The sequence below is a fragment of the Hydra viridissima genome, unplaced genomic scaffold (genome assembly GCF_058129835.1).
Source record: "Hydra viridissima isolate aposymbiotic clone 2 unplaced genomic scaffold, HvirCarnegie_v1 scaffold_7, whole genome shotgun sequence".
NCBI lineage: Eukaryota > Metazoa > Cnidaria > Hydrozoa > Anthoathecata > Hydridae > Hydra > Hydra viridissima.
The window spans coordinates 9,636,741-9,695,532 of record NW_028324306.1 but is presented as its reverse complement, the minus strand read 5'-3'; the positions used below and the strand labels follow the sequence as shown (position 1 = coordinate 9,695,532).

At 29.1% G+C, this 58,792-nt stretch overlaps 4 protein-coding genes, 1 long non-coding RNA gene and 4 pseudogenes across 10 annotated transcripts in view; 5 read left to right on the top strand and 4 right to left on the bottom strand.

The window, feature by feature from the left end:
* LOC149886058 (uncharacterized) overlaps positions 1-3,368 on the bottom strand; it is a 4,971-nt gene extending 1,603 nt beyond the window's left edge. Inside the window, exons 1-2 of the long non-coding RNA XR_016454150.1 lie at positions 3,299-3,368; positions 2,863-2,970 (exon numbers count right to left, since the gene is read on the bottom strand). This is a non-coding gene — a long non-coding RNA (uncharacterized LOC149886058). The remainder of the gene's footprint in view (positions 1-2,862; positions 2,971-3,298) is intronic.
* LOC145184156 (ubiquitin domain-containing protein UBFD1-like) overlaps positions 1-14,514 on the bottom strand; it is an 18,537-nt gene extending 4,023 nt beyond the window's left edge. The window contains exons 1-7 of one of the 2 annotated variants that reach the window (XM_090093146.1): positions 14,286-14,514; positions 14,074-14,109; positions 13,434-13,580; positions 11,593-11,627; positions 4,897-4,962; positions 4,711-4,816; positions 3,613-3,695 (exon numbers count right to left, since the gene is read on the bottom strand). In XM_090093146.1, coding sequence (XP_089949272.1) covers positions 3,613-3,695; positions 4,711-4,816; positions 4,897-4,962; positions 11,593-11,627; positions 13,434-13,580; positions 14,074-14,109; positions 14,286-14,502 — 690 coding nt within the window. In that variant the 5' untranslated portion in view covers positions 14,503-14,514. The remainder of the gene's footprint in view (positions 1-3,612; positions 3,696-4,710; positions 4,817-4,896; positions 4,963-11,592; positions 11,628-13,433; positions 13,581-14,073; positions 14,110-14,285) is intronic. The other variant, XM_090093147.1, reaches the window with a different exon arrangement.
* LOC145183727 (uncharacterized) lies at positions 518-1,425 on the bottom strand. The gene is made up of 2 exons (XM_080059176.2): positions 1,015-1,425; positions 518-933 (listed from the first exon to the last, which is right to left on the bottom strand). Exons 1-2 carry the CDS (start codon positions 1,325-1,327, stop codon positions 599-601), a joined length of 648 nt encoding a protein of 215 aa, XP_079915302.2. The 5' UTR covers positions 1,328-1,425; the 3' UTR covers positions 518-598.
* A 12,090-nt stretch (positions 14,515-26,604) lies between the features above and the next one.
* On the bottom strand, positions 26,605-27,481 carry LOC149886057 (uncharacterized; annotated as a pseudogene). Its single transcript, XR_016454149.1, has 3 exons — positions 27,286-27,481; positions 27,076-27,144; positions 26,605-26,886 (listed from the first exon to the last, which is right to left on the bottom strand). The product of XR_016454149.1 is annotated as an uncharacterized LOC149886057 (transcript).
* A 1,579-nt stretch (positions 27,482-29,060) lies between these two features.
* LOC149886056 (peroxisomal reductase activating PPAR-gamma-like) lies at positions 29,061-34,606 on the top strand. The gene is made up of 6 exons (XM_090093143.1): positions 29,061-29,321; positions 29,695-29,795; positions 29,976-30,189; positions 30,439-30,531; positions 30,637-30,789; positions 34,311-34,606. Exons 1-6 carry the CDS (start codon positions 29,180-29,182, stop codon positions 34,520-34,522), a joined length of 915 nt encoding a protein of 304 aa, XP_089949269.1. The 5' UTR covers positions 29,061-29,179; the 3' UTR covers positions 34,523-34,606.
* A 5,828-nt stretch (positions 34,607-40,434) lies between these two features.
* LOC149886055 (uncharacterized) lies at positions 40,435-41,721 on the top strand (annotated as a pseudogene). Its single transcript, XR_016454148.1, has 4 exons — positions 40,435-40,572; positions 40,861-41,052; positions 41,324-41,417; positions 41,553-41,721. The product of XR_016454148.1 is annotated as an uncharacterized LOC149886055 (transcript).
* A 282-nt stretch (positions 41,722-42,003) lies between these two features.
* On the top strand, positions 42,004-45,068 carry LOC149886054 (uncharacterized; annotated as a pseudogene). Its single transcript, XR_016454144.1, has 3 exons — positions 42,004-42,389; positions 42,559-44,357; positions 44,590-45,068. The product of XR_016454144.1 is annotated as an uncharacterized LOC149886054 (transcript).
* A 1,369-nt stretch (positions 45,069-46,437) lies between these two features.
* Positions 46,438-47,342, top strand: LOC149886053 (uncharacterized). Its single transcript, XM_090093148.1, has 2 exons — positions 46,438-46,845; positions 46,927-47,342. Exons 1-2 carry the CDS (start codon positions 46,533-46,535, stop codon positions 47,259-47,261), a joined length of 648 nt encoding a protein of 215 aa, XP_089949274.1. The 5' UTR covers positions 46,438-46,532; the 3' UTR covers positions 47,262-47,342.
* A 2,974-nt stretch (positions 47,343-50,316) lies between these two features.
* Positions 50,317-55,603, top strand: LOC149886052 (uncharacterized; annotated as a pseudogene). Its single transcript, XR_016454147.1, has 6 exons — positions 50,317-50,484; positions 50,719-50,885; positions 51,138-51,387; positions 51,633-51,810; positions 53,306-53,467; positions 55,447-55,603. The product of XR_016454147.1 is annotated as an uncharacterized LOC149886052 (transcript).
* Positions 55,604-58,792: the final 3,189 nt, after the last annotated feature.

The following is a 58,792-nucleotide window of genomic DNA, read 5'->3' as shown; positions in this document are numbered from 1 at the left end:
GGAGAGCAACAAGTTCATAATTTTTGTTATAAACTATTCTTAACTAAATTCATATTAATTTAAAAATTTCAAATTTAATGAAAAAATCTTTTATAGTTCAAGAATTATGCCAATCTTAAAATTGTAACCCCCTCAAATTGAGGGGGGTTAAAACTTTAAATGGCCATCATTTTTGAACGCTATAAAATTATTGCACAAAATTTAAAATTTTTTATAAATAATGACCTTAGTTAAGAATAGTAAAAATTTTTTTTTTCTTACTCGTTGCTCCCACGTTTGGGGCAAGGGGGGCAAAAAATTAGGGTTGTTACTGTTCCCAGGCTCCAATTAACCCAATAATATGTAAAACATCCTTATTTGACATAAACATAAACATATAAATGTTTGGATTTTATCTTATGTTTGGAAGTTAGCTTTCTCAGACAAAACAAAAACACAGAATCCACCCTCTGTCTCAACTATCTATAAACTAAGAATATCACTAGAATGAAACAACACTGAGACAAATACAAAGTAATAATTCTTTCAAACATTTTTTATTCATGATTACTTCTTTATTTTACAATAATCCAATATTTAGTACTGTATATAAAATTATTCACATCCTCATACTAGAGTAGGTTACGGCCATTTTACGAAGCTTTTCTCCATGGCATTTGCTCAGCTCCGAAGCTGCAAATCTTTTCATTGTCTTGTTAATGTTTTTGTGCACAGCTTCACAGCTTTGCTCACTGAAAATACCCAAGGGTTTGTTTTTTCTTTCAAGAAACATGACGAGGTGTGACTGTATGATGTGAAATTTCCAACCTAGACAGATCTTGTGTGTCGTGTATTCTATCAGATACTTATGCAAGTTGCACATTTCAGAGACAAATTCCTGAATATCTCTGCTGAACTCAAGAGATAGCTTCATTCCAAAACATCCTTCTGTCACTAAAATGAACAAATTCTAAGGAATTATGTTTATAATTACTTATAAACTATAAGTGAAAAAGTAATTAACTGATTGCATACCGATTTTGAATTTCCTTAAAGTCTCAATACAAGGTATCATCAGAAGTGGAGCTATAGTTATGAGTTCATCCAAGCAAGAAAGTACTTTTTGACAGTTAGGTCCATCAAATCCTCCTCCATTGTAACCGTGCCTAGTTACATTTTTACCAATTAGGAATTTTTTAATTGACTCCTCAGCCATCAAAACATCTGTTATTTGTGTAACAATATGTTCAAACAAATGTAATTCAGGAGGAGGAACTATATCAATAACAAGAGTTTCTCCAGATTCTTCAATTAGGCATGGTCGAACAACATTTTTATAGCTTTTCATATCCTTATTAAGTTCCCCATCCTCAATAAATTTCTGATACCAACTAGTCAAACTTTGAAAAGTCCTCAACTTTCCATTTTTGCAAAGTATTTTTAATGCAAAGTAAATTTTCAAACAGTTCTAATGCAGAGACCTTTTCAGGTGTAAAATAAAGCTAAAAATAACAACAAAGGCATTTTTATATAGTTGAGACAGAGGGTGGATTCTGTGTTTTTGTTTTGTCTGAGAAAGCTAACTTCCAAACATAAGATAAAATCCAAACATTTATATGTTTATGTTTATGTCAAATAAGGATGTTTTACATATTATTGGGTTAATTGGAGCCTGGGAACAGTAACAACCCTAATTTTTTGCCCCCCTTGCCCCAAACGTGGGAGCAACGAGTAAGAAAAAAAAAATTTTTACTATTCTTAACTAAGGTCATTATTTATAAAAAATTTTAAATTTTGTGCAATAATTTTATAGCGTTCAAAAATGATGGCCATTTAAAGTTTTAACCCCCCTCAATTTGAGGGGGTTACAATTTTAAGATTGGCATAATTCTTGAACTATAAAAGATTTTTTCATTAAATTTGAAATTTTTAAATTAATATGAATTTAGTTAAGAATAGTTTATAACAAAAATTATGAACTTGTTGCTCTCCACTTTAGGGCAGGGGGCAAGATTTAAAGGGCTTTTTAGTTCCCAGGCTCCAAATATTTTGATATTTTGACAAAACTTCCTTGTTTTGACACTAGTATAAACATATAAATGTTTGGAGTTTACTCTATGTTTATAATTTGGTATCTAAAACACCAAAAAACGCATGATCCGCTACTGAGTTAAAATTTCTTTTGCAAAGCGATTATTTAAAAAAGTGTATAAATCCAAAAAAGGAACGCTTTTTATTTTGTTTTCAATGGAATATATCTCATACCCACCCAAAGTATTGATATCTTTTGAAACATCTTGAGTACCATTTAGGTCAACCTAAAACCTCTAAATTGAAGCAGTGCAATGTTGTTGAATAATTTTGTTATGGATCCAAATATGAAAAAAAATATTAACGGATTTAGGTTGACAGGAATATTCCCATTCAATGCGAACAATGTTGATTATAAAAAAGTAATTCAACGTGTTAAATTAAATTCTACAATTGATAATAATGAAACGAATCTTTCAAGTCATAATAACGTGGGAAACATATTTGAAAACAACATTGCACCTGAAGTATTGCTCCAGTTTGAAAAAACTAAAAATAAAGAATGGGGAGGAAAAACTGACTTCAGAGAATTATTTAATTTTTGGAAAAAAATTAAATTTAAGGATAGCTCCAAACAAACCATAAATTTAATAGAAGCCAACAATAATGTATAGAATAATGAAATCGATAAAGAATTGTATTTAGATATTAGCAGTACGCAAAATGAAATCGTATCTAGTAATGTTAGCGAATTCGGAAAAAGCGTAATTATTGATGAATCCGGTGAAAGTAAATCAGCAACAGATCCAATAGATTCAAATAAAAAAATAATAAAAGATGTAAATCCATTACACAAATTTCTTTTATGGCCAAAACAACCAATCGCGAAAAAAAAGCTTAAACAAGTTGAACGATTACCAAGCATTGTAACTTCATCCAAATGGTTAGAGATTCAAATAACTAAAGAAAATGCAAAGGAAGAAGAAGATATCAAAAAAATTGAACGTAAAAATAAAGCTGCTGAAAAAAAAAGAATTGAAAGAAAAAGAAAAACAAGAAAAATCTAAAAGAAAACAAGCTTTAACAAAAGAAAATAAAAATAAAAGACAAAAAAAAAACATTTAAAAAAAGAATTTAAATAGAAAAAAAGTTTGAATTCAGAAAAAAGCTTTGGTGGGCAATTTTATAACCAATATCTGCTTTGTTTTGTAATCATAATAAGTTTATATATTTGTTTCTTAATTTAAATATATAAAACTAAAATTAAAATATACGATTTTTTTCATACACAGTAGATGGAGAATTGATTACGGTAGGTGGTGCTTTATCACGGTAGGTGAAGAAGCGTACTAGCTCTTACAAAAAATTAAAAATAACATTAAAAAAATAACTTTACTCCAATTCGAATTATATAATTTAGTTAAAAATTGAGTATAAAATATTAATTCGAATACCCTAAATAAAAATCTGTTATGGTTTTGGAGTTAAGAAGTTTTGAAGTTAAAAGTTTTCTTAAAGTCACAGTAGGGGGGGGGGGGGGTGCCATGACCCTATATATATATATAAAATTTATTCTAACCAGATATGCAATAATAGCCTTACCAGTATATGATATTCTTCATGACCTTCAATAGGTTCAGATATAACATTACGAATTGATGACATAGGTAGCTTTTCAGTGCGTTCTAAAACAATTAATGCTATAAAATCATACATCATAAAAGCTTCCTTCAATACTTTAAACAGTGAATACTGTATAAAGTTTGTTAAATGTGCATTTTAGAACTTTGAAAGTGGCTAGAAGCTATAAATTTTTTATTATTGTTTCTAAGACCATGATGGGATGACAAGAACACTGAGGGCATTTATTTCAAAAGCAGTGTGAAAAGTTATTTGACAACAACAACAAACAAACAAAAAAACACAATAACAAATTATTAAAAATTTCTAGGTTTGTAGGCCAACTTAGAACCAAGAAGTAAAGTAAGTTTAACAGATAACACAAAATGTTTTATTGCTTCCTTTAAATAGAAAGCTCAGTATAATGAAACATTTTGTTATAAACAAGAGAAAGTTTGAGCAATTATTCCAAATAATTGCAACAAGTATTCTTATCCCCATGGGATTAAAGGATAGAATTTTTATTTGCCATGAAATAAGAAAGCTTATAAAAGATAAGAACTTTGGAAAAAAACTAAACAACATTTAACTGGAAGCAGCCTTCAAAGTAGTTATTACTAAAATCTTCTAGAGACCAGAGACTTAAAGCTTGAAATGAGCATTTAACACTTATTTGAGCTCATCTCTTGAGCTTATTCAAGCATTAGAAGCTCACACAAGCTGAAGTCTTATTAAAGTAACTAATTTTATTCACACTCACATTACCTCAATCTTATGTATATTTTCAGCAATTTGGATCTACCAAAAGGTTTAATAGTCTCCGTAAATATTTCAAACATTTAAAAAAAAGTTAATATCAAAAACTAAACACATACAGAAGCAATTGGATAAAAATAATAAAAAAACTAGAGCCTCAAACTTATCAAAATTAAAAAACCTGAGACTCAACTTATGTATTAAGCTTATGTATATTAATAATTAACTTTTAGCATATAACATAAAAGTCTATAAAGTATATTGGGTTAAATAATCTTTGTGACTTATCTAAATATTAAATTTAGTACATTATTTAAGTATTACCTTTTGTTCCTAACCAAAGTTGATCCATTTCCAATTTAAAAGTAAGTCTAACTTTACCACCAGCTTTGTTAATAAATCCAGAAAGAGGAAAGGCTGGAAGCTTCTCCTTTTAAAAAGAAATATATTGATTTTTTTTTCAGGCTAAACTAAAAATATTTTAACATTTAATGCATTAAAAAATTTTACCTTAATGCCTTTTATTCCAGGTGGGACATCATCTGGTTTCCCTTTCTCTAACACTTTTATATGCATCTTAAAATTCAAACATAAAAATTCTATATGCAACTTAAAAGTTCAAAATTTAAACATGATATTGCTAATTACTTTTATTAACAACAAAATTTGAATTTTAGATCTAAAAATAAAGTAGAAAAACAAAAAAATTTTATAATAGAAATAAACATCAATTTTTGTACTGATTAATTAAAATGGTAAAAATGATTATTTACTATCAAGGTTGCAAGTTAGCAGAGGCAGCATTTGTATTTGGGGCTTTTTCTAATTTAATGGAGTAGATTTGTGCAACATAAATATAATAAATATTAATTTTGCTTGCTTTTGATAATGCACCTATTTTAGTTTATCGCACAGGGTGTTTCATAAGTTGTGTACATGCTTTTGATTTTAAATAATTAAACAAATGATAAAGACTTAAAATAATTAAACAAATGATAAAAATTTTATAATTTTATTTAACAGTATTTTTACAAAAAAAAAAAAAAAATATGTGGCTATTAAGCTTGTTTACCATCTAACTCTTAGCAGTATTTCAAATGAACCACTTTGTTTTCACAGGCTCTTTTAAACATTTCTATGTCTATATCTGCACATGCTTGTTCAATCTGTTCACAAAGGTCACCAATAGTCAAGGGTCTGTCCTTGTATATAATATTCTTCAATTAGCTCTAGAAGAAGTCTAGAGGAGAGAAGTTGGGATAATGAGAAGTCCACAAGATATAGATCTTGTCTGTTTATCCATTTTTGAGGGAACTTTCAATCAAGTCAGCTTCTTACATGACAGGAATGATTGGCAAATGTCTTATCTTGTTGAAAGTAGATACCATGTTGTTTAACTTAAGGTCATAAAAAAATCATCAAGTATTTAGATATGAATCACCTGAGACCAAAACATCAAAAAAGTATAGACCAATTAGACCACCTGATATTATTCCACACCATTACTTCATTCTTTGAGTGCACAGGTATTTCTTTGGACTGATTAGAATAGACCCAATAGTAATAATTATAATGGGTTGTAATACTGTTTAACATGAATTAGCTCTCAACAGACCAAATATCTTGTTTATCAAGTTGGAATATTCTTCAAACATTAACAACATAGTCTCACAAAACTCAGTTGAAAACCTACTTCTTGAATACCACAATAATAGCTGCTTGTACTAAAACCCATTTTGATAGTACCCTTTCTAACTGACAAAATGTTGCTTTCTTTGACCATTTTTTTATCATTTTGAACTGCTTCCTCTGTAATAATAGAACAAGATATTTCTTGATCATGAACACTGCCTGTCTCCTTAAACTTGTCTACCAAAATTCAAATCATTTTCTCATGGGGTAGCAGAGTGGTAAAATGATTTTTCTATTGTCTTCTAACTTCTTGAAGCTTCTCAAATTTGGTAAATAAAAAACAATTTAAATACTCTCTTCAATCAAAAGTTGTGAAATCTTTTTTTATACATCTAATAACTAAACTTTGTATATGTATAGACTTTTAACAAATATATTATGATAATTAACAGCAATTTTAAATCAAAAGCACTTATGAAACACTCTGTAGTTGACTGTGTAGCATACACAGTGTTAGGCTCAATTTTCCCCATCTGATTTTATTTATTATTTTTTCAAATAAAAAGTTTTATGAAATATTTTCAAGTACAGAAAAAAAATTTGAAATTAACCACAAATAGAAAACTAATTTAAGATTTAATCATAGAAAAAGTCATAAAAATTGATCTGCAAACATAGGAAATCTGCAAACAGAGGAAATCTGCAAACACAGACAATCTGCAAAGTCAGTAACTTTTCCTTAAACAGTTTAAAACTTATGAGAAAAAAAAAAAAAGGGGGAAAAAAATTTAAACCAAGCCACTTGTGCAGTTTGTTTAGCAAAACAATTAAAATTAAAGTGCATATTTGCATGATTATAAATATAGTTGACCTTTTTTTTTTTTGATTATCAAAGAAATATCTTTTTATTGGCATCAAAGATTTTTTGTTATATTTATTTTATCAAATTAGTTATTAACTAGATGTATTTTATGAGACTTGAATGTTCTTTTTTTTTCAATAATATATTTAAAGCTTAAACTTTAAAAACATTTTTCTTTTCCATTATGGTTTTCTAAAAATATAATAACAACAACAACAGTTATAGTAATAATTAATAATAATACTAATAATAATACTAATAATAATACTAATAGAAATAATAATAATAATAATAATAATAATAATAATAATAATAATAATAATAATAATAATAATAATAATAATAATAATAATAATAATAATAATAATACTAATAATAATAATACTAATAATAATAATAATAATAACAATAATAATAATAATAATAATAATAATAACAATAATAATAACAATAATAATAATAATAATAATAATAATAATAATAACAATAATAATAATAATAATAATAATAATAGCAATAATAACAATAATAATAATAATAAACTTTTAAATTTCAAGAAAAGAGAATGTAGGTTATTTTAATTAAGAATAAAAGAATTCTTAAATTAGGTTGCACTCCCATACAAACAGGTGGCCATAAAAAAAAACCTTTTTGAAAGTTTCAGTGTTGTTTTGAAGTGTATGCTGTAGTTAGCTCCCAGAATAAAGTTTAGTTCAAATTTAATAGGGAAATCCAGCCTTAAAGTTGAAAATTTGCTGCATTTCCAAGATGTGGAAAGATTTTATGAAATCAAATTATCATTTTCTTTTAAAAAGTTAGTTTTCTGAAATAGTAATTTGATGTAAATATGGGATACAACTACCAAAAAAAATTTCAAGTTTGAATCACACAGCAGAGAAATTTAATTATGGACTTTTCCATTAAAAATGTAAAGAAAAAATTTAAGGAAATTAAAAACTCTTTTTTGCATCATTCTATTTAAGTACATATCAAGTTTAAATGAAGTTGTAATAGGAACATTGAAAAGTAAGAAATCAAAAATAGTTCACCACAGCAAAATAGATTTTTTAAAGGAAACAGATTTGCAACTCTTATCAATTAACAATGATGATCTTAACCATCATCTTCTTCTGTTTCCACCTCCTCCTTTTCACTAATTTTTTCTATACTGACACGATTAATAATTTCATAATATCTTTCTATTAGATATTATGAAATTATTAATTGTGTCAGTATAGAAAAAATACTGTGTCTTCCATTATGTTGTTTGTGCCTTGCTCTAGTTTTAGTATTATTAGTTTCTTGATAAATAAACATACTTTTCACAGCTTCTGGTAGTGTAGTTTTTGGTTTATACTTCATTCTTTTAGCTGAAGATAAGGAACTAATAATTGTGCAGAAGTATTCACTGATTTAAAAACTCTAAAGGCTTCCTCATCAGTCTTCATTTGGCTCTGATTTATTTGATGTACTAGCCTTGTTGCATTTGTCTGTCTTTCAATGATCTTACTAATTAATTCACAATACTACTGTTATTGTTAATGAATGCTATTTTCTTTGCTGCTAGTCATACCTTTTTTGAATCTTTTGTTAGATCTACAGAAACATTTGCAATTCTTCAACAAGTAATATTACTTATTTGAGAAAAATCTTTAGTAGGTCATCCCCTTTTATTATTATTTACACTAGAAGTTTGAATAAAATTTTCCATTTCGAGTGCTGAGCCATCAAGCTAATCTTTTTCATGAAGCTCAAATCTACTTACTTGGTTTGGTACTTGGTTCTGCCATACTTTTGCTACTTAGCTCTCCTATTCCATTCCAAATATTTTATATTGCTAATTAGAGTCTCCTCTGTGTTTTCATGCAAACAAATTTTGGTTCTTATATGGTTGATTATAGCTTTAGTATTTTCAGAATTAGTATTATTTCAGTTAAAAAAAAAAAATAATAATTTCTCGTCTTGTTGGATTATATGACTCAACCATTTTGAACTAAGATTTTAGCCAAATTTATATGAAGATGAAATACCTAATTTACTACTTAATTTTCTACCTAATGATCATTTAATCTATTAAAGGTTTATGAAATTGCTTTTTGAGTATAAAAAGACATTTTCAAATCTGCATATCTTTTTTTGGGGCAGCTAATTTTTTTGCAGTTAATTAAGGACATATTGAACTTTAATTTTTTGCAAAATTGAGATGTTTAAACGGGTTTTTTTTCTGGCTCTATCAAAGTTGACTTTTAATTTTTTTGTAACAATATTTTTTTTTAAACAGATTTGTTAAAACTTTTTTTTTTTTTTGCCGTTAAAAAGTAGATTTGATTAGCTTTCCAACAATATGTAATAACCCACTTTTTATTTGATTATATCACCTTAGCAGATAAAGGTGTGCAAAACTTGAAGCTTCGAGTTCGAGTTTATTTAATAATCGAATTTGAATCGAATGTGTTTAGTTAATAGAATATAGCTTGAATTTCAAACCTAAAGTTTGATATTTAAAAAGTCGCTGTAAAATAATATTAAAATGCTTCAAAGTGGAGGATGAGAGAGTAAGGAGCATTATTAGGAATTATTTTGATAGGCATAAAATTAATGATACTATTTTTGGTTTTTGTAAAATTGGAAAATGTAATGTGCGTGTAATTGATTCGCAGAATTTATAAAACAAGAATTTATAAAACAATGTACCCAAATGATACTAAAACAGAAAAACTGACAATTACAAGCATGAGTCACCTGTATATCACATAACACAGTTTCTATTTTTAGAAATGATTTATTCTAAACATATTTGCATGTTAACATTATTCTAAGAATCAATTACACGCACGTTAGTAAAAAATATCTTGTTCTACTTCATCTACAACTGGCTTATTTACTCACTTCAGAAGTTATCATAAGAAGGAATCAGCAGAATGTGATAAAAAGGCAAAAGAAGCAAAAAGAATGAAAAAGGAAGAAAATTAAGCTGGAAAACAACTGCCAATTAGAGTCAAAAATCTGTGGGCTCTGATTACCTGCCGTACGATTTCGTTGAAGGAAAAGGTTTTCAGGTACTTATGAATTTAATGTACACTTTCACTAGTTTGTTTAATAACTTTGAACTCGAACTCGATCGAATTTTTTGTTATCTTGATTGAACTCGATCGAAAATAAAAAATCTTGCACAGCTCTATTAGCAGACTGCATCAAAAAACCACATTTAATGAGGCACAATCTATTTTTTTTTATCTAAATGTGTAACTTTAAATACCAATATTCTCAGAACTACAAATTGCAGGAGACTAGTATTTTTGGATTTTCTTATCTATAGTGTAAGCTTTTAATCTGACTCGCTTCATCCAATTTGAAGTTAATGTAGTTTTGGTTTTTGGCCATCTTGTGTTCCAGTGGGTTGTAATAATGATAAAATTTATAATTTATTTTTTAGTGGTTATGATTTTTAAAATCATTTAAGACAAATACTGAGTAGCTTACTGTGTATTTAAAAATTTTGTTTCATAGATTGTAAGTTACACTTTGCATTTTACAAACTAAATCTACATTATGAAAGAAAAAAACATTTTGTCATTAATATTAATGAGAACTAAGTGTCAAGTCAAACATTTTGAATAAATAGATTTTTTTATGATTCTATTAAGTAAAGCAGGCTTTTTTTAATGGTTATATTGTATAACCATTTTTCACAGTCTGCATTGTGGTACAAGGAAACTAGTTTAAGATAAACATTTGTACACAGAGAGAACTTTCTATCATACTTACATTCACAGAGATTTTCATAAAAAGACTTGTTTATTGTTTCTTGCTTTGGAGAAAACTTAGTCTCCTAAAAACTCATCTACAAGATGGTTTGATGTAAATTCAAATGATGACAATATATTTAAAATTGATCTCCAAACATCCCTATCCACTTGCTGACAAAGTAAAATCCATATACCCTAAATAATTTGTGAACTAAAGGGGGATATTTGAATTGAAATCTTTTGTTTAAGACCTGAAACCTAATATCATGGTCACGGAAAATGCCATATTTGTTAACATGAAAATGCAGATTTTGTTTTTCACACTTAATACTGAAAATTAATTATGTGTTCCAACTAAATAATAAAAAACTAAAAAAAATTTCAAAGGTTTTTATTTTGTTTTACATCAATCTTTTAATGGCCATCCTATAGAAAGCAAAATTAAGAAAGTTGAACATATTTGCTGCAATAGACATTTGAAATTTGAACATTTACTTTATTGGCAGATTGAAAAAAATAAAACTGACTTTTGTTTGTCTTGATAATAAAAAAATGAAAGTGTTTATGTGATAAAAAACAGGGAAAAAAAAAAGTGACTCCTGAAACGGGATCATAACTACTTCAAACTATCACCTAATAAATTAATTAAAATTAAACTTTAATTGCCTTTTGCAGATCTTTACTGAAAGTGTATATTTTCTACTCAACGATTTTAATTGTCTTTTTTTTACCCAGTAATACTCAAGTCTTAAAAGCCATTTAACAGACAAATATGAAGACCATTAGAAACCCTTAAAATTGATAATTAGTTGCTTCCATAATGTTTATAAAAATATCTCAAGTTGAAATACTTTTAAAGTTTTGGAAACAGTTAGAAGACTAAAACTTTTATTCAACTTCAATTTTAGTTTGTAGAATAACTGCATTGTATTTTGTAAAATATTTAAAATAAATAAAGTATACCTTTTGTTTACATAATGGTTCTTTGTTGGAAGCAACTAAAAAAAAAAATTATGGAGATCAAAAATTAAAAAAAGTTCAATAAGATCCTAAACAATGTATCATTTTAAAGGAAAGCAGGCTGTCACTGGTTAATGTTTAGAGGTTGCTTTTAGAAGTTTTTGAATTAAAGGAATGTGATTTTAAAAAGATTATATTTCAACATTTTTACTGTGCCAAAAATGAAATGCTATTTTACAATTTTTAATTTTGTTTTAAATGACAGTCTGCTTTAATTCAAAAGGTATTTTTTTGACAATTTTATACTTCTAGAAAAAATTAACAAAACAAGTGCAATAGTTTTATCAGACATTTTGTTAATACAATTCAGATTTGCTGAAGGATTTGTATTTCACTTAACTAGAAGGAAATGTAGCAATCAAATAAAAATGAGTCATTATAGAGAATTTTAACACTAAGAAGTGTGAACTTGTAAAAATTTTTATTGTATAATTTTTTTTATTTATGTTAAACAGCCAACTAAATTATACTTAAATTCTATTTTATATATGTTGTTAGTTAATAATAAAAACAATAGTTTGTATGTATTTTATTTATTTTTAGAAAAAATGTCAAATAAAATAAATGCTTAAATTAAAAAAAAAAAAAAGACTCAAAGTGAGTCAACTACGTGTTTGATTGGTCCTATTTTGGATATCATATTAGGAAGTAAACTTCCTTTAATAAAACAAACTTCATCAAAATTTTCAAAAACTCATTTTCATTTTTTGTTTTGCCAATGAAAAGTGGAATTTCTGTAGCAAGAGAAGTGATGGTTTTTTGGGCTAAAAAATAATTTTGACAAAAACTGAGCAACATGTAGGAACTAAAATTGATAAATGCATAGACAAATATCAGAATAAAAAAGATCACACAAGCAAAACTAAGAAAAAAAAATGAATCTGAGTTTTTGAAGTAGTTAGACAGTTTGTTTGATATTGGGAATCCCATGCATATGATGACGATAGAAGAAGATAAACAACTTTTACTAGCACAGAGAGTTGGAAGACATGGTTAACAATAACACCTGAACTTATAACAGTGTTAGACAGAACCAAGATGTCTGTTAGAAAAGCTGCTTTTACCATTGCAGCTACAGCTACAAGTTAGGGGCATGATATTAATGATTTAACACTATCAGTTAGCATGCTTAGTAAAAGCTAGAAAAGAAAATTGAAAAAACTTAGCAGAAAAAGATATGGAAGAATTCAATCTAAACATGTTCTTTGTTGTACACTACAAATGTCACCAATGTTGTTCATGAAAAAGTTGATCACTGGGCCATATTAGTGACAAGTTAATTGGTGTTCCAAAAATATCTAAAGGAACTGGAGCATCTTTGGGTTAGGCTACTAAGCAAGTCTTGTGGAATGGGAAATAAACAAACAAGTTATTTGAACATGTTTTGATACAACCTCTAGCAACAGTAGCATTTATACAGGAGTTTGTGTACTAATAGAAAAGTTATTTCAAAAGAACTGTTACATTTGGTCTGCCATCATCACATACATGAAAACATAGTCCCTAATGTTTTTAAATGCTGCTTTGAACTAACCAGTGTTTTAAAAAACAATGGAACTTCATCAACAAAGAAAAATTTAAATGCCTTAGAGATGAAGATTTGAAATACAATCTTTTGAAACATTTGAAAGATGAAACAGTAATATTTGGAACTAAGTGTTTGCAAACAGGCTTTTTTTAATTAAAACCAAAAAAAAAATTCTGAGCAATATGAATATAAATAATTTGAACTCAGATTTTAATATAATATTAATATAATATTACTAGAAAATAAAAGTACATACTATCAGCTTGTTGAACCTGATTGATTTGATGAGGAGATATAGTCTTAACAGTTTCAATATCATGAGCAGTTGATCCAACAACCATAAACTTTGTATTGTTTATAACATTTATATCTTTCAAAGTAGATGTATCATGTTTTACTAAACCTTAATTAAATAAAGCAGAAAGACTAGATCCTTTGAAAATTGTTTGTTAAAAATAATTCAAAGGTAAAATGATTTAAAGCAGAGATACATTACAAGCAGAAATAGATTAATAACATGAATTTACTTTCCTATATAGCAGAGAAAACAGATAACCAATAATTATAAAAATCAACTTTACATCTAAAGTGGTTCTTTAATTACTATTACATTGAACTATATCTTTTAAATTATTGCACATTCAAAATTTGTTTATAATTTAAAATGCTATGCAGCAGAAACTACATAAAACCAACAAACTAATAACTACTTATTATTGTCAGCTTCCAAAAAAAATCTTAAAATGTTCTTTTAAGTATTTTGCTATATTTAAGAGTTTGAATTCAGTATATCATTAAAAAATCAATGATTTTTAGTGATTGTTACTGTAGTGATTACTAAAATAATGTAATTTCTTGTTAAAGCAAAAACATTTTAATTCCATGAACAGAAATACCTTTAAACATAAGCTTCTGGTTGTCTACAGGTATCCCTAAAAATCATAAAAAAATATTATAAACTTAACAAAGATTAACTGTGATTTTATGTTACAAATTAATGAACTTTAAAAACTGTGACTTTTTTGATAAGTAATTCAAAAGATGGCAGATCACTTTTTTGTAACATGATTTACTACTTACATATATGTATACATTTGTTTTACTATACCTGTTTTCTCTTTGATTTTTTCACGCAACTCTAAAACTGTATTTAGTAAACCAAGCGTATTTATTTCATAAGTTTGTTTATTCCAAACAAATTTAAGATTGACTGGGTCACCTTTTATATCAAAAACTTTTTTTTCAGAAGTTACAGATTGACATTCTTTGCCTGTATTATTAGAACATATCCCATTATCTTCACTTGAGTGTGCATTTATTTCCATTATTAAAAGCTATAAAAAATTTAAAAATGCTCAGCTACATTCTGTATTCTTAAAGATAACTGTTTTATTTTGAAATTAGGTGAATCTGTTTTTACATAATCAAAGTCTTAACATCACTACTAAAAAATATTTTATCTATTGCTACTATAGTTATTAATGTTTCATTTTTATCATTATTATTATCACTACCACTACCACTACCACTACCACTACCACTACCACTACTACTACCACTACCACTACCACTACCACTACCACTACCACTACTACTACTACTACTACTACTACTACTACTACTACTACTACTACTACTACTACTACTACTACTACTACTACTACTACTACTACTACTACTACTACTACTACTACTATTATCATTATTACTATCATTATTATTATCATTATTATTTATTATTATTATTATTATTATTATTATTATTATTATTATTATTATTATTATTATTATTATTATTATTATTATTATTATTATTATTATTATTATTATTATTATTATTAATCATCAATAATATTATTATTAATATCAACATCATCATTATTATCATCTGTATCGTCATTTTAACTGTTGTTTTTAAAATTTTAAAGTTTCAGGTACATGAATTTGTGCTAAAAAGGCATGTCTTTATTTTATTATAATGACTTAACAACTTTTGAAATAAATGAAAAATTATTAGTATAATAACTTTAAAACACATAAAATTATCAATTTAATTATCAAAACATTAATTTTAGGTTTATATCAGGTATTTTTATCTCACAAAAAAAGACAAAACGTATTTGGTAATTTTATCTAATTACGAAATAGGAGACTTTCCTTATCTAGATTCATAGCAAATTTTTTTTAAGCTTGGATCATCGAGTGTTTTTATTTACCAACATACTGCCTTGATTGAACATCCGTTACTTTAATTTAATTGTGATTGTTTCGCACCCGGAGAAAAAAAGTGGCACATCACAAAATTCCTTTTTTAAGTTAGGGGAGAGCGGAGTTGGTTGTCACGCGGGGTTGGCTGTCACAAAGTTTATTTCAGGAAATGTAGATAAGATTTAGAACTTTAAAATCATACAATCAAAATGATATATAAAAAAAAAACATTTTCACTGTAATTTTCAGCTTTTTTTAGCGTGTAGAAAACAAATTATTTGTTTTTATAGGTTTTTGATATGAAAAAGTCAAATTTTGCAAATTAGAAAATTTCCTTTACCAAACGAAAGTTATTTAATTGTGCTTTGAATGTAAATTTTTAAAGTTTTTTATTCATTTGAGTAACTTAATCCACAAAGAATTCTCATGAAATTCACACGCTTTAAGGTAAATTTACAGGTGTCTTGCAACTTACCTAGAAGGGGTTGCTAGTCACAAAATATATGGGGAGGGTTGTCACAATTGCCTTGACTCCATGTGCTGCAAACTAAACGCTGCTTTTAGATATTCCTAGTTTATTTAGGTTAGCGTTCTATCGGATGATTCAAAATAACATTTTGAACTTTAAAAAAAACGCAGACCTAGAATGTTTTTATGTGCTCGTACGCATGCGTTTAAAATGAAAAACTACCACGCTGGATTTTTATTAAACGAGTTTTTAGTTTTTCTCCCAAAAAAATTATGAAATCTTTGATTTGGTTGCACAATGTTAAAAGCAAGGGAGAGACCTACATTCACAAAATATTTGTTATATTCTTGACATATATTTGTTTCGCTTGTTATAATTTTTTTTTTATCGGAAATTAGTTTTTGTGGTAAGTGTGCTTCTTTTCTTCTTTTTCTTTTAGTCCATTTTTAACAACACAAGTCCTCTTTGTGTCGAGTTTATGCTTCTCAAGCTGATTAGAAAAATACCTTATATTTGCTTCTTTTATACTATGTTAAAAAAACTTTTTACAGTTTTTGTAGATTTAAATGTAAAACCAATTCATCCCCGTTTTCTTTCCATAATTTGTATTCATCAAAAGATAAAAATAAATACATTTTACGCAATGATAATTTTATTAAGCAGCTCATTTTCCTAACAAGTCTTTTTAAATTTTGTATTGATTATCGCGAACCATTCTTATGGAATAAAATAGTTTTGAAAATATTTACTGAGGATTTTGTTCATCAAAGTAATTACTTTTCTTTTAAACAAAAGCTTAAAGAACTCATTTTTAATTTTAAATTTAAATTAATTAACATTAAAGAACTTAAATATCGTATAAATTTTAACACGATCATCTCTTAGCGGTACTTGACGACAACGCCGTATGGTCCTCTACGAGTTCCCGCGTTCTTTTATATACATATATACATATATACATATATACATATATATATATATATATATATATATATATATATATATATATATATATATATATATATATATATATATATATATATATATATATATATATAAATAAACTCTGCTGCAGTGTTGGCAGCTAAGATACTCTGCGTTTTTAAAGTTAAGAGGCAGTATCTTTGAAGAGTTATAACGTTTTTAAAGTGTCTGTATATTATTCAAATGTATTTTTCAAAGTTAAGATAAAAGCACAAGAGTAGGTTAACAATATAAAAACAGAATTTTTTCACGTGTAATTACTAATTTTTTCAGTATCAACATTACTTTACTATATTAAACCTAGCAGTAGTAATTCACCACGACACCTCTTTCCTGCCCGACTCGACCACCTCAAAGACGTGACATGTTGTGGAAATTTGGAAAATCTGCCCCACTATTTTGCCCCCAAACCTTGAAGGCACAGCGAGAATTCGACCCGTGGTGCTCTTATTGCCAACTTTGAAAATCAACCCGTGTAAGTCCTATAAAATGTAAAAAATGCGAAAGAGTAAGAAATTAATCATAAGACAAAACTAAAAGTAAAATGTGTTAAAAAATGACACACGTTTCTCTTGTGGTTTGTGAATCTTTTCTTTTGGTCCTTAAATAAACTTTTTGTTTAAACATTTTCTTACTATTCAAATTTTATTATGAATATTATAATTTTCTTTATACTTAATCTACTTATTTTAATCTAGCTTATACAGATTTCTAAAAGTTTTTAATTTGTAGATACCAGTAATGCAAACACATTTCAAATACATTGGAATAGCTAAACTAATGATTCATAACTTAAAAAGTAAAATGAGAAAATAAATTTAGCAAACCAAACAAACTTTTTTTTTTTTTTAAGGTAATGATGGGCTCTTGAGGATCATAAGGTCAACAAACTCTAACAATTTTGTACAATATTTTTAGCAAAATTAGTAAATTAGCTAAAATTGCAATACATACTACATACCCAACTCACCCTTTTTTCGAACTATAAACAAAAGTACATTTTAAACTAAGTAAGTAATTTTAACATAAAACAAAAAATACATATTAAACTAGATAATTAATTTCAATAACTGGTTATATTCAAATTAATTACAAAAACTTATTGTGAATATGCTTAAATAGAAGTAAAAAAGTGGGTCCAAAATATACTTAATTCGAAGCCAACCAATTTTTTAACATTCATGTATTACCACTTGTGTGGTTTGCATGGCCTTACATGATGCCATATCATAATTGATATTACAGAAGAGAAAAAGCATTTTTTTACAACCATATAACCCATCTTGATTTTTACCTGTTTTGCAGATAAAGGAGTATTTTATCACATTATTATACCACTAAAAACATTACTGTCTGAGGTTAATGTGAAACACCTCCTAGTAGATTTTAAATGGTAAATAAATAACAGATTAACAATATAAAAGATATTACCTTGCTTGATTTGCATTTCTTTTAAAGCTAAATGTGAAAGGAAGATCAAAAACTTTAAAAATAAAACTCATTTAAGCCTCTAAATTTTATGATAATAAAGTTTACTTATTTCATCTTCTTCCGCTAAATATAAACAGGTTTTATTAAAAAAAAAAAGGTCAGCAGAGAAAAAATAAAAGTGCATGAAAATATTTAAATGAAAGTAATAATACAAAAGTATTATACCATTTAAAACATAAAATCCCAAAATATAAATCTTTTGCAGATACTTCATACCTGCAAAACTGTTGAAAAATCTTCTTGTTCTTTTCTCAGCAACGTCTAAAGCAAAAAATAAGAATTAAAAAAAGTATTATACTTTGATAACAAATAACTAAATAAATATGAAAGAAATTTGTTAACAGTTTAAATAAACACATAAAACTTAAAATTACCGAGTATTGGTTTTCTTTTTTCAACAAAAGAAAATAGTTTTAAATCTTTGATGCATTATATTACAGGCTTTTTTAATATATCATATATATAACGGCGCTACTCGACTTTCTCCCCCCCCCCCCCCCTAATTTTATGATTGATTCTGATAGAGAATTTTATGCTGATTCAGAAAAATATAAAAACATAGGCCTGAAAATCAACGGAAAGTGCTCTAATTCGAAGTCAAAGTTGTAAATAATCCCACTCAAAACCCTAATATTCGTCATTATTTTTCAAAACGCTTTCATTTTTAACGAAAATTAATTAACGTTACATTGCGCAACAAACAGACCTGGTTTCCATAAGCCTTAACATTATTATTTTAAAGTATGGTAACGAAGGTGTTATAAGGAAATGAAATTAATAGAAGATTTCAAATAAAGGTTGAACGTAGAATTTGAGAATGCAGAAAAATTGATGAATAATTATTATTGTATCGTACGCTGGTTTTTTTTATTAAAAAAAAACGTTTTGAAGGTTACATTTTCTAAATTTTACATGTGATAGAACAACTATGAACTGAGTTTTAAAAGTTCTTCTTTTAGGAAAAAAAACTGTTGAATTCTTTTTTAAAATTTATTACAAAAGTACATTACTTGAAATATAATTTATTCTGTAATAAATCAAAAAACGGCTATTTTCATTGCCAGAAAAAATTGCGCAAGATAAACATACTTTAACGACCTTTTTAACGTAAAAACCATGTATTGCTTTTGTCAGCTAAAAGATCATTACGATGGCTCCGCGCAAAATCGGACTATCTGCTATCTCCGCGGAAAACAAATTTGGCATATATGCAATCTCCGCCAAAAACAAAATTGGCATATCTGCAATCTCCGCGTAAAACAAAATTGGACTATCTGCATTTTTGCCAGATACCTTTTTGGACTATCTGCGTTTTTCGGGTGCATAAATGTTTGGTGGTGTTTCTTTAAATATTTGAAGTTTTTTTATAAAATTCTACAATTTTTTAAATAATAGCGATTATTTAAACATTTATTAATAGCGATTATTTAAACACAAAACCTTGATTACAAAGATTATCTATGCATCTATTTATAGAGTTATATATACTTAAATATATATATATATATATATATATATTTTAAATGACGACATCTTGTATGAGAGTTGAATAAATTTAATAGATGAACTTCAATAAATACGAATTCTCTCAATACTAATTTTTTATTTTATCTAAGAAATTTTCGCTAGATTATTGATACTAGCATCTTCAGCTTTAATTACAAATTATTAATTAAATTAAATTACAAACAAACTTTAACGGTAATGTCACTTTTTAATGGCTTCTTTAAACTTCGCTTTAATTGGGCTTCTTTAATATTACGTAAGTATAAAAAGTATGGCGTCCAGAATTGCGTTTTTACATATTGACCGTCATCTAAATTCATACCTCCATTTTTAGGTCCGCATTTGTTAAACTGAATTTCGATTGCCTCTCGAACTTTTCTTTCAAATTTTTTGGGTTCTACTTTTAGCGTCTTTACCTGATCCCATTTTATATTACATGAACATTTAATTTTATGATGGCCAATTGCAGATTGTTCTAATTTTTCTTCAAAAACATTTTTTTGGTGTTGTTTTGTTCTTGTTGCTATTTTCATTTTTGTTTCGCCGATGTATTTTTGTTTACACTCGCATTCTATTAGGTATACTCCGGGATGGCTATTTGATGGTAGTTTTGTTTTGTTGCGCGAAGTTAGCAAAGATTTAAGATTTGCACTGGATTTAAAGACTGCCCTGTAACCTGCTTTCCTAAAGATTTTTCGAAGTTTTGGTGATAATATTGGGATCCACGGTAGTGATATAGTTGGCATAGTTGCTTCGTTGTTAAATAAAACTATTTCATTATTTGAGTGTCGTTTTTTTATAACAGTATTTGCAAGGTCTTGTAATTTCTTCTTTTCGTATCCATTTTCAGCAAACACATTTATTAGGAAATCGATTTCTTTATTTAAAAATTTTTCAGAGCAAATTGATAAAGCTCTATGAATAAATCCTTTAAATATTCCTTCTAAGATTTTTGGATCGTGGTTTGAATTGGGCTTAACCTGAATATTTGTTATTGCTTTTTTTCGATGTATGTTAAAATCATATTTACCTTTTTGATTATTTGTTATTTGGATGTCTAAAAAATTTAATCTTTTGTTTTCATCTTCCAATTCAATTGTGTATTTGATGGCATGATGTTGACTGTTTAATATTTGTTGAAAACGGATGGCATTATCTTTATTTGTAAATCTTGCGTGGCTATCATCTACGTACCTGAAAAACGATTTTATTTCTAACGGTGGATTAGAATGAAGCGCAATGTTGATTGCTTTATTTTCAAAAAATTGCAGGAAACCTTCCGCAAGTACTACCATGAGTGAAAGTCCTATTGGACCTGAATCTACAAGTTCGTGAATTTCTTCATTCCATAAAAAATAACATTTATATAAACACAGTTCTATTAGTGATTTTATTTCTAAAACGCTTAGTTTTGTTAGTTTATTTAAATTTGGGAAGTGCTCTAACATATCAAGAAGAATTTTTGTAGCCTCTCCCAGAGGAATTGATGGATATAAATTGACAACGTCATAAGATACTTGTATTTCATCATTTGATATATTCCAAAGTTTAGCTGTTTTTACAAAAGTTGACGAATTTTTTAACTTTGTTATGTTTTTATCTAAGATTGGTAAAAATATATTTACTAGATATTGTGATATTCCATAACTTGGTGTCCCGATGGTTGAAACTACTAATCGTTGATGGTTGAAACTACTAATAAAAAAAAAAAAAAAAAAAAAAAAAAAAAAAAAAAAATTAGTATTGAGAGAATTCGTATTTATTGAAGTTCATCTATTAAATATATATATATATATATTTCAAGTTGTATTATTTTCAAATACAATATCTCTTGTTCGTATAAGAGTGCTCAATATTTTGTATAAATAGAGCAATATATACACTGTCCTCCAAAACATTAGCATTGCTAATAAGTAATCAAAGTAGAAAATGTTTTTATTTTATTTGGTTGCTAATTTAGCAACCAAATAAAATAAAAACATTTTCTACTTTGATTACTTATTACAGCAATTTTGTTTTTTTAATTACGCTTTAAATGAAAAAAATGGTTAATGTTACATATAAGAAAAAAGATTTTAACATAACAAGACAACTTGAAAAAAAATAAACGTGAATTTTTGTTTGTATTGGTATTTTAACGCAAAAACGTGGTCCTCCAAAACATTAGCAACTTTTTTAAAACTACCCTAAAAAATGTTAATATCAATAGTTAATGGCATATCCTTTACTTTTTAGGATCAAGGAACATCCAGAGTACTCTATTCCAATCATTTATAGTCCAGTCTCTATGAGAATTTGCAAACTCAATTCTAGCTTTTCTATTCTTCTGAGAAATGAAAGGTTTTTTTGCTGCTCTAAAGCTCAAAAGTCCTGAAAGTTGTAACCGTCTACAAACTGTATTTTGAGACACGGAAAGTTTCAGTTTTTTAATAGTATCATTAGCGCTGTCAAAAGGATTTTTTTTAACATGACGAATAATTTTTCGATCGGTGAAACGACATGTTTTGAGTGGTCTTCCGCCCTTATGTTCTGTTTCTAAAGGACTACCTTTATTAAATCGTTTAATTATTCGACATACAATTGACTTATTAATGGAGTATTTCGTTGCGATTTCCTTTTGTTTGACTCCTTTCTTGTAATCTTTTACGATACGTTCTCGAAAAGCTAAATTATACTTGTTTCCTGCCATTATAATCCAAAACAGCATACATACGCGATCTTAAATTAATATTGTAATTATTGCAACACTCCGTATTCATCTCTGGACAAAAATTAACAATTAGTTGATTCTCATTGGTTAAGTACTAATAATTACAACACAACAGTTCCCTTGGGCATTATTTTCACACTTGTGCTGCTGATTTTCCGTGAGTTTTTGTGAGTAATTATAAAAAGTTGCTAATCTTTTGGAGGACCACGTTTTTGCGTTAAAATACCAATAAAAGCAAAAAAACAAGTTTATTCATTTTCAAGTGGTCTTATTATGTACAAATCTTTTTTCTTATATGTAATATTAAGCACTTTTTGTATTCAAAGCGTTATTAAAAAAATAAAATTGCTGTAATTAGTATTCAAAGTAGAAAAAAAGCATTTTTTTATTTGGTTGCTAATGTTTTGGAGGACAGTGTATATATATAGATATATATATATGTATATATATATATATATATATATATATATATATATATATATATATATATATATATATATATATATATATATATAACGAAGAAACAACAACTATGTATGGTACTTAAAGTTTCATGCCTAGCGGCAATCATCAGCCATGAAATACAAATCAAAAATCTATAAAAACCATTACAAATTGCAAAAATTACTGTATCGTGTGCTCTGACGTCATATTAGGAAAAAGAGGAGGAAAAGAAATAAGGAAAGAAAGAAAGCAATAAAGAAGTAAAGAAATGAAAGAAAGCAATAGAAAAATAGAGAAAAGAAAAGAAAGAAAGAAAAGAAAAGAAAAGAAAGAAAGGAAGAAAGAATGAAAGAAAAAAAAGGAAAGAAAGAAAAGAACGAAAAGAAAGAAAGAAAAGAAAGGAAAGAATATATATATATATATATATATATATATATATATATATATATATATATATATATATATATATATATATATATATATATATATATATCTGTATATAGTTATATTAAAAAAAAAACATTTTTCGGTATATAGTATTTTCTTTTTTTCAGTATATAGCATTTTTTTTCCCAGATTATTCAGATTTATTCTTGGTATCATATAAACAAAATTTAGTGGTACCAGTTTTAAATATAATCAAAACATACCAAGAAATGCGACAACCAGCCCCATAGTATGTGACAACCAACCCCGTGGATAGGGTTGGTTGTCACACGGAAAAGGTCTTTGATAAATGATTTTACAGCAAAAAAAAATTCACTCAATGTCATAAAAATATTCTAACAGTTATCGGAAATAGTTAAACTACTTTTGTGCAAAGTTTGGCATTGATTTGATGAAAAATAAAAGCTGAGCAGTCTAAAATATAAAAAGTGTGACAACCAACCCCGCTCTCCCCTACTTAACTCCGCAAAAATTTTCCTTGATAAAAAAATTGATACTGAAGTAAAATCAGATATCCGTGCATACATAGAAAGTTTTTCGTGAGTTTAGTTGCACTACTTAAAAGCACAGGCGACGAGAGAGTTTGTAGTCTTTATCAACTATGCAATAAAAAATGTAATAGTGAAGAAAATTCGTGTGCTAGTATGACAGCCTATGAAAGAAATATTAACAGGGTAATTGGGGAGGTTAAATCATTCTTTCAATTATTTTATCTTTTTTTAGTTCATTTAAATGGTTCCTATAAAGTGCTTTGTGGTCATTCTCTTCTAGAAAAATTTGTAATTATCCAACTATCCAACTTCCTGAAAGAATGGTATGATTTCTTAAAATGTCCAAATACACTTCTTTCATTATTATTTTGTCTATTTTAATAATATCAACGGCATTATTACTAACAAAACAACCCCACACCATGACACAACTTCCACCATGTTTTACAGTTGACACCACACACTTTTTAATTATCCGTTCACCATATTTTCTTTGAACAAATACACTTTTCTTCAAATCAAAAAATTTGAAATTTGATTTGTTGGTCTAACGTTTCCAGTCATAAATAACCTTCTTTTCATATTTTGCCTACTGTAGTCTTTTTTTCTTATTTTGGCCGAAGAAGTGGTTTCCTTGCGGCTATTCTATCGCCAAGCCCTGCTTCCATCAATAAGCTCCATGATGCATCTCCAACTTAAAGCCAGTGTTTTCAACTTAATGTTTCAATCAACTTGCAAAAATCAACATAGAATTATCGATAAATAGTTATTGCAAATATACAATAACATCGTAATTTAAAAACGGATAACTTTAACGAAGTATTTGAAAAATATATGCAAAAAAATATATACCACAATTTGAAAAAGAAACAACTTTAAAGCGTAAAAGAAATATAATATTAACAAAATATCGCAAAAACTTTCACACAACAAAATGGCGATTTAAAACTTCGCGCATGAAGTAAATTCTAATAGTCGATAGGTGGCGTTAGCACCCGGGAAAACCGTACGGTTCCCGTCTGACTCCCGTTGCCATAACCTTGATGATATCGCGACGCACTAACAAACATCAGCAACAGCAGAACATTTTCAGTTTCTTCTCTTATAAGTGAAAAAATACTTTCACATGCATGTTGAATGTAGTGTTTTATGTTGTGAAGAGTGTGATCAACAATAAACTAGTGTTGCTGATTGTTGATCACACTCTACCCAGACAAAGTTTGCTACTCCAAAGGCTGTAAGAAAAAATGAGGTTTTTAGTGTGAGTTTTCACCAAAGTTTATTTATATCTAACAATTCAGTTATCAGTCTGACTGCTGTATACTGTCCAAACTAATGGGCCCCTGCGCACTTGTGGGTTTAGAGTGCCCACTAATTGTTTTTTAATGTCATTTTTACTTAAAAACTTTAAATTAAAAACTGATGCGTATAAAAGAACAGAACAGGCAGAAAAAAAGTGACCATAAAAAGCTAAAAATATAAAAAACTTCTAATTTCCTGTTTGTATACTGAAAGAGTTTGTCCTGATTTATTTGACTCCTGTTTTTAGATAAAATGATTTATTATAGATATATATAGCTCAAATTTGCAGAAACTTTCTGTTTTTAAGTGAAGGGCTCAGCGGAAAAGTTGACTAAGCCACAATTACTTAATTTTTAGTAAACTGTAAAAGACTTTAAGGATATTTTTAAAAATAACAGGAAAAATTATCATTATCAGAAAAATAGTATTTATTATAAAGACAAGTGAAAAAATACACTGGTATATCTACTAAAAAATTAGGACACTATATTACTTTGTTCTGCAATAACAAAAAAGTTAGGCAACTTTGCCTCTTCAAAATTTTTAAAATATTGTTAATAGAGTTGGTTAGGCTAAATGGATGTTTTGTTTATGACTTGTTAATGATTCTTTTATATATGTAGCATGCACTAATTTATGTCTTCGTCACCAGAATCATCTGTTAGACCCAAATCAGTTGCCTCCTTGTCACCTTTAAGAGCAAGATAATAGGGATGATGGACAGGTGGTATGAATTGTATTAGCTCAAAAAGATCACTTAGCTATTCTCTTGTGAGTTTTCTACCATTGGGGTACAAGGGCTCAAGTTCAACATTGATAGTGGTAGATGGCCGTCCACGAGTTCGCTTTGTTACGTCCAGCAACGTGAATGTGTCACTTTCTAAATGTGTTTGCTTCATTTGAAATGAGCGTGGTGATCCTTTTTCCAATTTTTTCCAGCATGTCTTTAGCCATGAAACTTTTTCGCCATTTGTTAATTTTTTTCTATTGGTTATCCCACTCTCCAATGATTTTGTACTGAGAAATTCATGGGTCTCCATTTTTTTTCTCCAATAAATATTGGGGCCCTCTTCTTTGCATTTTTAATAAGGTCTATCCAATAATCTGGAACAAAAACTTGGTCCTTCCTTTTTTTGGCTTTTTCAATCACAGCAAAGTCTTGGTTGCAGGAGGAAAAACTATGCCCTGGTACAAAAAATTTCTGTTCAATGGTTTTCAGAAATGGAGATTTGTGCAAAATATATTGTAATTTGTTTATAGGAACGACAATTTGCCCAATGGGAGTTATTTGATGCAGTATACGTCCTGTGTTTTTCTTTTACATCAACAGAACCCATCACAAAGGCATTTTTTAAATCCCAGTTCATGGTGTAAAAGTTAGAAAAAATTTGATTATGGCAAGCAACTGTTATTTTACTGCTGCACTCTAGATTGCAACCACAATCTTTGTAAATAAAAATCTTTGGTTCAACTACTTTGCCCTTTGATGTAACATATCCCTTCCCTGTTGACCTTTTCTGTTTCAAAATATTTCTTTTGTGTAGTTCTGGATGGGCAACTCGCTTACGACTATGTCTATGACTATGGGTTTCTCCTTGTACTTCCTGGGAAAAGCTGTCATCCTCTCCTACTTCTCCAACAAGGTTAACATTTGAATCTGAAATGAAAATGTTAGGTAAAAATTATTTTTTAACAAGAAAAGAATTCCTAACAAAACAAACTAAATGGCCCTAGCTAGTCTAATGCTAGACCTAACACCAATGTAAACAATAAGTCCTAGGCCATATCAATATGACTAAAAAATTCCTTTTATAAGCCTATTTAGTTTTAGACAAATTGTACATACCATTAACTCCTGTTAGTATAGATATAGGTCTTGCATTTTCTTCAACATATTGATCCCCAATACTTGAAACTGAAATAAAAAAGTGCATGTCAGTTTTGAAAAACTAGAAGAGGAAAACCTGCCTAAACTACATTGAGGCTAGAAACTATATTATTGTATGATAAACTCAATGAAAAGTATATCTTGATGCTGCATTAACTATATACATACCTTTGCTAACATCATCCTCTAAAGAAGTGTTGTTATCTGTATCTGAATCATCACAATCACTTTTCATTAGAAACTCTTCCAAATCTGAGCAGTTCATTTTCGCCATGTTGATTGTTGGATAGGCAACTTTTCCACAATTCAAATTTTATTTTTCTGTTAAAGTAAATATGCGCGCTACTGCAGTTTCCCCACCCCCCCCCCCCCCCTTTTTTTTTTTATGATTGATTCTGATAGAGAATTTTATGCTGATTCAGAAAAATATAAAAACATAGGCCTGAAAATCAACGGAAAGTGCTCTAATTCGAAGTCAAAGTTGTAAAAAATCCCACTAAAAACCCTAATATTCGCCATTTTAAAAATAATAAGTTAAGTCTTTTTGCTGACAAAAGCTATACATTAATAGCATGGTTTTTACGTTAAAAAAGTTGTTAAAGTATGTTTATCTTGCGCAAGTTTTTGTGGCAATGAAAATAGCCGTTTTTTGATTTATTACAGAATAAACTATATTGCAAGTAATGTCCTTTTGTAATAATTTTTAAAAAAGAATTCAACAGTTTTTTTTTCCTAAAAGAAGAACTTTTGAAACTTAGTTCATTGTTGTTTTATCACATGTAAAATTTAGAAATAGTAACCTTCAAACCACTTTTTTTTAAATAAAAAAACCAGCATACGATACAATGATAATTATTCATCAGTTTGTCTGCATTCTCAAATTCTACGTTCAACCTTTATTTGAAATCTTCCATTAATTTCATTTCGTTATAACAATTTCGTTATAATACTTTAAAACAGTAATGCAAAGGCTTATGGAAACCAGGTCTGTTTATTGCGCAATGTAACGGTAATTAGTTTTCGTTAAAAATGAAAGCGTTTAAAAAAAAAAATGGCGAATATTAGGGTTTTGAGTGGGATTTTTTACAACTTTGACTTCGAATTAGAGCACTTTCCGTTGATTTTCAGGCCTATGTTTTTATATTTTTCTGAATCAGCATAAAATTCTCTATCAGAATCAATCATAAAAAAGGGGGGGGGGCGGGGGAGAAACTGCAGTAGCGCCGTAAAAATGATTATAGGTAGTAGCACTGTATGGATGGGCTTTAACACTTTTTCCACAACAAACTACATACTCAATGTACAGTTTGCAGTGATTATCCAGAAAATTTCAAAAATGTGGGTTAGACCACTTTTCCGCTGAGCCCCTCAATTTTAAAAAAGTTTTGATATTCACTGTGGTGTGACCGAACAAAGTCCTGAGCTTTAAGGAAGTCCTAATTTAAGAAATGATAAATTTCGCATATATAAAATAAACATTTGGGGAAAATAACTTTGTAATTTTAACTAGATATCTAGTTAGTTAAAATGACTAATTTTTTTTTTCTAGATTTTTTATTTTACAAATACGAAATATGTCATTTTTTAAATTAGGACTTACTTAAAGCATAGGACTTTGTTCGGTCTCACCACGGTATTTAATTTTTTTTTTTTTTTTTTTTTTCATTTTAATGCAACTTTTTTTTTTTTTTTTTTTTTGAATGTGAATAATTATTTTAGAAATAAGAACCGATTCGAAAATATTTAAAAAGACAATTCAAACGCGAATAAAAAAATCTATATTACTTAACACTTTAGATTTCCGTAAATTTTTAAAATTGAGCAAAAATGCCTCAAAATGCCCCTTCTTTTTCAGGTCTGTTTGCATAATTTTAAAACACTTAAACAATTTACGTCATGTAATATATGCAAATATAATGCAAAGAATAATGTTAAAATACTTTATAAATGTGATCTTTTTTTAATGTAATACTTGCAAATATTTTATCACGTGATTTTGCGCACTGAAATATTTCGTAGATCTATATCATAACAAAATAAATACTTTCAACTGAGTGAAACTATGTTGCCACTTTTGTTTCTCGTGATTCCTTGCCTAGTTATTTTATCCTTAAATAGGCTGTACAAAAAGATTTTTATTACTCCGTTAAATGTTCAAGGAAAGGTCGTTCTCGTTACTGGAGCTAGTTCAGGATTAGGAGAAGGTATTTTTATTATTGAAATTCTTTCTGTAACTTTTACAATAATTAAATAAGTAAAAGTTTACTATATAGTTCCGAGTAATTTTCCTTTAATTACTTTAAGTTTTTATTTTAAAAAAGAAGTTAAAAAATATGAGAGAAAAAAATGTTCAACATTATTCAAATCTCATTCAGCTTTTCAGTTATATCCTAAAACTTTCAACTTTGATAATAATGCTGGATGCATATTTGGAGGTTCAGATAGGAATAAAACTAAACATAAACTAATTTCTAAAAACATAAAACAATTTTGTGCTAGGTTAAACAAAACTTGGAATTATATAATTAAATTTAGTTGAGACACTTTTTTGATGTTTATCTGTTTTTGTTTATATAGCTTGTGCAAAGAAGTTTGCCCTTGAAGGAGCCAAAGTTATTTTGTGTGCACGAAATACTGCTGAGCTTAACCGTGTCAAAAAAGAAATATGTAATAATGAAGTAAGTAATATGAGAGTTTTATGTGATAAGTATTATAATTTAATGAAGCTATGTAGTACTTATCTAGTGTAATACATTTATACTATATTGTATTAGTTAGAGATTTTATATTTAACTAAAGATTCTTGCTAATATTCAATGTTTTTTGTTCTTTAAATTTTTTTTTATTATACCATAAAGGAAAGTGTTTGGCCTGTTATCATTCAACTAGATATAACAAATTCTGAAGATATAATAAAATGCAAAAACCGTGTCCATAAAGATTTTGGTGGAGTTGATATATTAATCAGTAATGCAGGAATTAGCCAGCGTGGATCAGTTATTGATACAAAAGATGATGTTCACATAAATATAATGAATATAAACTATTTTGGACCAGTTAGACTAATCAAAGGTAACTTTTCATTTGAAAGTTAAAATGGCCTCTAATTCCCCAGGATACTCAAAAATTCAAAAATATTCCTTCAAAAATTTTCAGAACCAATTGCAATTGCTATACAAAGTTCTGCATAATCATTCTATTGTTATCATGTGGCAATTTACAAATAAGTTTACAAAATACTTTACATATATATATGTATATATAAAATAATTTTACCTAGTTTTTAAAAGTGTTTTTTCAAAAGTTCTTTTCTTTTTGTAGCATTTTTACCAACTATGCTTCAAAAGAAGCAGGGTCATATTGTAAGTATTGGAAGCATACAAGCATTAATTGCAATACCTTTCAGGTCAGCGTGTAAGTTTAACTAAAATTAAACAGTTTATTTTTAAATGGGTTTTTTGTTTTAAATGGGTTTTTAAATATTTTCTAAATTGATAAAATGATTTTTTTTTTTTTAAGATTCAGCAAGTAAGCATGCAAATAAAGCCTTTTTTGACAGTCTTCGTGCTGAAGTTGCTGATGACAACATTAAAGTGACTGTAGTTAATCCAGGCTATATACATACAAACTTATCTTTAAATGCATTAAGTGCTGATGGAAGCAAGCATGGGGGTATTTTTAAAATTTTCTGTTTTTCTTGATTTCATTTTCTTTTTTTTTTGTTTAACTATTAGCAAGTTTTCTTTTTTGGGATGAAAAAATAAACTTCTGAAATTTTGAGTTTAATGCTGCTGGTTGCAACATTAAACTAGTTTAATGTTGAGTTTGAGTTAACTCAAAATGACACCTTTTTTTCTTCTAGAAAATATACTGAAAGTTTAATTTTTATGTGATCTACTAATCAGAATATAGAGGAGAGTGGGGCACTATGATCAGCATTTTATCAGTTTTTTTAGCTGGATTTTATCTTTGTCACCTAACAATAAAATTAGTTTCATTTACAGTTTCTTTTTTATCAAGTTTTTGTTGTCTAATTATGGTCTGTGAATTTTTTTAAGAATTTTAGTATTTTTCAATAAAAAAGTAACATTTTAACATTAACTTGAATAACCTACTTATTTATTCATAATAACAATCTTTTATCTTGAACAACTTTTTATATAGTTTTGGTATATGTTGTAGCTGCTGGCCATTCATACATAGCAAGTTGAGTTTCTCCTTTTGTAGGTATAGGGTACCATGATCATGTTAAGTTTCAGTCACAGTGAGGATATGTTTCTGGTGACCCAAACAAATGTTTTTCATCTATTGTCAATAACTTGTGTTAGTTACTTCATCTTTAAATGTAAGAATTAATTCTCTTGTGTATATTAGGATAGAGAAAGGTGGAAGCTTTTTCCATTTTGTTAGAAAATGTTTTTTATTAGGAGGTTAAATTAATTTTGAGGGTTTTTTTTTATCATAAAAAATACATTTGTTTCTAAATAATAAAAAAAATATCAAAATAGTTTTCATTGTTTGCAACAACTTTCTCCCATCTTTTTGGCAACAAATGAATTCCATTGTAAAAAATTTTTCTGGTTTTTGAGCTCTCCAGTATTTAAGCCAGTTTTTGACTTCTTTAAAGCAATTAAAATGCTGCTCTCCAAGTGAACGCTGCATTGACTGAAACAAATGATAATCTGATAGAGCAATGTCTGGTGTACCTAGTGGGTGGGGTAAAACATCCCAACTTAATTCTTCAAGATTTTCTCTTATGATTTTGCAACATTCAGACAAACATAATGCTGAAAAAATACTTTAACGTGTCTTTTGGCATAATCTGGTTGTTTTTCTTTAAGAGCTTTATTCAAGGCAACTAGTTGTTGTTGATAACGTATGTCTATTATAGTTTCTCCAGGCTTTAGCAGTATAGTTCACTTTAGCAGAATAGTTCTTTGGTCCCACACCAGATGCAAAGCATAACTTTCTTACCATGGATATTTCACTTTGGTGCAGATGTTGACGCTTGACCAGGATCACACCACAATTTTTTTTGCATAGGATTGTCAAAATAGATCCATTTTTTATCATCTGTTACAATTTAATGCAAAAAAGATTTTCTTTTATTTCTTTTATATGGAGAATGTTTTCACTCATTACCAATCTTTTTTCTAAATATCTTTCTTTCAATGCAAATGGCACCCATTTACCTTCTTTTTGGTGCTTTCCCATGAATTGTAAAGGCTTACTAACTGCAGCTTCAGTGACCCCTAATGCATCAGGCAATTGTTTTACAGTTTGAGCTGAATCTTTGTCTAAAAATGCATGCAATGAGATGGTGTATCCTCTTCATTAGTTTCTGCAAGCAAATGATGACCTTCAGCAGCAGATTTCTTTAGATTAAAGAATAAAAAGCTGCACCTGCTGCAATGATCTTTTGAAGCTCAAAATTGGTCATTTTTGGTTAAAAAAAATTAAATTTTTGTTCAAATTTACTAAATAAATTATGCTAAATTTTCAAGACTACTTGCTAAATTATTATTTAAAATGCAAAAATCATAATTGAATTTTAAAAAACCCTCATAATTAAGTTAACTTCCTTATGATTTATAACTTTTTCGCATGTATTTCATTTTGTTCTGAGATATATATTTTGTAATTATACTGTACAGCCTAATGTAAACTTTAGCTAAAATGCATATTAGAAATTTCTTTTATTTGTTTTTTATTGAGTTTAAATGAACAAAATATTATTGATGAAACAAAATTTAATGCAGCTGACTTGTTAACATAATTTGACTACAATCAAGGTTAAATGATTGTACAAAATTTGTACCAGCCAATTTTTTACTGTAAACAAAAAATATTGAAAGGATTAACATTGGTTGAATCTATGAAGTAAGTTGCCAAAGAAGTTTTGACAGAAAAATCATTAATGCATTTGTGATTGGTTGCTAATGCATTTAAAATTGTCAGGTTGAGCTGTTATGTCAAGTCATATTGATCTCAAAAATACAATAGGTCTACAGATTTGGTTTCACATACTAGAGTTTGGAACAAGTATGTAAACAAACAACATGCTGCTCAAGACATTTGAAATATTGATACATGTAAAAGTTGTTGCAACAATGAGTGCCGAGCAAGTTAGCAATCTGCAGAACTTGGAATACTAATAATGGTATGTTGTGCTGTGAAAGCACGGATCTTTTTTCATTTACCCATGAGAACTTCAAGAACCATGTAGCTAACAAAGGTCCTATTGGATACATAGCATGTCCATCTGGGTGTATGATATCTGTTGTGTTAGTCATCTGGGTGTATGATATTTTTTGTGTAATGTTCAATTAATTTTTTTTTGTTTTTAGAAAACCACGTTTTTATTGAATCTATAAACTTATCAAAAAATCTTGGTGTAACCTTATTAATTTTTTCTCCGCATTACCGCAAATTGCAGCCCCTGGAAAGTATAGTATTAGGTTCTTTAAAAAAGTGCCTTACAATCCTTCGTTTGAATGTTGATTACTTTCAAAACCGCGATGAAGATCTTTGATACTCTAGGAATAGTCATTTAAATGATACACCTTTGAATATAAAAGCTGGATTTGCTTTTTCTAAAATATAACCATTTAATATTTTTCAAAATGCTTCCAGCTGAAGTTCATGTATCGGAACGACGAATATCGACTCCATTTAAGTCTTTTTAATGTTGTTAATTTTAATTTTTGAACTGCGTTTTTGAGTTAGAACAAAAATTGTGTATTCATTTTTAACAGTTTGGAAAGATCTCTCCTGAAGAACATTTACCATTTTCTATAGCCGGACCAATATAAAACGTTGGGAGACCGAAGAAATAAAAAACAAGAATAATGACTGCTGCATTAATCTGGCTCTCAAACTCTGAAAACATGTTCGAACTGTTATACTAATCATCTCCAATATGGGGATTATTTGTATGACTTGCTTAATTTTTTTTTTTTTTTTTTTTTTTTAATGTTTGGCTTATGATATTAAATTGTTATTTCAAAGTGTTTCTGCCACCAAATGATTTCTTATGACAAGTTCTTATTTAAATGTTTAAAGTACTCAAAACCTGATCATGGTACCTAAATCTCCGCACTTTTAATACTGCTAATCAGTTATATACTAATCTAGTGATCAATAATTTAATTTACTAATCAAAAATATGCTAATTGTCGTTTTAATTCATTTAGTTATGGACAAAACAACAGCGACGGGAATGGACCCCTTTGAGGTAGCGTCTTCTATTTATCATGCTGTTATTTACTCAGTACAAGAACTAAATTTATCGGATTTAAAATCAAAATGTGCAATTTATGTCAGGACTTTTCTGCCTGGTATTTACTTTAAGATCATGCAGTTTAGAGCTCGTGGTGAGCGAAAAACTATGAAAAAGTCTTTTTGAAAACGATTTATTGCAGTCTATGTGATTTTAATTTCGTTATTTTTCATCAGGAATTCAGAAAAAATACTTCAGTGCTGGATAATATGGAATGTGTTTTTTTTTTTTTTTTTTTAATGAACTTTATTTCATTAATTGTTTTTGAGATATCTCATAAAATGAAATAAAGTTCATTCAAATAAATATTTATTTGAAGAATTTATTTGAAAAATAAAAAAGCATTATAATATTAAAAATATACTATATTACAATTATTATATAACATATTGTTGGTATATCACATTAAAATTTAAAATTGCTGAAGGGGTATCTCGCGGCATTTTAACTTAAAACGTTAAGTTTTAATGCATCTGCTTAAACTCATGCACCGTGGGCCGAAATTTGCAGTTTCTGGACAAAAATCCCTAGCTACTTCAGTAGAGCATTTGGACAGCAATTTTCTAATGCATAAAAACACTATTTCAGTTAATTTTTTAAAACTTTTTGCAGACAGGTTATTTATCAACTAACTTTTTTTTTGTTTCACCTCTTTTGTCAACAATAGTTTTTGTTTCATCTTTATTTTTCTCCTAAAAATTAGCTGCAACTTGTAACTTATGGGGAGTCAGTATTCAAAGCATTTTATCCGCCAATCATTGTGCGCTCTATGATTCACGATAATTATGTTTATGATAGGCGGTCTAAGGACGCAGTTATTAAAGTAGTTATATTCATTTATAATACCCTATTAATTCATATGAGCCTAACAGGCCAGCATAAAGGGGTAAAGATTTCTCACCAGTCTAAAGAATTTTACCAGAATATCCAATTGTCATTTAAACAGGGAGAGTTATGAGAAAAAATGAATCTAAACGCGAATATAGTGGATATATTTAATGAGTATGAAGATTTGACAGCCACAAAAAGATTTTTAATGGTATTTTCAATGTTAAATGACAGCTAAGAGATTCAAATTAATTTAAAATTTCAGTGCCATCTTAACCCATTATAAAGAATAAAAACAGTTCCTACTTCAAGCTGTACAAAAGCCTCATACACTTTTCCTAGATAATACTTATTGTTTCAAAACTGTCTCAGAAATAATTTTAAAAAAATCTTGACAATTGGTATAGTAGTCTGACAGAGTATAGTGCAGCTTGCCAACCTGATGGAAATACAAAACTTAGTGATAGACAATCTTGCAATAGCAGCAACTATTTAACTTTATGCTCTGTTTTATCATCTTACTGCAGAGCTATCATCAGGCTGCAGAGCTCAGTATGCACTAGTTTTTACATAAATAAAATTTATGTTTTGTTGGAATTGTGTCACACCTGACTGTGCTATATGCTCGTTTGAGTCACAAGGATTGTGCTATTTGCTCACTTGTTATCTATGTTTTCTTTAACACCTGCTGCCAAAAAAAGAGCTGATTATTTTAAATAATCTGTTTCAACGAATTTCAATTTTCTGAAAATTCTATCGAAACTTTTGCCAGAGTAAAAATTAATAAAATTAGAGCCTCAAGTTTAGTGTCAATTCCACCAATCTCTGCCTCATTGGAAGACCGCTCTCAAGTTTAGGGTTAATTGTTACTAAAAAATGAAACAATATCTAATATGTAACAAAGCAGACAAGCTGGTTTTCGTCATACGACCAGCGGCGAATGTTTAGTCCTTGATTGTTGTTTTTGTTTTGTGCTAAGAAATTTTGATGTTTAAGATTGGGCTATTGTATGGATATATATGGTTTGTGTATGATTCAGTAATGTATGGATTGTGTACGGTTTGTGTATGATTCAGTGTTGTATGGATATGTATGGTTTGTGTATGATTCAGTGTTGTATGGATTGTGTATGGTTTGTGTATGATTCAGTGTTGTATGGATTGTGTATGGTTTGTGTATGATTCAGTGTTGTATGGATTGTGTATGGCTTGTGTATGATTCAGTGTTGTATGGATTGTGTATGGCTTGTGTATGATTCAGTGTTGTATGGATTGTGTATGGCTTGTGTATGATTCAGTGTTGTATGGATTGTGTATGGCTTGTGTATGATTCAGTGTTGTATGGATTGTGTATGGCTTGTGTATGATTCAGTGTTGTATGGATTGTGTATGGCTTGTGTATGATTCAGTGTTGTATGGATTGTGTATGGCTTGTGTATGATTCAGTGTTGTATGGATTGTGTATGGCTTGTGTATGATTCAGTGTTGTATGGATTGTGTATGGCTTGTGTATGATTCAGTGTTGTATGGATTGTGTATGGCTTGTGTATGATTCAGTGTTGTATGGATTGTGTATGGCTTGTGTATGATTCAGTGTTGTATGGATTGTGTATGGTTTGTGTATGATTCAGTGTTGTATGGATTGTGTATGGCTTGTGTATGATTCAGTGTTGTATGGATATGTATGGTTTGTGTATGATTCAGTGTTGTATGGATTGTGTATGGCTTGTGTATGATTCAGTGTTGTATGGATTGTGTATGGCTTGTGTATGATTCAGTGTTGTATGGATTGTGTATGGCTTGTGTATGATTCAGTGTTGTATGGATTGTGTATGGCTTGTGTATGATTCAGTGTTGTATGGATTGTGTATGGCTTGTGTATGATTCAGTGTTGTATGGATTGTGTATGGCTTGTGTATGATTCAGTGTTGTATGGATTGTGTATGGCTTGTGTATGATTCAGTGTTGTATGGATTGTGTATGGCTTGTGTATGATTCAGTGTTGTATGGATTGTGTATGGCTTGTGTATGATTCAGTGTTGTATGGATTGTGTATGGTTTGTGTATGATTCAGTGTTGTATGGATTGTGTATGGCTTGTGTATGATTCAGTGTTGTATGGATATGTATGGTTTGTGTATGATTCAGTGTTGTATGGATTGTGTATGGCTTGTGTATGATTCAGTGTTGTATGGATTGTGTATGGCTTGTGTATGATTCGGGTAACGGTAAACTCCTTAACTTCTAACACTTTAGATTTATATAAAACTTAACAGCAAGTTCTTAATATAAATAGTAATAATGTAATACTTTCTCAATCAAAGTATATAAATAAATAGTTAATAAATAATCTTTAACATTTTACTCAGCTACCCAGTGAGCACACCACGAAATATAAACGTTTTATTCACATACTTTGTTCGTGTTTCCGTCCAAAGTTTTTTTGAACGTTTTTTGAACGTATTAAAACACGTTGGAAATTAGACGATAGTTCGTCTGACTTTTTTTTCCCTTGAACTTTTGGGAAGTCAGACGAGAAAACTTTGGTTTTTGCGCTAATGCAATTTTTCATCTACCGGAACAAATATGTTCCTGCGGCTTTTCTTTGATCTTAATGAAATATTGTAAAGTTTTGGGGGTTTAATTATAGGTTGCGCCAAAATTTAGTTAATTAAATTATCAGTGCTCTTCAGAAGCAGTATAATAAAAGAAAAAGATAATTTAAAGTATGCTTTTAAAATAATTTGTGATTTTTTTATTAAATTTTTGAAGGATTACGAAAAAGAAGCTTTAAAAGCTCTTAGCAATTGCATATTAACCCCGTCATTAAACCTGCAAAACGTAATTATATTTCGCCATTATTCATTTTTTTAAATAACCAAAGTTTTCTCGTCTGACTTCCTAAAGTTCACGGGAAAAAATAGTCAGACGAATTATCGTCTAGTTGGAAATATCACGTAGCATTTGACACGTTTTTTAAACGTATTTAAAACATAATATAATTAGGCACCGGCGATTCGGTTCGCAAAATCCGCAAAACGTCAATCCGACTTATTTTGCAGATTAAAACAGTCCGATCGTTAAATATTTTTCACATCAAAACAGTTTTAAGAGAAGTTACATCTGTAAATTTTATTAACATGTTTCCACTTGACAACATGCATCTAGTGTGTCTTGGATGTATGCGTAGGCTGCTGTATTTCCTTAAAGGAACTATCACAGGAACAACTAAAAGGAATTTGTCTGCTAATATGTTAAATCAAATTTCTGAAAAGGTTGTTGCTTTAAATGGTAAACTACCAAGTGAGTTTGTCAGACAGCCAAGAACACTAACTGAACTTGATCGATGGAAAGCTACCGAGCTCAGATATTTTTTGCTTTATACTGGTATGGTTGCATGAAAGGGTGTTGTTGATAGCTCTGTTTACAAGCATTTTTTAAGTCTGTCTGTTGCTATAAGGTTATTATGTGAAAGTGATGATGCCATGAGAAATTCTAATCTGGAAAATGCTCGACGACTTATTCAGTATTTTGTTGTGAATTCTAGTGAGGTTTATGGTGATTTGTTTTGTGTATACAATGTACATGGACTTTTACATATTTGTGATGATGTAGAGTTTTATGGTGTCTTGCTTGATAGGTTATCTGCCTTTAAGTTTGAAAACTATCTTCAGAAGTTGAAAAGATTGATAAGAAGCAAACATAATTCATTGGCTCAAGTATGTAAAAGATTGGATGAACTGAGTGAATACAACCAACCTAAAAAATTTACAAGCAGAATGACCACCACCAAAAAAGATTCTTGTTTTTTAACTGAGGATAGTGTTGTGTTTCTTCAAAAATTGGTTGATGAAGATCACTCTGAGTGTTTGTGTTATAGCAAACAGTTTTTAGATGACTATTTAACAGTTTTTGTTTCTTCAAAGGATATTGGTATCTACTTTATCAGGAATACCATAAATCCTATTCTATGCATTAAAAGAAGAAGCAGCTTTTTACGGAAATGTATTTTTATGGCAGTTAAAGATGGATTTGTTGTTTCTGTTTTAGTGCATTTGGTTAAGCAGAGTAGAGATGGTTGATATTATTTGATGTGATTTATTTCTTTCCTTTACTTTATTTATAACTTTTTTATATCAATTTTTGTCTAGTTGGATGATGGGGCAAAAAATGGTTAATTAGGGCAAATAAAAAGCACTATGAAAATTATTTTCATAGAAAAAAAAGTTTAAAAATAAATTTTATTGAACAAAAAGTTTTTTATTTGTTACAAAAAAATTTTTTTTTTAAATGTTTCAAGATTTTGATTAGCTCTTAATTTTTTTCTGGTACCCAACTTTTTTGATAGGTCCTAATATAACTGTTTATTTTTTTTCTCAGTTTGAGAAAGAAAGAATATCAACCAGGGTCTCAAGCAAATTGGAATAATATCCTGATTTTGAAAACATTATTCCTTTTTATAATGATTTGTATATAATAATGCAAGAAAATTTTTAAATTACTTTTTTGTAATAAAAAATAAAAAATATTTACTCAATGAAATATTACTTTCAAATCAAGATTTTATTTTTATCTTTTGTGAGCCAGGTTAACTAACCTTTGAGAAAATATTTTTTGCGTATATTAGGACCTACAAAAATGTGCATATCTTTTAAATTTTTAATTGACTAGACTATGTATTTAGTCCAATCAAAAGGTTGTATTCTGTAGTTATGCTAAATTAAAATGGAGTAGAGAAGTAATGTATAGTGTCCTTGCATTGGGTAGATGAAGTTAAGAAAATTGTTCATTGGCCACAGAGAGGAAAAAAACCTATCCACCACTACACAAGCAAGTGGTTGTTACAGCAAGAGTTAGATTAATTAAAATCTCATTAGAGAAAGGCACTAAAGACATGTGTAATGACTGTTTGCAACTTGATTCCGAATTGTCTCATAGTGAATTTGCAGAACAAGGTATTTATTATTCTGTTTTGTCCTTACAATATATAACAAACTTTAGTATAGTATGTTTTATTTCAGTCCATATCAAGAAAAAAGTCCAAGTATAACAATTGAAAATAATTTTTCTCAAAGTACTTCAAACACTTTTTCCTCTAATCCTCATTTAAAAGTGCCAAGTTGTGATAGACGCTCTCCAAGACAAATAGTGTTGCGTGACGTATCCTCAGAAATATCATTCAGTGTAACAGAAAAAAGGAAAAAAAAAAGAAAAAATAAGTCCAGTTTCACCACTGTGCTCCTAGAGCTTTTTATTATCAAAGAGTCAACTAGATAGGCTAAAAACAGAAATGGTCTACTTGGGAACTTCAGAGAACCACCTCCTTCATTTAAGTGCATGGATGAAAGACGTAAGTTTAACTATCTTTAAATTATAATTATTTATATATATGTTATAATAGTCTTACAATTCTCAACAAAAATCCATGACCTGCCATGAGTATTGAGTGTTCACCTTGTAATCAAAAGTTTCACCATTAAAACTACATCTTTTTTTTTGCACTAAGTTTATATCTATGTTTTGGGGTTAAGAGTTGTAATGTTAAATGGACTGCAATTGCCACTACCGTCCATTTACCATATGGGATGTAAACTAATAAAAAGTAGACTGGCATCACAATTTTCATTGTTACTTTTAGGTTGGCAATACACATTTTTTATGGAGATAGCAGAAATTAAGTCAACCCAAGGAGAAATTCTTGCTGCGCTAAAAATGCTAGGACGGAGAACTGATCCAGAAAGTTCTTTACTTTTTATTAGTAAAACATTCCCTTGAAGAGTTGGATGCTTTTGAAAAAAAGTTGGTGACTGAAGTAGAATTTAATCTTTTGGTAAGTGTTATTAATAATAAAGTTGTTGTTTCAATATAGTTCATTTTAATCCAGGTCTAATACATAAGGGAATCATAAAGGTGACAAGGCTTGGTTTCACTGTTTTGTTTTGTTTGTGTTCTAACTGGGAAAATCAAGTTGCTATGGTAACGGTATAGTTACTTTATTAAATGAAAATGTTTATACTATAAAGTATTAACTTTAAAGTATAAAAATACTTCATAAGTTTATTGCTTTAAAGTTGTATATACATTTTTTTTTCAAAAATCAGGTTAAGGGTTGTAAACTGTTAGCCCAGTTTAACAAGACTGGAAGTAAGGGCAAACGTTCTTTTAACAAGACCCTACTCTGTAAAGCAATTTTTGGTAAATATTTACTTAACTTAAAAATTTTTAAACATGTTAAAACAAATTTTGTTTATGACAAAATGTTAAAGGGAATATTAGATTGATTTACTATTTTCATTAAGTGTTTTGTTCTACTATCATTTTATTTTTTAGCTGCATTAGTATCGGATGTAAATTCAGCAAAAGTGATCGATTCGTTCATTGGTGAACAGTTAAAATGTGTGCCTCGAGCTGTTGAAAAAGAGAAAGATGGTTTCTTGTAATATTTATTTACAAATAAAGGAAATTTCTGTATTTTTTATTTAATAAAGAAAATTTCTTATTTAACTTTTTTATATATACATGTAGCTTTTTCGTTCCTAGAAATTATAGAAATAATTGTTGCTAAATAATAAGAAAATGTGCTGTTTTTCATTATTAGTGCGAGTCACAAATTTTGTTTAGCGAGCGCATCATACACCTTTTAAAAACGTTAAAAAGCCGTTTAAAAAAGGTTCCCTAATTTTTTGTAGATAATTAGTAGAGTAATGACAATAATTAGTAGATAATTAGGCGTTTAAAGTATGTCTATTAAAACTAATAGCTATTTGTTCAAGCAAATGTTCTTTATAAATGTAACTTTATTTTTGTTTTAATCATCTTGTTTGTGTTCAAGTGTACTTTGCTCATTAGGAATATTGTATTGAAGATTTCTTCTATTTAAGTGTTTAGAATATAATTCCTCATTATAGTTTTATATGGATAATAAAATCAATTGTTCATTTGTAAATGATTATGGAGTTTGTTATAAACAATCATATACCCAAGTAAGAAATCTGATTGAAGATATTGACAGGAATGATCTTAAATTACTTGTAAAACGAACAAACTTGAAAGAAGAACAAATTACTAGTATATGCACGCATCATTGTGATATGTTAATAGTGAGATATAAGAGTAATCATGAAAGTTACTGTAATCCATTTCTGACTCACAAAAAAGTGTGTAGAGGTAAAAATTTATCCATTTACATTTTAATGGGTAATTGGGTAATGGGTAATAATATTTAATGGGTAATACCATTCTTAACAAGTTGTTTATTAGGATTTGTTCATTGTTTTATAATAATAGTATAATTAATGTTTTAGTATTTGAGTAATATAGTACATTTTCTTTTCAGCATCTCTACATGTGATTACAATGCATACTGTATTAGAAGCAGAAACCGTAGGTTTAAATCTTATACCTGGAAAAAAATTGTGTCCAAGCTGTCGAAGTAAAGTTATGAAACATTCATCAAAAAGTATGAGTGAAAATGATGAAGATTATTGATATTGTTAGTGAAACATCCATTCAAATTAAAAAAGAGGGTGTAAATACACACTTTACAGTTGCTGGAATATCTCCTATAAAGGTCAAAGGATTGCATAAGTCAGGTAAAATTAGAGAAAGTAAACGAAAATTGACAGCATTAACAACCTCCATTAAAAAAAAAGTAGCCACTTCCCTTAATATACCAGAAGAAAGTTTTGAAGAACAGTCAAGTTTCGGTAATGAGTATATGGAAAAAGCAAACTTGTTTGATAACATGATGGTATTGTTAGCTAATAAAATTGCAGAGTCTACAGCAACATCTAAATAAATACAACTGACAACACTTGCTCCAACTGACTGGTCAATAAAAAAAGTTTCTGAAACATTACATGTAACAAACTATGTAGCTCGAACTGCACGTAAAGTTCTTCCTGATGTAACAGTTCAACTGGTCAAGTCTTTTTATGAAGATGATGAATATAGTTGTATAATGCCTGGTAAAAAGGATTATGTAAGCATAAAGAAAAATGTTCACATGTAAAAATGTTTGCTATTATGTAATTTAAAGGGATTGTTTGTTGCTTTCAAAACCATGAACCCAGAAATAAAAATAGGGTTTTCAAGGTTTTGCACATTGTGACCAAAATGGTGTATTACTGCTGGTGCTTCAGGAACACATTCAGTATGTGTCTGTGCTATTCATCAGAATTTAAAACTGCTTTTACATCCTCTTGGTGTGACATATAAAGAACTGTTACCTTATATTGTATGTGACATGACTAATAAAGACTGTATGATGCGTAAATGTGAAAGATGCCCAGCAACTATGAATGCATTGGTTGAAAAACTTTATAGTTTAATTGGAGAGTTTGAAGATGACGATGAAGTAGAATTTGATCAGTGGACAACAACAGATAGGTCAAACTTAACACATAATAAAGAGCCAGTGTCTGAATACATTAAATTAGTATGTAAAAAACTGACTAAACTTGCACCACACTCATATTTAGCTATGAGTCAAGCATCATACCTGAGATCAAAAAAGGAAGGTATGAATGAGTTAACAGCATTATTTCTGGGTGATTTTTCAGAAAACTATAAATTTGTAGTTCAGGATGAAGTACAAAGCTTTCATTGGACAAATTTACAATGTACACTACATCCTGTTATTATCTATTTCAAAAAAGAAGGTTTTCTCAATCACAAATCTTTTTGTATGATTTCAGATGATATGATACATGATGTAAACATGGTTTACAAAATTATTGATATTGTCAGCAATGATATTAAAACAAATCTACCTCAAATGAAAAATATTGAATACTTTTCGGATGGGTGTGCAAGTAATTACAAGAATTGTAAAAATATTTTGAATCTTTGTTTCCATCTTGAAGATTTTGGTCTTTCTGCTACCTTGTGATGGGATAGGTGGTACAGTCAAACGTTTAGCAACACTAGCAAGCTTGTAAAGAGATATGGGTAATCATATTTTTTCTCAACAAGCAATGTTCAAATATTGCAATGAAAATGTTGAAGGTGTACATTTTATTTATATATCATCAGAAGATTTAACTTTGGTGAGAAACACTCTTAAGGAACGATACTGCAAATACCATACCTGGAACACGTAGTTTCCATCAGTTTGTACCACTTGGTCATCAAAAGGTTAAAATATATACATTTAATATACCTTTTATCATCTTTAAAAAACATAAAAATTTTTATTATGCATGTTTTTTTAAGATGATAACTCGAATAGATTTTTTATTTGTGTGGAATCATCGTCAAAAGTATTTTTGTTTTATTTTGGACTTACAATTTTTTTTTAATGCCTTTAAAAAAATATGTTTAACAAAATAAGTAAAACGGAATAAAGGTTGCTTTTTTTTTTTCCTAGATAGGTGCAAAACTATGTTGATGAAGATTTTGCTTTCATTCATGATTTTGGAAACATCCCTGTAACAACTGTAAACTTAGTACCAGGTGATTATGCCTGTGTTTCCTATGAGCAAAAGTGGTGGATAGGAGTCATTGAAGACATTAATCTAAAAGAAAAAGATGTGCTTGTCAAATTTATGTGTCCAAATGGTCCTGCACGGTCGCTTAAATAGCCACCAGTGGATAGCCAATGCTGGGTTCCAGATGTCCACATCATTTGCAAAGTTGAAGTACCAACTACAAAAACACGACTTTGCTAATATTTAGCCAAAGACTTGAAAAAAACTGTTTTCCTTCGGAAATAGAGATTTTTTTATATTTAAACTAATTTCATGTTTCTTGAGTCTGATATATCCTATCCATACTTTTTTTTAATCTTTTATTTTTTGTACAATTTATAAATAATGTGAATGAAAAGCATATATAAAATCACTTAAATTGAGTATTCATTTTTCAAAAGGTTTTTTTATACTTTATTATTTTGTTCTAAAAAGTTAATAAAAACAATTAAGTTACTAAACTATTATTTTCTAATTTGATTAATTTGTAGAAAATTGGGATAGATTGCCTGATTTTTGAAATATCAAAAAATTTAGTGTTCATATCAAACCTTAACAACTCCTCAAATAAACGTAAGGCCAAAAAAAAATTGGTTCGTAAAGCTGATATACATTTTATCTTTAAGAAAACAAATTTTTTTTTTTTTTCTATCAGTCAGATTTTTTTTATAGCTGTAATTGTCAATGCCCTTTTTTATTGTCATTATTAAGTTCATTTTATGAATCCTAGAATAAACTATATTCCCTTGCTTTGAGAGATGCAAAACTAAAGTCTTCGAACTTAGCAGGTTTAAAGCTCTTTTGGTACCAAGTTTCAGAATTGCAGCATTACTAAAAGCACCATATAACACTGCTTCAATTTAGAGGTTTTAGGTTGACCTAAATGGTACTCAAGATGTTTCAAAAGATATCAATACTTTGGGTGGGTATGAGATATATTCCATTGAAAACAAAATAAAAAGCGTTCCTTTTTTGGATTTATACACTTTTTTAAATAATCGCTTTGCAAAAGAAATTTTAACTCAGTAGCGGATCATGCGTTTTTTGGTGTTTTAGATACCAAATTATAAACATAGAGTAAACTCCAAACATTTATATGTTTATACTAGTGTCAAAACAAGGAAGTTTTGTCAAAATATCAAAATATTTGGAGCCTGGGAACTAAAAAGCCCTTTAAATCTTGCCCCCTGCCCTAAAGTGGAGAGCAACAAGTTCATAATTTTTGTTATAAACTATTCTTAACTAAATTCATATTAATTTAAAAATTTCAAATTTAATGAAAAAATCTTTTATAGTTCAAGAATTATGCCAATCTTAAAATTGTAACCCCCTCAAATTGAGGGGGGTTAAAACTTTAAATGGCCATCATTTTTGAACGCTATAAAATTATTGCACAAAATTTAAAATTTTTTATAAATAATGACCTTAGTTAAGAATAGTAAAAATTTTTTTTTTCTTACTCGTTGCTCCCACGTTTGGGGCAAGGGGGGCAAAAAATTAGGGTTGTTACTGTTCCCAGGCTCCAATTAACCCAATAATATGTAAAACATCCTTATTTGACATAAACATAAACATATAAATGTTTGGATTTTATCTTATGTTTGGAAGTTAGCTTTCTCAGACAAAACAAAAACACAGAATCCACCCTCTGTCTCAACTATATAAAAATGCCTTTGTTGTTATTTTTAGCTTTATTTTACACCTGAAAAGGTCTCTGCATTAGAACTGTTTGAAAATTTACTTTGCATTAAAAATACTTTGCAAAAATGGAAAGTTGAGGACTTTTCAAAGTTTGACTAGTTGGTATCAGAAATTTATTGAGGATGGGGAACTTAATAAGGATATGAAAAGCTATAAAAATGTTGTTCGACCATGCCTAATTGAAGAATCTGGAGAAACTCTTGTTATTGATATAGTTCCTCCTCCTGAATTACATTTGTTTGAACATATTGTTACACAAATAACAGATGTTTTGATGGCTGAGGAGTCAATTAAAAAATTCCTAATTGGTAAAAATGTAACTAGGCACGGTTACAATGGAGGAGGATTTGATGGACCTAACTGTCAAAAAGTACTTTCTTGCTTGGATGAACTCATAACTATAGCTCCACTTCTGATGATACCTTGTATTGAGACTTTAAGGAAATTCAAAATCGGTATGCAATCAGTTAATTACTTTTTCACTTATAGTTTATAAGTAATTATAAACATAATTCCTTAGAATTTGTTCATTTTAGTGACAGAAGGATGTTTTGGAATGAAGCTATCTCTTGAGTTCAGCAGAGATATTCAGGAATTTGTCTCTGAAATGTGCAACTTGCATAAGTATCTGATAGAATACACGACACACAAGATCTGTCTAGGTTGGAAATTTCACATCATACAGTCACACCTCGTCATGTTTCTTGAAAGAAAAAACAAACCCTTGGGTATTTTCAGTGAGCAAAGCTGTGAAGCTGTGCACAAAAACATTAACAAGACAATGAAAAGATTTGCAGCTTCGGAGCTGAGCAAATGCCATGGAGAAAAGCTTCGTAAAATGGCCGTAACCTACTCTAGTATGAGGATGTGAATAATTTTATATACAGTACTAAATATTGGATTATTGTAAAATAAAGAAGTAATCATGAATAAAAAATGTTTGAAAGAATTATTACTTTGTATTTGTCTCAGTGTTGTTTCATTCTAGTGATATTCTTAGTTTATAGATAGTTGAGACAGAGGGTGGATTCTGTGTTTTTGTTTTGTCTGAGAAAGCTAACTTCCAAACATAAGATAAAATCCAAACATTTATATGTTTATGTTTATGTCAAATAAGGATGTTTTACATATTATTGGGTTAATTGGAGCCTGGGAACAGTAACAACCCTAATTTTTTGCCCCCCTTGCCCCAAACGTGGGAGCAACGAGTAAGAAAAAAAAAATTTTTACTATTCTTAACTAAGGTCATTATTTATAAAAAATTTTAAATTTTGTGCAATAATTTTATAGCGTTCAAAAATGATGGCCATTTAAAGTTTTAACCCCCCTCAATTTGAGGGGGTTACAATTTTAAGATTGGCATAATTCTTGAACTATAAAAGATTTTTTCATTAAATTTGAAATTTTTAAATTAATATGAATTTAGTTAAGAATAGTTTATAACAAAAATTATGAACTTGTTGCTCTCCACTTTAGGGCAGGGGGCAAGATTTAAAGGGCTTTTTAGTTCCCAGGCTCCAAATATTTTGATATTTTGACAAAACTTCCTTGTTTTGACACTAGTATAAACATATAAATGTTTGGAGTTTACTCTATGTTTATAATTTGGTATCTAAAACACCAAAAAACGCATGATCCGCTACTGAGTTAAAATTTCTTTTGCAAAGCGATTATTTAAAAAAGTGTATAAATCCAAAAAAGGAACGTTTTTTATTTTGTTTTCAATGGAATATATCTCATGCCCACCCAAAGTATTGATATCTTTTGAAACATCTTGAGTACCATTTAGGTCAACCTAAAACCTCTAAATTGAAGCAGTGATAAGGGTAATAATAAACAGAAACATTTTTGGCACTTTTCCCCCCTCATTTTTCAGTCAAAATCAAACAAACTTCAAGTTACTGTAAATCCTAAACGGATAAGAATTTTATAAAAGAAATTTACAGTCTTTCCTAAGTTATGTCTCTAAACATTTGTGCCAAATTTCAGAAAGTTTGGTGATGTAGGGTGCAGATTTGTGTTTTTTTATGTTTTTTGAAAAATTTTTACCCAAAGCTTTTTATTCACCGCTTGACCTAAGTACGAAGGTATGTCTTTTCTAATAAAAATTAAATAAATAAAAACCAGTTAATTTTTTCATTATTATTATTTTGCTTATAAACAATATTATGTTTCATTTAAAAAACTAATTTCTTGTTACTTTTAGGTCTTAATACAAGAGTTATTCGAGGTGGGAAATGTGAATGTTTTTATTTGTGTTAATGGGCGTTCAAATGGTACAAAAATGGCAACTCCTCCACCAATGTTTTCATGTGAAACTAATAAAGATATAAATCCCATTCAAAATGACGTGAATTTTTCTGCAACTAATGAAACTTTGTTTTTTGCAGAAGTTGTTTTCAACTTATAGGAAAAGGTATTAAACATCCTTGTACAAATTTAGCTAAGCAAAAGAATTTGGCACATATTGTACAATCTACCTCACCTGTAACAAAAGGAAAAGTTTTATCAACCACAATCAACAATTTAGTAACCAATGACACTGAAATAAAATTGAACATCTTTAACCCTAAGAGACTTGTTGTTTCTGTTGGAGTAGTTGAATCAAAAACACCTTAATTTTTTCTCTCAAAGCTGAAACAACTACAAAGCATACTTCATACAAGGTAGCATTTTCTTAGTTTATGGTATGCACTTGATGCACACACAGATAAATACTCATACTATCCAATCCTTCATAGTGTTGTATCTTTATTGCAACAATTGGGAAGTGAAAAAGGTGTTGTTGTCAAAGTTAATGGAGTGGAAAAAATTATTCATGCCATTTTGATTTTATTTTCTGCTGATAATTTAGGAGCACACACTTTGTTTTCATGGAAAGCTTTAATGCAAAATACTTTTGCCGATTTTGCAAGTGTACACATTGTGAAATTCAAACTTCATTCAAGGCAGAAACCTTTGATAGGAGGACTCAAGCAGAATACGATATGTGTGTATCAGAAAGTAGAAGCATGGTTGTCCTTTCAACTGTTTGTCACAGTTTCACTGCATAGACCAGAGTGCAGTTGACTGCATGCATGATGTATTAGAAGGTGTTGTACCTTTAGAAATATGCCTTGTTTTGCAATATGCTGATAGATAAAAAATATTTTCTACTTGCAGATGTCAACAATGCAATCAATAATTGTAACTATTCATTGGGTGACAAAAACAGTAAACCCTCAGAAGTTAACTTAAAAAGTATTCACATTCAAGCTGCTGAATCATGGTGTTTGATAATAAATCTGTCTTTAATGATTGGAAACCTAATTCCAGAAGATGATGCTCATTGGAGACTTTTACTGATGTTACTTGAATGAATGGATGCAATATTTGCTCCAACTATAACTGTTGGCCTCATTTGTCAGCTCGAGTTTAATTTGGAGGAACATCATGCCCAATTTAAAACCATATATCCTGAAAAGAAACTTATTCCAAAACATCATTTTATGCTACATCCAGAATTTATGGTAAAGTATGGGCCTTTAAGCAGATACTGGTGTATGTGTTTTGAGCCAAAACATCGATTTGCTAAAGAACTTGCTTCTGTTGTTTGCAATTTCAAAAACATTTGCAAAACTATTATGCATCGTAGTCAACTCAAACTAGCAAACACATTTTTTAGTGGGTCTTTGTATACAGAATATGTACAATTTGGCATATGTGATACAGTAATGGTAGGCAATTTACAATCAGCAGTATCGAATAGTTTGGGCACAGTTTTAAATGTGGACAATTGTGATGAAATATATGTTGCTCATTCAGTTAGATTTGGCTGTTATGAAATCAATCCGGATTGTGTTTTGTGTCATGACATTGTGGAAAGTCATCCTCAATTTGGAGAGCTAAAGTGCATTGTTTCTCTAGCAAAACGAATATACTTTGTATGCTATCCATTTGAAACATTGCATTTTCATGAACATTTTCATTCTTTTGAAGTTAAAAAATCTAGCAATCCAAATAAACTGCTCATTTTACATATAAATCAGCTCAAGGACTATCATCCATATAACATCATATGTATTGCCGGAGAAGACAGCACATATGGACACTTTGTAAGTCTGAGATACACAATTTTTTAAAATAAAAATTTAAATTAGAAATATTGATTTTTTTTTCATTTATGCATTACAAACTGAAAAATATATAAATCTTAATAATTATTAAATATGTATAATTGTTTAATTGTATATGAAGTTGGTACTGTGTATTCGTATATATTCACTTTAGCTAGTCTGCATTTTTGTTGTGTATATAAAAAGCTAAATGACTCTGTATTGTTTTTTCAGTGCGTTGCAAGTTTGGTTTGACATCAGATAAAGTTGTATGCTTTGTCTATGAAAATGATGGCACAGAGGCTGATGAAGTTGATTTTGAAATAATAAAGCATTTAGCAGAATCAAACACAATTCTCATTCTCCTCATAGATGGTCAGCAATGGACCAATGCTAATTTGGTAAATTAATTTAAATTACAACTAAAGACGGCTATTCAGTAGCTGTCTTTAGTTGTAATATAAATGAATTTACCAGCACCCTGTAATTAGAATACTTAAATGATTTTTACTTGCTTTTATTTAGCTGCAATTTACTTGATTTTTAAGTAATAATTTTTGAAGTTATAACTTTACTTTACTTGCTTTTTTAGCAATAATAGTTTGTGAACAGTAATTTTTTAATGAACAACAATATCATATATTACTTTATAGAGTACTTATCAATATACTGAAGAGGTTGATTCTGGTAAAGTTTCAATCTCTATTAGACAGCATATCATTCAAACTGTTATGCACAAAATGATGAGTGTTTATGGAAATTATCCTGATCGGTATCAAAAGATTTCGGTGGCAGCAGTGCTAAGTGAGGCACTTGTACTTCGAGCATGCATTTTTTATGATTCTACTAATCATTATGGCTTCCTGGAGAGAGGATTGGAAAATGCTAGAAGAAAGTTACCTGGTGTTTATTAAAATTATTTAAGCTAATTGATTATAAATTTTACTGTAGATGCGTACCAACTTTTTTTTATATTACCAGCTTGGATTGTATTTCCCTTGTTGTGTGTCATCACGTTGTAATTTCTCCATTGTATGTCTCCATTGCAAATAATTCATTTTAGCAACTAAAAGTTAATTTGAATTATTGTCTTATTTTTGTCATAAAAGTGGCTACATTTAATAACTTTATTTTCTTTTGTATACAAGGATCACAAAAAAAGTTTGTTTGGTCTCATAAAAGGGGGACACAACTTAACTCGTTGCAATACAACTCAACTGGCAGATCCTGAACTTGCAGAACTGTCTCAACCAGCAGGTTCTTCAGTAGAACTTCAAAATCCTGAAGGTTGCCCCCGTGGATTCATGTCTTGCACATTATGTTTAGGTTATCTAATTTATCATTTCTGTAAAAACCTGTATTTTGGTATAAAAAACATGTTTTAAAGACCTGTATTTTACTAATATACTACTGTGATCAAAAAGTAAGGTGAATTTTTTTATAAAATGAAAAATCTTTATTTATTCTTCCAAATCTGTATCGTCCCCCTCAAAATAATCCCCCCCGGCCCCAATGCACTTTTGCCAACGTTTTTTCCAGTCTTCGAAGCATGCCGAAAAGTCCTCGGTAGGGATAGCCTTCAATGCGCAAGCCAATTCACGTTGGATCTCTTCAATGGACTCAAAACGATTTCCCCGGAGTGGTCTCTTGAGCTTTGGGAACAGCCAGAAGTCACACGGTGCTAAGTCGGGCGAATACGGTGGTTGTGGAGCAACATGGGTAAAGTTTTTGGCGAAAAACTCACGAAGAACCAGTGCTGTGTGCGAAGGCGCATTATCGTGGTGCAAAATCCAAGAGTTATTGGCCCATAATTCCGGTCTCTTTTTGCGAATAGCTTCACGCAAACGTCGCATAACGCTTAAATAATATACCTTGTTGACAGTTTGGCCAGTCGGAAGGAATTCGTAGTGCACGACACCACAATAATCAAAGAAAACAGTCAACATGACCTTGATTTTTGAGCGACTTTGACGTGGTTGCTTCGGTCTATTCTCGCCTTTTTCACGGTATTCACTCGATTGGTCGGTTGTTTCAGGGTCGTATGCGTAGACCCAAGTCTCATCGCCAGTAATAATTTGTTTGTAGACGTCTTGATAGTCAGAAAGCATTGCTTCACACGTTTTAACGCGACGCTCTTTTTCAAAGAAATTGAGAAATTTCGGCACCAAACGTGATTTGAGTCTTCTGAGGCCCAAATGATACTTCAAAATCGCTTGCACCGACCCAAATGATATTCCAACCATGTCAACAAGGTCTCGAATGGTTAACCGACGATTTGCAAGCACCAATTCTTTGATTTTGTTGATGTGGCGATCGTCAATCTAAGTCGATGGTCGTCCGGAGCGTTCCAAGTCATCAACACGTTCTCGGCCTTCTTTGAAGTCTTTGTACCACTTGTAAACATTTTTTTGAGACTTAGTCTCTTCACCGAAGGCCTTTTGCAACATTCGATACGTTTCAGTAGCAGAAATATCATTCCGCAAACAAAATTTAATAGCACTTCTTTGCTCAACAAAATTAGACATCGTGAAAATCGCCGAATGCACTTTTGGTACTTCAGAAACAAGCGTAAACAAAAAAAAATAATTATGAGTTTGACATGTAATTTGGCGCAAATGTTAATGACATTCCTACCAACTTAAAAATAAAAAAGATTGGACGATTCGAATAAGGCGGGAAGTTTAAATTAAAAATTCACCTTACTTTTTGATCACAGTAGTAAGTCTTTCAAAATTATTCATACGGAGTTTTTTATAAACTTGTTTATAATTTTAATATCTATATTGTTGCTCTGTGTTTTTTATATTTAAATTAAATTTAGGAATGAGCAACCTCGATGAAATTGAAAAGCTTGATTCATTATCTTCTACTCGTGTAGAGGAAATTAAGGCTTCTACAAAGTCAACGTTTTGTTTTCGACAAAAACTTGGTAAAAATGAAAAATGTTCATTTCGAAGTGTGGCAAAAAAATATTGTGTAGAAAGTATGATGATTAACAATATACAAGTTTTACATTTTATTAAGCAAAACTGTTTTTTAAGGTGGTAGTCTACCTTTAAGCCTAAATTCTAGAATTTTGTATAAAAAAACCCAATTTTTGGCTGAAATATAAAAAACCTTACAAAACTAAGGAATTTAAATTTAAATTTTCAAATTTGGTTTTGGAACACTGTTTTTTGGTCCGCGGGACCAAAAAAAGGGCATTTACGCTGCGATAAATAACTCAAGAACGATTAAAGATACAGTTCTGGATTTTTTTGTACATCATCTAATAAGGAAGTTGAATTGGCTGAATTTAGGAAAAAAAATATTATTAAAAAGTTTTTGTTTAAATGATAATTCAAAATAGCAGCAAAATTTTGACCCAAAATACAGATTTTGATCCCAATTAACTAAAGAACCAAAAAAGTTAAAACAATTTTTTTTAATTTAGCTAATAGATTATATATAAAAGAAACAATGTACCAAATTTCAGGTCCATAGCATTTAATTTAGAAAAGTTATTTATCGCACCGCTTCAAAAAACCTTATTTTGAGAAAAAACAGAAAAGAAAAATAAAATCCAACTCTTTTAGTCTAATTTAAGCCAAAAACTCACAAATTGCATTAACAAAGCATTATTTTTGAAAAACAAACTGTTTCAAATCATTATTGGCTTTAGAAATGTTTTTTTAAGACTTCAAAGTTTAAAAACCACTTTAAAAACAAGAAAAGAATAAAAATACATAAAGCAATAAGTTAGTAAATTGTAAATTAGTAAATATATATAATATCTGTCTTGTTCTCACCAAGACCTTGCTTAATCTCAACAGCTGCTTTATTCATAATGTTTAGAGCAACTTGCTTGTAAGCCACTAATATATTCCTTTGAATATCATGAAATGTTTTTTTATGCATTGGTGGAGGTAAATTCATAAAACCACAAAAGGTTGTTAAAGCACCATACCCCTTTCCTTTTTCCCTCATAGCAATAATGGATCTCATACTTACATCCGATTGATATTGCCCACGAGATTCATCATCAATTTCTTCGTGTAAACTCTTTTACTCCATGAGCAGACTGAGGCTGTACATGTAAACTCTAATAAAACAGACAGTCCTTTCTTTCTTGATAAATCTGTAGAAAGTTCAATACTCCTCGATTGACATTCAGGGCACATAGCAATTTCATCTATGATACTTTTTAAAACAAAGCTATCCAATATGATGTAACAGTGTGGAAAATTCGATTTGTTATTAGGTAATGAAGTTCGTTTTGTTGATACTGTTGTTGCTTTATGATTTAATAATGTAAGTTTCTTTGATGAAGTTGAAGCATTTAAATTACTTGTTGAAGGTATGTTATTGACAAGACTATTTTCTGAGTCAATGTTGGGTTCAGGAGCTTTAAAAAAACTTTTGCCATGAAAACGTTGTTTTATGAAAATTCTTGATCCTCCTGCCTTTCGTCTTTTTCCAGCATCAAGTTTTTTGTTTTCCATACTTATTATTTTTTTCTAAATTTGAATAATAATCATAATCATCTAACTGAATACACAAGTAGGACTTCTAGCACGAATCAAATAAATTATAGTGAATTTCGAGTTATACTTTTTTTTAAACTTTAAAACCACATGTGGATGTCCTGGATTACTTTTAGATGCTTACCAATGATTAAAACAAGTTCAGGTAGGCTTCGTTTTTTAATTTTTTTTAAAGATCCGATTTTAATTTTTTTTTTTTTTTTGAAATCGCAAAATTTATGCGATTTTTATAAAAAAAAATTATACCACCTATATCTAATGATAAAATCATATAAGTTGTAAATATTTTTTTGAAAAACAAATATCATCATCATTTTCTACGTATATGATATTGGGTAAAACAGTACAATTTGAGATTTTGAAAATTTTCATATTTTAAGGTAGACTACCACCTTAAGTTGTTAATTATTTGCATTTACTTATTGTATTTTTTTTGTAGAATTTAACTGTAATTTTAATTATGACAAAAAAATAAATTAAGAAAAAAAGCGATAAATGGTGGTGCATCTTTGAATTAATATGTCAGAGAAGTTGGCAAGATAAACTTTGTTGAATATGTGGAAATCATGGAGGACCAAACACACAACAAATTAAAAGTTTAGATAAATGGGTATATGAACTAAATTTGCTTCCGTTTTCTATTATTACGTTTTAAAGTTTCATTTTTTTTTATCAACTAAAAGACGGTATATTACCCAAAAAAACTACTACTGTTTTATAGATAAAATGCAATAACTGCATTCCAAATCGATGGTTTCACTTAGAATGCATGGGTTATGCTAAAAAAACAAGTGCTTTATTTACTTGCTCAAACGTTTCTCTTGCTAATGTAAGTTGTTAATATAATCGATTTTAGTTTTTTTTGCTTTATCAACCTTATACTTAATTTCGTTAAATTTTTTAAATAGATAAAAAGCTTTTATAAATAAAGAAAAAAAATTAATTGCATTAATATCATGTTTTTAGATATGTCTACCACGAAGAGAGTTGATTTCGAAATAATTGAAAACTTTGATTCTTAAAAAATAAATTTTAAAAAAACGTTATTGTTAATTGTTTTTTAAAGGCCGTACATGGAATATGACAAAAAAAGTAATTCTGCTGTTTGGAAACATTTTTTAAGAGAAGAAAAAGGGCAAACAGCAATGTGTAAGTCTACTGACTGCAAAAAAATTTTAAAAACTGGAGGTGGTTCAACGAAAGGTCTCCATACGCACTTACTTTCCGTCCATAAAATTAACCTCACACCAACTACTATTTCAATAAACACACGAGATGAACCACCAATAAAAAAACGAAACGTTAACCAGTTATTTTCCGATATTGGAGCGAGAAGAAAAATCACTTCCTGCTACACTTGCACGATTAACAGCCCTTAATGGGATTTCGTTCAACGTGATATGCCGTTCTAGTGATATACGTGCAGGTCTTATAGCTACAGGATTCAAAAGTTTACCCACAACAGTCAAAACTGTGCGTAAAATGGTTGTAGATTACAGCAAAAAAATAAGGAGTTTTTTTATTACTGAAATAGCTAGCAAAAAAAAACCTGAATTCGGTGTAGGAGAAAGATTTTCTTTATCTTTTGATGAATGGACATCATTGCGTAACCGTTGCTACATGAATATTAATTTACATGCACGAAATTGTCAGTTCTGGAGCTTAGGGTTAATTCATAAAACGGGATCAATGTCTGCAGATAAGTGTATTGAGCTATTAGAACAAAAGCTTGCACAACATGGACTTGATTTGAGAAAAGATATTGTTGGTATTATGATTGACGGAGCAAGTCTGATGAAAAAAGTTGGGAGAATATTACCTGTAAATCAACAGTTATGTTTTGCCCATGGTGTGCAACTGGCCGTTATTGAAGTGCTATATCAAAAGCAGGATATAGAAAGAGAAATAGATCAGCAAGACGAAGACGAACAATCAGATATAGAAGACAATTTTTCAGAGAGTAACTCTTGCGAGGATGATGATTTTTCTGACAACGATAAATTGGTTGATCTCGATGCTAGTCATAATTGGCATCGAGGAAACCAATGTGATGTTACTTAGGTAAATTGTGGTCCAGTGATCAAAAAGGTACAAAAAGTAATAGTAATGTTTAGACGATCACCAAAAAAAAACGATATTTTGCAGAAGTATATTGCGGCTGAATTTGGGAAACAAGTAGCTCTAATTAAAGACTGCAAGACAAGATTGAACAGTCTTTTGTCAATGCTTCAACGCGTCTATTTATTAAAAAATTGTATACAAAAGGCATTAATAGACATAAGTTCTACCGGAAGGTGAATCTTTGGCTTTATCTAATATTGGGATTAAAACTGTATCTGCTATCATTAATGCGCTACTTCCAATAAAAGCAACAGTTGAGGCCCTTTGCCGTCGGGATGCTAATTTGTTTACAGCAGATGTTGCCATAACTTTCATGTTAAAAAAACTTAAAGATGCTAACAACGTTATAAGTCAAAAGTTGCATTCATCTCTCGTTCTTCGAATGCAACAAAGGCGTACCGATGCAAGTGGGATCCTTCAGTATCTGCACAATGGTAGAACCAACATTCAGTCCGAATCTGAAATAGAGCTAGTAACAGTTCCGACTTCAAAAAAATGTCGCAAATTAATAGTTGAGTTACTTGAAAGACTAGACGCTACAAATCCAGCTACATCATTAACAGCTAATGAGTCTGAATCAGAAGTTGAACTTTCTGTTTCAAATGAGGCACTATTCGAAATTGTTTCTGATTCTTCTGACTCTTCATCTGAATCTATTTCTTTTGCTCTTAAAAACAGCAAAAGAATCACAGACGAACTTAATAAAGCTATAAAAAAAGCACATTTGCCCAGCATACCAACTCGATGTGAGACGTTATCGATAAAAATTCAAAAGGAAATGGTGTTGTTTGAAAATGGAGGAACACGTGGTGATTTTTTGCAAAGAGCGTATGATTTTTTAATGACTATTAAGCCTACCAGTGTGGAATCAGAACGTGCTTTTTCTGCGGCCGGACTTTTTGCAACAAAAATAAGAAGTCGTCTGGGCAATGAAACTTTGGATGTACTCTGCTTCCTCAAAACGTATTTTAAGAATAATCAAAAATAATTACATACGTATATTATATCTACAAAAACAACGAAGTCTTTATAATTTAATAATTAAGTATGTATAATATTAACAAACCAAAGAATTTCCTTGTAATTTGAAAGTTTTTTCTAAACATACTTTAAATGTCTTATTAATTTCCTTAATATCTTTCTAAAATAATATGTTAAAATCTTTCTGGGGACTACCCTTCAATTTATGATATATGTTTTTAAAGCAATCTTCTATTTTTTTCAAATTTTTAATTCAGATATTCACTTTGTGCATAAAATAATAACAAGAGGCAATATTTTTTTAATCTGTATGGGCAATATTTTTTTTTGTTAAAAATAGATTTTCTAAACTCTTTTTTTTTTAAATTCACCCTTTCATTCCCCACTCGCCTCCCTCCTTCCTTTCATTTCTTTCGCATGATGATAATTGCTTTATGCTTTAGACTAACAGGTTTAATTACAAATAAATGTTTTAATGTTTTGTAAGGCAGGCTTGTGTCAATTAGAATTATAATTAAATACATTTTCATGAAGTAATTGAAATTGTTATAGTATTTTATAAGGTACAATTACAAGTAAATGTAATATAAATACTTAAATTTTAAGTACAAGTAATCATAATTCAATTACTATTAAAATTTCAAGTGATTGTAATTCAAGTATAGTTAAAGTTCTTTGTAAAG

What these genes read in the sequence shown, in the direction of transcription:
- LOC145183727 (XM_080059176.2), bottom strand. Translation starts at nt 1,327, where the DNA reads ATGAAAAGCTATAAAAATGTTGTTCGACCATGCCTAATTGAAGAATCT. An exon ending in TTTAAGGAAATTCAAAATCG is followed by an intron (nt 934 to 1,014) that starts GTATGCAATCAG and finishes TGTTCATTTTAG; the next exon opens with TGACAGAAGGATGTTTTGGA.
- LOC149886056 (XM_090093143.1), top strand. Translation starts at nt 29,180, where the DNA reads ATGTTGCCACTTTTGTTTCTCGTGATTCCTTGCCTAGTTATTTTATCC. An exon ending in AAGAAATATGTAATAATGAA is followed by an intron (nt 29,796 to 29,975) that starts GTAAGTAATATG and finishes TATACCATAAAG; the next exon opens with GAAAGTGTTTGGCCTGTTAT. An exon ending in ACCAGTTAGACTAATCAAAG is followed by an intron (nt 30,190 to 30,438) that starts GTAACTTTTCAT and finishes TTCTTTTTGTAG; the next exon opens with CATTTTTACCAACTATGCTT.
- LOC149886053 (XM_090093148.1), top strand. Translation starts at nt 46,533, where the DNA reads ATGAAAAGCTATAAAAATGTTGTTCGACCATGCCTAATTGAAGAATCT. An exon ending in TTTAAGGAAATTCAAAATCG is followed by an intron (nt 46,846 to 46,926) that starts GTATGCAATCAG and finishes TGTTCATTTTAG; the next exon opens with TGACAGAAGGATGTTTTGGA.